The sequence below is a fragment of the Zingiber officinale genome, chromosome 9B (genome assembly GCF_018446385.1).
Source record: "Zingiber officinale cultivar Zhangliang chromosome 9B, Zo_v1.1, whole genome shotgun sequence".
In the NCBI taxonomy this organism is placed as follows: domain Eukaryota; kingdom Viridiplantae; phylum Streptophyta; class Magnoliopsida; order Zingiberales; family Zingiberaceae; genus Zingiber; species Zingiber officinale.
In genome coordinates this window covers 115,454,555-115,518,638 of record NC_056003.1, presented here as the reverse complement: position 1 = coordinate 115,518,638, position 64,084 = coordinate 115,454,555, and the positions used below count along the sequence as shown (strand labels likewise).

Genomic DNA, 64,084 nt, shown 5'->3' with positions numbered 1-64,084 from the left:
GTATGGTGTCAGGTAAGCCTTCTAACAAGCCCTTACCGAGGTATGGGTTGGGGACACGTACTCGCCTCGACATGTGTGCATGAGCTCCTTCCCAGCTCTATATAAGGGGCCTTGCACTTCACCGGAGGTACGCATTCTGAGAGACTTGGGGCCACTTCTTCGTTGTCCGCTTACCTGACTTGAGCGTCGAAGGGTCGTCGCCGGGAACCCCTTCCCGGCTCGACTTCTGTGCAGGTTCATCGGAGGCCCGTGCAGACAGTCAAGAGATCTACGTCAGCCTCTTGAAGAGCGTCACGTGCCCAGCGTCCGTTGATTCAGCTTTCGGACAGGATCAGGTCCAATCACACACAATATCTATATGTCATAATAGTTGGAGCCTGCAACCACAAAGTTAGCACATCCTACTATTACCCTGCCTAAATTATGTATGACATGTGCATAATCTATTTGAAAACCAAACACACAGAGGCAAACCCTAGCTCTGATACCAATTGTTGGTTAGTCCTAGGAAAACGTACCGGTTCCACTGTATAAAAATTTTTTGTACAAGTGTTGAACCTTTCTTTAAATAACCTATTGTGTTCTTTAGAAGTTAAATTAGGAATCGCAGACGGAACTTAACATCATTGATTCCAAATTTTACTTATCTGTTCTTAATGATTTAGATTTGAATCGCAAGCGGAACTTAACACTATTGATTCAAATCCACCTATGTTATTAATTTCATTAAATATTAATTTCCAAAATTGGCTTCCAGGACTACATGGTGAGGCACATGTCCTTCTTGGATATGGGAGCAACCACCGCCGCGGCCTAGACAAAGCCTTTTAAGGAAAGCTAATATATAATTTCCTTAAATAACTCTAGGTTAACCAAAAAGAACAATCGAATCACAAATTCGAAAAAGAAGAAAACACAAACTCGAAAAACTAATTCAAAAACTAGATCTAATGTCTCTTGTGTTTGTATTTCCAAAAATAACTATACAAAGAAAACTAGTATGGTGCGGAAAACAATTACTAGATATACCTTTCTTTGTAAGCAAATAACCTCTTGATCTTCTACCGTATTCCTCTTCTTATCCCGGACGTTGTGTGGGCAACGATCTACCGAGATGAGAACCACCCAAGCCCTTCTCCTTTCTTCCAAGTTTCGTCCACCTTCTTTTCTTCAAGGGATAAAGAACTTAGACCACCAACCAATCTCCAAGGGATGCTAGGAAACAAAGCCTCCTTCTTCTTCTTCTTCCTCAAGTAAAATCCGGCCACCAACCAAGCTCCTAGAGAAGTTGCCGCCGGCCACAAGAAGAAGAGAAGAGGGAGAAGCTAGGGTCGGCCACCAAGGAGAAAAAGAGAGGAATAATAGAATAGAGTCGTTAGCCATGAAGACACACCTCTACCCCCTCTTTTATAATCCTTGGTTTTGACAAATAAGGAAATTTAAATAAAAATTTCCTTAATTCTTTTGCCATGATTAAGAAAAATTAATTAATTAAAAAACAATTTTCTTTTCTTAAACATCATGGCCGGCAAAGCTATAAACAAGGAGAGTTTTAATTAATTAAAACTTCCTAATTTGTTTTCGGAAATTTATAAAAAATTTCTCTAATAATTTTTCCCTTCTTGGTGGATTATAAAAAAGGAAATTTATAAATTAAAATCATTCTTTTAAACATGTGGATAATTTCCAAAAAAGAAAGTTATCTTTAAAAAATTAAAATCTTCTTTCAATCTACAAATAAGGAAAGATATCAAATCTTTTCTTAATCTTGTGTAGAAACTTATAAAAGAGATATTTAATTTTTAAACTCTCTTTTAAATCATGAACATGGTTAAAAAAGGAAAGTTTTCTTAAAATTAAAATCTACCTTTCAATCTATAAATAAGGAAAGATTTCAAATCTTTTCTTAATCTTTTGTAGAAAGCTATAAAAGGAAATATTTAAATTTCAAACTCTCTTTTAAAATCATGATATCCACATAAGAAATAATTTTAATAAAAATCTCTTTTTATTTTCTAGTGGCCGACCACCTAAGCTTGGGACTCAAGGTTTGGCCGACCACCTAAATTTAGCTTCACCATTAGCTTTGGCCGACCCTAGCTTGGGCTCCAAGCTAGCTTGGCCGGCCATCTTAAGGTGGGTAGAAAGGTGGGTATAATTCTCTATATACAAGAGGTTACGATAGGGACCGAGAGGAGGAATTGGTTTTGGTCTCCCGATGAAATTAAGCTTCCCATGTTCGCCCCGAACACACAACTTAACTTCATCAATAATAATTCATACCACTAAAGAATTATTATTGAACTACCGCACCAATCCCAAATTACATTTTGGGCTCCTTCTTATTATGAGTGTGTTAGTCTCCCTGTGTTTAAGATGTCGGATGTCCACTAATTTATTGAGTTACTGACAACTCATTTTAATTAATATCTCAGCCCAAGAGTAGTACCACTCAGCCTTATCGTCATATCGGACTAAGTCCACCTACAGGGTTTAACATGACAATCTTTATGAGCTCCTCTTGGGGACATTATCAACCTAGATTTCTAGGACACAGTTTCCTTCTATAATCAACAAGACACACTATAAGTAACATCATTTCCCAACTTATCGGGCATTTTGATTTATCGAGCTAAATCTCACCCTTTGATAAGTCAAAGAAATAAATATTAAATATATGTGCTTGTTATTATATTAGGATTAAGAGCACACACTTCCATAATAACTAAGGACTTGTTCTTTTATTAAATCAGTATAAAAAGAACTTTCCTTAAATGGTCCTGCTCAATACACTTAAAGTGTACTAGTGTAATCTATTAGTCAAGATAAACTAATACCTAATTACACTACGACTATTCCAATGGTTTGTTCCTTTCCATCTTAGTCGTGAGCTATTATTTATAATTTATAAAGAACCGATAACACGATCTTCTGTGTGTGACACCGCACACTATGTTATCTACAATATAAATTAATTGAACATCTAAATTTGGTATATATAAATGTAGACACTTGACCAATGTGATTCTTATAAATGTTTATACAAAAGCTAGGCTTTTAGTATACACTCCAATACAAGTCTCTACTTTTCATCTTTCCAATTTCCGCTCGGACATCGTACTGACTTGAGCATCGAATGGCCTTCACCAGAGACGCCTTCCCTGGTTGTTGGACATTGATGTTTGGTCTACTCTCTTGAGTGTGTGCAAAGAAGAGAAAGGAACTCGGAGTTCCCTTCTTGTTCTAATCCATCATCTTTCTCTCCTTCACAAAGTCTTCTGCCAGTAAACTGTTTCGCACTCGTGAGTGCTTGAGTTACTAACAACTCATTTTAATTAATATCTCAGCCCACAAGCACTCACGAGTGTGATGCAATGGTAAAACACTTAAGAAATAATAATAAAAACACTAGAGTTCAAATTACAAATGAGATGAATATCCTGAAAATCAATTTCTGAATGTGTTGTATTACATGAGAAAAGTGATTTAGATATCTCCACAATGGTATGAGATTATCCATTTTGGATCTAAGCCCTCATGGTTTTATTTTTGGGCTCTACCTAAAAGACCTCATATCAATGGAAATATATTTCCCTTATAAATCCATAATCTTTCTCATGTATTTTCAATGTGGGACTTTGTTTACAACCTTGCAACCCAACAATGATGTTTGGTCCCTTAAATCTTCTGACAGTCCGTGCTCTGATACCAATTGTTATGACCAAAAGGGATTTAGATATATCTACAATGATATGATATTGTCCACTTTAGGCCTAAGCTCTCATGATTTTATTTTTGGGTTCTATCCAAATGACCTCATACTAATAGAGATATCTTTCCCTTATAAATCCATGATCTTTCTCATGTATTTTCAATGTGGGACTTTGTTTATAACCTTGCAACCCAACAGGATATGTCATCTCTAGTGAAATTATGTGGGTTGATGCTTCGTTTACATTCTAACCTCACCATGAGTTTCGCTACTATCTATGTCTCTGTTTACTTGGGAGGGGAGAAGATGCCCAATATGTATGATATGGGGTGTTAAATGAGAGCCTCGAGCTAACGTGGAAGGCGAAGTCAAGGTGAGGCAAAGGTCCAAGTCAAGGAAAGGTGACGATCAAAGGATCACCCTTGGGCAGAGCCTAGCCTATCATCTAGTACTAAGGCCCCCAATTCAAGGACGACCTACCTAAGAGTCGGTCCCGCCTGAGGAACGAGCATCCCAGTCATAGGTATAGTCGGGTAGGTCTCAATAACCCGATTGGATCTGAATAGCTCAAGATATTACTTCAGTGAAAAGGAACCAGTTTCTAGCTGTGAGAACACCCCACCAAAAGGTTAGTATTGTCCCTTGGGGCTTAGTTTCCCATTCTCCAAGAGATGAGCGACTATATACGGCAGGACGGCCATAAAATTGTTCGGGCTCAAGGGACTTGTTTCTATGGTTTTACCTAAAACCATAACAGATGTTCAAGTAACCCTAAAGATAATGCGGTATTTCACTCAGATCTTCAGAACTGTAACAGATGTTCGGGCGTCCCTAAGGACAGGGTGGTATTTCACTCAAATCTCCAGAATCGTAACAGATATCCGGGCATCCCTAAAGACGGGACAATATTTCAGTCAGATTTTCAGCATTATCACATATATAGCAAGGCAGCGTCGATTGCTGGGTAGCCTTGTAAAACTCAAGGTTTCATTCATTATTCGCCATAACATGTACCCGGGCAGGACAACTCCCGGTCGACATATGCTCAAGATACAACATTATCAAAAAATCCTAACAACTTATCAGATAATAATAACTATTTGTCAAAAAATATTCTTCTGAGATGATACAGGTTCAAGGAATCTTCATCGAAGGCGATTATGCTTCCCCTCAGCCGACACATTATGACCGCATATTCTTTTAACCGACTCATTGATGGCGTTAGTTACAATGATGGTGCACACGGATAGTGGAAGATTCCTTGGACTGGCTATATGCCTTCCAGGATACATATATTCCACTGTACAACAACTTTTTACACCCGACACTCTCTGTCATCTCATGATTGCGGAAGTCATAGAGATGATATATAAACAGGGGGTCTTCTCCGATGGAAAGGTACGCACACTTCATACATTATACTACGCGTGCATCTTGTCATTCGTTCCTACTGTTCTACTTCCCACTTAGGCGATATACTGACTTGAACGTCGGAGAGCCTTCATCAGGAACCCCTTCCTTGATTTTTGGGCGCTGACATTCTGTGGAATCATTTGAGTGTGTGCAAGGAGCCTAGCGCACCAACCAAGGGTCCTTGATCCAATCCAGAGGTCTTTGCTCAGTCAACGTCTTAGACACCTATCCAGTGCTCCACCTCCAGCTTTCAGACAGGATCAATGTACTTTGTTGAGTATAGTTAATACAATGTGGTTATATGAGATGGTGCCCCCTCGGCCATGGTGTCATGGTAAGACGCTCAAGTATTTTCCCAAGCATTCATGGTTCAAGTCTAGCACATCGTAAGACATTTTTTTAACTCTGTGAGGAGCTACTCATGCTGTCATACCTTTGGATATATCTAATGGTTGATCTGAGGGCCAACAATATATCTCTTGGACTAGTTGGATCGAAAGTCCGAAACACTTGGATTATATAAAAAAAAAATGACAATGGTGACAGTACGCCCAGGGTTACCATTCGATTGAATAATGTCTCCATCTTACAGACACAACTTCATCTCCTTTGCAGCCTTGTTCAACCTTTTTGTGAAGCATTTGAGGGACTTTACGCTATGTTACGCATCCACCCCGTCTTCCTCAAAGTAAACAATAAAGGTAAAGTTTGTAGGCATCTATTACTCTCTTCTTCTGTCAGAGTAAACATAGCCTTAGTGATGAAGAAAGTAAAATGTGGGCTTAGCTGTTAAATTGGTCGTTAAAATGCATCAATATTAATTATTCAGTAAAAAAAATCAAATTTTATAATTTTTTTTATGAAAATACATCAAAGTAAATATCAATTTGTGTGAGTTTAGGCGTCGATACATGCCGACAGTACATGTAATAAAATAAATAAATAATTATATTAAAAAGAAATAAATTATAAGACCAATTTATAATAAGCTGTCAAGTCAAATGATTAAGAAATAGAAAATATTTTTTTTCTAGATATTGTTATCGAAAATTAATTCCTATTCGATTAAAATAAATCTATCATTAATTATCTACCTGCGTATATAATATACTTAGTGAAGAAAATTAAATTAAGATATATATTAATTTGATTAAAGTAATTTTAATTTAGCTTAGTAATTTTAATTAAAAATATTATAACATGTTGGAGTTTGATTAAAAGTACTATAGCATTATTAGAAGATTAGTATTTTTAAAATAAAAAAAATGGATAAAGTGTCATTTTAATATTTTATAATTTAAATTATTTTTATAATAATAATAATTAAATACATTTGATCAAGGATAATGAAAATAATTGCTGCCTTTTATTTTTTGTCAAATTTTATGCCACGTAGATTAATATTTTTGGATAAATATAAAATTAGGCCCCCTTCCAGAGTCTTCCAAGCACCGCCAATAAGTTAAAGTACAAGGACTTAACTGTCAATTTCACTCTTAACGCCTTCGGTTGGTTTCGACGTCGTCTAGTCTCGGTCCTATCGCATGCAAAGAGGAACGTCTTCCTCGCTCTCCTCCCCCAAAATCTTCTCCGCCGCTCGACAACGAGCATTCCAATCCAATCCAAAAAGCTAAATTTAGCATTCGGATCGCGATCGAGCAGGCGACGGGACGCATCAAAACCCGCTTTCCCTGCCACGGCCCCCCTCGCGATTTGATTCCGTCTGTTTTCGGTTCTTCCCACTCCGGTAAGAAACGATCTCTGCGGATCAATCGTCGTCGTGAGTTTTTATCCAGCAATCAACATGTTGATTGGGTAGCTTCCTGGTTGATGCTTCTTCGGCGTCTTTGTTTCGGAGGAATTTGTAAGGTTTTCTGGAATTTCCCTTTTCTCATTCCGCGTTTAGGGTTTGCTCCGATTCTAGATCGGTAGGTTTTCCCCCACTTCTGTTGGTGGTGGGAAATGGATATAGTTGAGGTTGGGCCGTAGATTTTTTTCTGAAGGAAAAAATCTCGCCTTTCTTCTTCCTCCTTCTGTCCTAGAGGCAAAAGGCGCTTCTTTGATTCTTCCCTCTCACGGTGAGAAAATGTCGTCCGGGGTTCTCACTCTCAGCCCCGTTCGGGAGGACTCGCCGGTGTCCACTGTACGTTTCGACGGGAGCCGGTCTTGGCATTGCTCGCAGGAGTCCATCCTCATTTATCTCCAGGCCCCTCAGTCGTCTGTGATTCCGCTGCGAGTATTAGAGTCTGAATCGATCGCATCTGTAAAGCTTCGGATCCATAAATTTGCCGTGAAGAAGCCGAAGCTGGTGTTCGGCGGCAGGGAGCTGGCACGGAATAATAGCCTGCTCCGGGACTATGGCGTGGGCGATGGAAATGTTCTGCACCTTGTGATTAGGTTCTCCGATCTCCGATATATTATTGTGAGAACTGTCTCTGGCGAAACATATAATTTCAAAGTTGAACGGAGCCGCAACATTGGGTACATCAAGCAGCAGCTCGCAAAGAGAGGTAAGGACTTGAGTGATGTTCACGACCATAAGATCATATGTGACGGTGAGGAGCTTGATGATCACCAGTTGATTGATGATCTCAGTAGGGAAAACGACGCAGTGATTCATTTGCTGATCAGAAAATGTGCAAAAGTCAGGACTAAACCTTTTGAGAAGGATTTTGAACTTTCAATTGATGCCCCTCTTGTGAAAGAAAAGGATGGAGTCTGTGATCCTCAAATAGTCGCCGGGACACTGCTTTACAAGGATCCTTGGATCAAGCCGGTTATTGATGATCGAAAAGTTGAATTGTCGCGGGTGATCTCAGAACTAATTCGTTCTGCTTCCTCTGGATTGGAGAAGGGTAATCTACCGATGATGTCCTCGGAAGGCACTGGGGGAGCATACTTTATGCAAGATGGTTCAGGCCAAAAGTATGTAGCTATCTTCAAGCCAATTGACGAGGAGCCAATGGCTGAGAATAATCCTCGAGGGCTTCCTTTATCAGATAATGGTGAAGGTTTGAAGAAAGGGACACGTGTCGGAGAAGGAGCTTTAAGGGAGGTCGCAGCATACATCCTCGATCACCCTATCAGTGGTAAGCGTTTAGATGATGAAGCAGGATTTGCTGGTGTTCCTCCTACAGCCATGGTGTGGTGCTTTGATACCGGTTTCCATAATTCTGAGCCATGTGACTATGTGCCCAAGAATTTCAAGATTGGATCCTTACAAGCATTTGTGGAAAACAATGGAAGCTGCGAGGATATGGGGCCTAGAGTGTTCCCTGTGCAGGAGGTTCACAAGATATCTGTTCTGGATATTCGGTTGGCAAATGCTGATCGCCATGCTGGGAATATATTAATTCGCAAAAATGAAGAGGGAGAACCAATGGTGCTGGTTCCCATTGACCATGGATATTGCTTGCCTGAGAATGTAAGTGTTGCTTGTGCTTCATTTTTCTCTTACTATGCTGATATTTTGTTATAATGTTTTCTACCTTCATCATAACTCATTCAAATTTTGTGTTATCGATTACAAAATATGTTTACATGCTAACGAAGGATTATCAAAAATTTGTGAAGATTCAACCATCTCAATAATTCCTCAAATTCCTTGATGCATTCTCAACAATATAAGTTTGCATATCAGCTTACTGAAATATTATGCATCTTGATCCCAAGTCTTCTTTTGGTACATATGCCTCTTCTTTCAATCAAAATTGTCTTGGAGTTATTTTGCTTAGATTTAGTTCACCATCAACTCCAATACACTCGGTCACTCATTTATTTATTGTCATTTGTCACATAATGAACAATCGAGCTATTTTTCACATCAATCTGAACTCTGTTGTGTGTTTGTGGTGTGTCTTGGAGTTATTTTGCTTAGATTTAGTTCACCATCAACTCCAATACACTCGGTCACTCATCTATTTATTGTCGTTTGTCACATAATGAACAATCGAGCTATTTTTCACATCAATCTGAACTCTGTTGTGTGTTTGTGGTGTGCCTTGTTATTGAGTGCAATGCTATAATATATCTGTCCATTGTAGAATAACATATTTTCCTTTTAGCACCGCCGTCTCGATCTTTATTTCCTTCTTTTGATCTGAGATGCTCCTTGTTATCATGTTGGGTGCGATGTTTTTAATATATGTGTTCGATGTAGAGTAGCTTTTATTTTTAGCATGACCTTCTCGATCTTTGTATGTTGTCTACTTCCGATAGAAGGCAATCATGTAATTCTCTACTCATGTTTCAGTTTGAAGATTGTACCTTTGAGTGGCTATATTGGCCTCAAGCTCGTCAGCACTTCGACCATAGAACTATCAACTACATAAAAGCACTTGACGCTGAAGAAGATATCGCACTCCTTAAATACTACGGATGGAATCTCTCTCCCGAATGTATGCGTACCCTTTGCATCTCAACCATGCTCTTGAAGAAGGGAGCAGAAAGAGGGCTCACTCCGTACGATATTGGAAGCATCATGTGTAGAGAAACAATTCACAAGGAGTCCAAAATTGAGGAGATGATCCGCGAAGCAAACGATGCAGCTCTTCCAGGCACTAGCGAGGCTGTGTTCCTGGAGACTCTTTCCGAAATCATGGATCGTCACCTCGATCGAGTGAAAATAATATAGATTTAACTGGTCGTTCTATGTTTCTATGCAATCGGATGCATGTTTGTGAACATATACCATCGAAACTCTCCTAGGTGGCTGTAAGTACGAAAGTCACCTAATCAAATGTGTTAATACTTGTGAGTTGTTATGGTTGTTAATTAATTCTCTGTAAGTCTTAGCACTGGCCTACCTTGACTTTTGAAGGTTGACTTTGAAGCGGGGCTCTGTCATAGTTGTTATATTGACTTTTTGTTGCTCTGAAAGTCTTGTATGTGTTCATTTTGTATGCATCTGATGCACATTCAATAAAACAATGACTAGTTGCTTCATCCTTTTTCCAAGGACTTTGGATTTGCTCATTGACTTTCTCTACTATGGCAGCTTATTTAATTGCTTAGTTGAAATGGATTTATCGTGACTGAAATTTCAGATCAATATTTTTTAGAAAATAGATACACCCTTTTGGAGCAAAAACGAGTGATATCATTTACCCCAAGTGGCTTAGTTTCATCAGAGTCTCAGGTAGATCATGAGTAATATTTTATCCTAACACAATGATCCTTTGTATAGAGTAAGTTAAGCACCCAACGATATATTTTATATCCGTTGAGAATTGATCTCAAGATCTATTGAAGTAACTCATGCAGATATCAACTACGGCCGATAGAACTTATTTTTGCATGGAACTAAATAAGACCATGAATGCCTCAAGGTTGGCCTGTTAGGGTTAAGCACTTTGCTTAGCACGACTGTGCTATGCAGTGATGTGCCGGTATAGGCGATGAGCAGTCCAACTCGGTTAATACCTTTAGATTATATCATTGTGCTACAACATTGAACTCACATGGCCACCATTTCCAAACTCTTCTTCATTGCCACAAATCATCTGTTAAAAATCTCTTCTTTACATTCTTTACATCAGAAATCAATTTAATTCCACAAGAAATATGTTTCATCTCAACCTTTACATCACAAGAATCAGTTGAATCAAAAGAACAACAAACATTCGTTAAAACCTGTAAGAGTTCTTCAAAGCCTATCCTCATTGAATGGATCGGATCACAAATTTGTGTCATAGCCATAACCATATCGATTTTTCTTCCCCAACTCGATTTCTCGTGTATGTTGGCCTTCACTGCTGGAGGCTGATGGGACCTGGCCGTACTCACTGGTCGCTGCACTGTACTCGCTGCTGGTGTGTTCTTGAGTAGGCATTGCCATTTTCCTGAACTTCTTTGTGTCCTCAATGTACTGTTTGGAATTGTAATCTGAACCACTGCCGTAGGAACTGTAAAGCTTACTGTGGTCAGGTTTGACGCCTTGGTTTAAGTTGTGGAGTGATACATCTCCTTCTAAAGCTCGGGCGATCTGTAGGTTCACTCATTCGTGTTAGTGAGGACGGATGTTTATGAGGGGTTGTTCATGATATGATGAACAGATAAGATAATTATAGGACAAGGGGTAGCCAGGACCTGGCTCATTCTTGGTCGTTGCCGTGCCGAGTGACGCACACAAGCCGCAGCACAGGCAATCATGGAAGCCATCTCGTTAGGATTATAGTTCGTTCCCAACTTCAGATCAATGAGGGCACCATAATTGCCATCCTCGAGAGCTTGAGTGAGCAATGGCCTTGCCTGAAGCGACAAAAAGATTTAAGAACCAGGGGGAAAGCTAGAAGTGGACAACAAGTGTCTATGCAAAGATGCTAACCCAGTCAACTAAGCTGTCATCCATGAAAGTTTGGGATGAATCGACAGGGCGTCGCCCAGTGATTAGCTCCAGAAGCATGACGCCGAATGAGAAGACATCTGATTTATCAGTGAGTTTGCCTGAAGATGCATATTCAGGTGCCAGATAACTGAAACCAAGCAGTGGGCACAAATAAAAACTAAAGCAACAATGGAATGGAGATCATTAGAAAGAATTTCCCGAAGAATTGTGTCTCAAAATGCTCATGCATACTAGGTTCAGTAGATAGACAACCGTAGGGGTATCACTTTTGAAATTCTTTCTTGAGGCCCCAAAAAATGAATCCACTTAGTGCAAGGGCAGAATGCCACTTGACCGCAAAGAATTAGAGGAGATCTGAACTAATCTATATATGATGTTCAACTTCTAAAATGTGATCAAAGGAACCCTTTCAATCATATGGTGCAAGTATAGAAGGTCAAAAGAGTTACTAATATTGTATCCAAGGAAAAGACATGCAAGAGAGGAAGCAATAAAGTACCATAGTTTAGAGACAAACCCAAGGGTTGACATTACTAATTCTATAGGTCATTAATAGTTGTTGCTTGCATCTAACATAGAAAAGAACAGGTTATGTCAAGACCAACTTAGTGAGAAAACTAACCCAATTTATTAAACTTAAACAATGACTCAAAATGTTTAGATTCAAGTTAAAGATATTTCACTCATCTAAAGATTATAAAGCCTTTTTAAGTGAGATAACACAATCTCCTAACAAGGCTTGACGTCCCTGTCAAAAACCAAAGTTCAAATACTATTGGCTTAAGCTACTTAGCTCAAGTTAATGTTAGCTCAATCATCAAACTTATAAAACTTTTTTTATCTAACTCGCAACTCATTACATGAGAGTAGATAGAGGTATCAAGATTATTAGAAAAGCAAAGTGAAAAAAATTAAGTTTACCCAAAGGTTCCCATAACTCTTGTGGAAACATGGGTGTTATTGTCAGAGGCAATCTTTGCGAGCCCAAAATCTGCAACCTTTACATAAGAAAATGTGATTACAATTAACAAATGCACTAGTTAACGAGCAAAAACCATATAACAGAAGTGAATAAAACCTACTGTCTGATATGGAGATTTCAACCAAAAGCATGAATAGTATCTGAAAGTATACCAGAGAAGAAAGGGCAAGAACAGCTAGCTATTCCATAAATTTTCTTTTAAAAATCAACTAAATGAAACTAAGAAAATGTCATGAAGCAACGCAGTTAAGATTTATTATCAAGATATCATAAGCATCATCAAGCTACATTAGTCCCAACTATTTGGGTTCAGATACATGGATAGTATCCCATTGTCAAACATGATAAACTGATTTTTATTGAAAAGTGTGAAACACTATATTTACTTGCCTTTGGCACAAACTTGTAATCAAGGAGAATATTGGATGCTTTGATGTCACGGTGAATAATCTTAGGGTGGCCTGCCAACCAAAATATTATTAGTCAATATTAAATACCAAGCCAATAAACTCAAGTAAGAGATCAACTCTACACTGGATATGATGAAATAGGACTCCTAAAAAGGCAAAATGAATAACTTACAGTCTTCGTGAAGATAAGCCAATCCCTTTGCAGCACCCAAAGCAATTTTCAATCTTATAGGCCATTCCATGGTTGGTCGGCCAGTCCCTATAAAAAACAACTTTCAATGGACTCATTCATGCACATTAAACTCTCCTAATATCTTTTAAGAGCCCCAAGAATATCTTAAAATGGTTGGTCGGCAGTATATATCAAGATCTGGAAATAGTTCACCTTTTACAACTAAAAGCTACTTTTTTGTTTAGTTTTCTAAAAATAGTTGATTCAACAGTTAGACTACAGAAAACACAATGTGTGCTCTAAAAGGAAAACAGAAGCAATGAAAGGAAGAAAGTTAAAAATAGTATAAGCGGCAAAAATGAAGTGTTTAGCTTAAAAGAATGGCAACGCCTTACCATGCAAATGGAACTCTAATGTATTGTTAGGAACATATTCGTAAACAAGCAGCCTCTTGCCTCCTGCAATACAGTATCCGACCAATGATACAAGATGCTTGTGATGCACACGGCTGATGATCTCAACCTCCGCTTGGAATTCACGCTCACCCTGTCCACTTCCAGTTTTCAATTGCTTTACTGCAACTTCTTTGCCATTTGGAATCACTCCTCTATGCACATAACCAAAACCACCTTGTCCAAGGAGATTAGCATCAGAGAATCCATTTGTTGCCATGGCCAGTTCTTCATAGGTGAAAGTGTTTTTCGACAATCCAAGAACAACACTAGGAGATGGTGGAGGCAGTGGTGTCTCAGACATGGAATAATTGGAACCAGAACCTCCACTGCTATTTATCATAGGCAGTGGAGGCGGAGCTGGAGGTGCCAAATGGCTCAGAGAGAGTGGTGGACGAGAAGCAAATGGAGGAGGAGGAGGTGGCCCTGGAGGTATTTTCACAACATGATTTGCTGGAGGAGCATTTTGTTGCCAATATTCACCATATCGATCACCTGAAAACAGTCTTCCCATGGACTTTAGTAAGGCAGCATTTGTCATTCAAAAGTGGAAAATTTGCCGATAAGAACAAGAACATTGTGTTTATAGAACCAAATCTCGTAACTAGTCAGATTCCTTTTGGCACTTGCTGATGAACAAACTTACAAATTGCTAACTACTTTGAGATGGAAATTTCTCCATCCGAATAAACAACTAATCTATCGCCAGCTACTCTATGCCATGTTCCTTTCATGGCTAAGGGAGGGAGGAAGGGGGTTTTTTTCACATCAAAATCAGTAGGAGATCAAAAGGAACAATGGGGGGAAAAGCAGAAATTTCGAAGTAAAGTGAAACTTGAAACAGCACAGATTTAAGTTTTGTAGTGTGTAGATCTACACCGAGGACGAAAAGATATTTTCCAGAAAATCAACAAGATGGTAGATGATAGATCTAACCTTTCGCTGCCTTTGGAGGCGGAAGTGAAGCTCGATAGTAATGTGGCGGCGAATGCGGCACCGGCCGCTTCTTTCTCCAACAAAAAACGCAGATGAAACTCAGCATCAAGAGGATCACCACTCCACCCACCGCCACCCCGACGACAACCGGCGTGGAGATGGAGCTAGAGCTGGAAGAGGACGACGACGACGGCGTGGTCGGAGACCTGGTCGACGGCGCTTTAGGCGGCGGAGGAGAATGCGAGGAGGGTGGAGACCGATCGGAAGCTACATACGGAGGAGGAGGTGAAGCGGAGGGCGGAGTCGGGAGGAGAAGTGGCGAGGGCGTGTAAGGTGGAGTGGAGGTGGGACTGGTTGCGGGCGGAGTCGCGATTGTGGGAGGAGCGGAGGGGGTTTCCAGCGGAGGAGAGCTGGCGGAGGACGCCGGCGAAGGGGCGGACGACATGGTGGCGGCGGCGGTGGTCGGGCGGAGAGCGATGTGGCTTCCTCTTCTTGTTGCTTTGCTTGAGAATTGAGGATTTAAATAAATAAATAAATAACACTTTTTAATCGAGAGAGAGAGAGAGAGGAAGAAGAGTTTTCAAATTCGGACCGGGCCGACCGGTTCACTCGGTTCGGAAACAACTTCGAAAGCGACGGTTCACGACACAAATAGCCACATCTTACTTTGATATTCACAACCCTACTTATTTAATTAATTAATTGAATTTTTGACCGGTTAAATATTTATATAAAATTCATATCTAAAATTTTAAATATAATTATAAAGTAATAGTCAATTTTAATTTTAAATTAAATTAAGGTATTAGAACTAATATTGTTAATATGTTAATGGGCAATAAGAGCTTTGTTTAGCACATTTAATTATTTAACAATTTTATCTATTTAATAATATTTTAAAGATGGCATTGACAAACTCCCACCAAACCTTTAAATCAAGTGATAAAAATGTGTTACCTAACCTTTTTTTAAAAAAAATATTTATGTTATTCATGTGTGTGTATAGAAATAAAATGATTGAAAATATTCTCTAATATTCGCAATAAAACACATTACTTAGTATATATATTTCAATTAATCACACTTAGAATTATCCAAAATCCCTGTCTTGACTTTGAAATAACGCTTGAGCCTAGAAATTATAGAACAAATATTAACAAAACTTGATGAATATTAATAATCTCACAGCATCTGAATTGGTTGCAACTTAAATCTCAATGGTTTCTTCACATGGAGTTTTTAAGGATTTGTTGTTGATGGAGTTAGAACCTGTGCAAAATGAGATTCATGTAAAAGTTTCATCATATGATACCAACACGAGAAAAGTTGTTCGCAATGCAGTGTTTGATTTACTTACTGATTGGAACAAAGTATTGGCAGATGATGAACCTAGTGGAGATTGAATAGTTTTCTGATCTCCAAATGAAATGCATCCTTCCAATGCCCTACATATCTGTTCAATATGAAAAAAAAAATTTGCAAAAAGTTAAAAGAGAAACAGTGAGGAAATGGCTGATCAACTGTGAAGATTGTAGATTTGATTAAGGAACTAAATGTTGAACTTAGTCCCCGAATGGAGAAATCCTATTTGAGTCGAAAGTTGTTTGCTATAAATCGAGAGAAATCCACTTGAATGATTTGATTTTGGACACTGCTTTAAACACACTCCTCCATCAGGAACATGTATTCTTGATTCTTTAAGAAAAGATGACTTCTGAAGTAGAAATTTTGTAGCAAACAATGAAAATTGTTCAAAACAAGTTTCAGCTTAATGCCGACTGAAAGTAGAATGGGTAAGAAATTTCTTCTTGGACCTTGTTCAATAACTTTTTAAACATGTGATAGAGTACCAGCAAATTCTACCTTTTATAGAATCTAAAACTAAATGATTCTGGTCATTAGTCTTCGACAAGCATGGTGAAACAACTAGTGATGCACAAGAACATAGGAGACAGCGATACAGATTGAGCAGAAAGACTAGTTCAATAAATGGAATGAGATAAAAGAAAAGAGTTTGAGCAAAATACTTGACTCATGCTTGGTCGGAGAGCTGCAGCATGGCACAAACAAGCAGAGGCGCAGGCCACCATTCTCCCTGCCTCGACAGGATCGTAGTCGTTGTCTAAGAATGGATCGATAAGGGCATCGTATATTGCATCTTCCATTGCTTTCTGTAGCAAGGGCCTCGCCTGAATTGAACATATCAAATAGAATTCTCAGAGGAGATATATATCAAGCCGTTCATACAATTTTGAAACTTAAGACTGAAATGAATAAGCAGAAACTGTTTTTCTTTTACAACTGACCCAATCAGCCAAACCTAGAGGTTTTCGTCCAGTGATCAGCTCCACAAGCAACACCCCGTAAGAGTAAACATCAGATTTATCAGTAAGTTTTCCAGTAGAAGCATACTCCGGAGCGAGGTAACTGTTGTCACATGAGATTTCCAAGAGTGGAAAAACTTGTTGGTTTAGTTTTGACGATAACATGGAACTCAACTATGTCATAGGGCACTCACCCATAAGTTCCCTTCACAACAGTTGAGATATGAGTTGTCTCATCTGAAACATGCTTTGCAATCCCAAAATCTGCAATCTGCGCGAAACAAAGATTTATCTTCAACTACTTTGGATTTTCTTGTGAGCAAACACTTGAGAACAGAAGGGATAGGATTTAATCTTCCTAGAACAAGAATAGTATGTAAGCTAGTAGCAATTTCAATGTTACAGTTTTAGCTTTGAAACCCCTAGTTGAGTACAAATATATACTAGTTATACATACAATATAATGTTGTTCAATCTTCATGTCATAATATAAACTATCAAGCACTTACCAATTCCTAGGTAATCAGTAGTTTGCTTACCTTGGCTCTAAACTGATGATCCAGAAGAATATTGGCAGATTTAATATCGCGATGAATCACCCTTGGATTGCCTGCAAGTTCATCAAAGTAAGATTACCCACTCCAGAAATATAACATTCAGTGTGGACGAATGAATAGGAAGATATTTTACAACAAGAGAGACATAGAGAGGAAGAAACTGAGCTCACAATCTTCATGCAAATATTCAAGGCCTTTTGCTGAGTCCAAGGAAATTCTGAATCTGTGTCTCCAAGCCAAAGTAGATCCATTTCTACCTGTACAAAATGCTAGAAGTGTATATTACTAAGACATGGCTCCATGGAACACCTTCGTTAAGCCTGGCTTACCGTGCAAATGGAACTCCAAGGTTTTGTTAGGAACATATTCGCAAACAAGTAGGCATATTAGCTCCGAGACGTAGAATCCAATGAGCGAAACGAGATGCCTATGGTGCACTAGACTTAATATATCTACCTCTTTCATGAACTCAAGATCTGGCTGCCGGTGAGTATCTTTCAAACGCTTGATTGCAACTTCTCTGCCATTGGTTAGTGTCCCTTTGTACACTAAGGAAAAGCCTCCTTCGCCCAACACATTATTCATAGAGAAGTTATTTGTAGAGATTGCCAACTCTTCATATGTGAAGCTTCTCTTGGATAAACCTGGAGTAGTTGTAAGAGAAGAAGGTGATAGTAGATTCCTGGAGCTGATGAGCTGCGGAGGTGGTGGCCGAGGTATTGCGATAACAAAATCTGTAGGAGGGGGCTGATGATGAAGCTGATAGTTTGGGTTGTATTCAGTAACTGTTTTGGATGCTGAGAAGATTAACAAATAAACCGTGAGAACAAAAAATATATGGTTAAAGTGACAAGAATTCAACGCATGAAAAACTCAGAAAAGGGGATTTCAAATCCAAACTTTAAGATTCTTGCATGGTGTGCCATTTCATATCTTGAAACTCGCCACATTTATCTTGTATGAAGATCTTTGGTGTTTTGTGTTCCATTGGATGCTACTTATTTCAAATTGCCGCGAAAGATTTGGAAAAACAATCTCAAAGTATATGGGAGAGAAGCATTTACACCACGATGGATCGCAAGTACACCAGCCGATAATGTAGAAGTGAACCGTGTTGAGTGTCTTCACCACCTCCCTCATTTTTTCATATTGGCAACAACAGGAACAGCAGGAAGTGCATAAAGAAAGTGTCCACCTGCCACCATTTTACACTTACTAATTGACCCAAACACATGTGAAATGAATCAAAATTTAGACTTGCTTTGGGATTATGTTGAAAAAATTGACTTGAGCACAATCACCGGTGGAGCTAAAATGGTAGTGGAAATCTCAATTTTCACATTAATGGGTTCAATTACAAATAACTCAACAACTTTAGCAGATAGATGTTCTTTATTCGATGCTCAAACATGTACCGTGCCAACCAACAAGAATTAGCCATTGCTATAGATACAGAATGGAAGAATTGCTTACAAGATGAACATGATGGTCAAGCCGACCACGGTGAAGATCATAGACAAAAAGCTTGCAGCCAATGCAAATGGCAGACTAGCAGTGAAGCCCAAATACCGCAACCAGTCAGGCATCTCTCCGGGAACCTCCTATTCTCTTCAAAACAACAAGACCTATCAAACACTTCAGAAGGAGGAATTTAGATGATTCAGCAATTAATCATTGCATAACTAAAGAAAGTTACAAAGCAGTGATAATTAACAAAGTGCAAACAAGTTTGTTGCTAGGGTTTAAGAAGAGGAGCTCAGTTGCAACAAAAAAACACTTAGAAATTGCTAGTTAAAGCAGGAGCATGCGATTTCTGCTTATTGATTTTGAGTGGAAATGAACAATTCATTGAGCAAAAACACATCTTTTAACTCTTCTCTTGCTCTTCGGTCTCCTTCAATGAGCATTAAACAAGGGGGTTTTCTTTGCCTCATTATAACAGTGTTAGTGAAATACGAATCATATAAAATGCCACATGAAACAAACCAACACCAAAAGAAAAAAAACAAAGAGGGATTTTTATGAGCTTACATCCAGTAACGGAAGAGCAGGAGCAGGTAGCGTTCTTGAAAGCCGATGGCGGAGCTAAAGAAGTCCAAGAATCATAGAGAGCGAGAAGAGGGAGGGAGAAAAAAAGAAGGAAGAAAGGACTCATCTCGTTCTAGCTTCGTTGACCGAAAGAGATTTTGTATCAATTTTTTTTTCTCTTCAAAGCTGTATCGATCTTGACGGAGTCGTCGGCAAGGCTTGAGAGTAGTTGGCGAGTACAGACAGTTCGAGTGACGATCAACAAAGAGAGAAGTTGGTGGTAAGGGAGTTGACGATGAGTGTTGCGGCGGGAGGAAGGTAACAGCAAGAAAGGTTCAAGCTAGTGTTGGGTGGTCTGGCTAGTCCAAGGGCCAGTCGGAAGAGAGCATGCCTAACCCTAGCTCATGTTTAGCTTGATATAAAAGAAAAAAAAAATTGATAATCTTAGTTAGCCTCATTGATTATATCTGGGGTGACTGATCTGATCCCATGGAAATTTTCCATCGACCACCAGAATAAATCGGGAAGCGCAAGCGATGGCCAGCCCAGAAATCTAATATACTTTGATTACGTAAGGACGACATTCGATAACTCCAATAACATATAAAGAATTTTTTCTCATAAAAAATTAATTTAATATATCTTAGTCAAAAAGTCAAATATATATATATATATTTTTTCTAACATTGTCAGTTCAAGATATTTATAAAAACTTCTCTGCTGACGATTTTATTAAACTAAAGAAAATATGACCATACTTATTTTTTATATAAAAAAATTACTAATAAGCCTAAGACATTAACTTAATATCATTTTAGCCTTCACTAAAATTAATTAGTAAATAGTCTACATTTGATATAAAAAAGAATTTTTTAAAACTTATTCCTTGAAAAATAAAAGTTAAAAAATAAAAATGGCATATAAAAATAAGTAGTAAATGAATATAAAAGTAATGCAATCATCATCATTATATAATGTTAATAATTATCATAGTTGTCCCACGATGATTATTTCAATAGTACTTAACCAAAGATGTCATATGTATTGTTCTTTCATGAACATTTGGTTAAGATGTCATATGTATTGTTCTTTCATGAACATTTTTTAATTTATTTTATTAGTTGATAAAAAAATTTTATGAGACTAAAGTAATGATCTTAGATTAATTGATTCTAGATATCTAATGATAGGGGTTAATTAAAAAATTATCATTGCTATTGAAAGAGCCCATATTTCAATGGACTGATTAAAATAACTAAATAGATGGATGAGATAGGAAAAAAAAGGATTAATCATAAAAAAAAATAGCTATCTTTCGGAGGTTCATTAAAAATTTGATGATTGGCGGGTCTCTTTATATGTGTTGTCCGGAAAGAGGAGGACTTAATGATTATTCGTTCGCCAGAACCAGAAGTTAAAATTGTTGTAGATAGGGATCCTATAAAAATCTCTTTCAAGGAATGGACCAGACCCGGCACAATTAGGCTGATGGAATGTGCATTATGAGCCCTTTATAATTTCTCCGGATATATGATCAAAATTTTCCGTAGAATTGTCGGCTCAAAATTAGTGCGGAAATTAAATGTCAATTAAAACTAATAATAATAACGAGGACAAATTTATTATTATTATTATTATTATATCAATTTTCACCTAAATAAATAAACTGACCATTATCCATTAGTCAACTTCGGCAAATACAAGATTTTTAATGGTGTTTGAAAATAAAAAATTATAAATTATTCTTCGAAGATTTGATTTTGTTAAACTAAATATGAAAAATATTTAAATTCATTAAAATTACTGTGATTTTCTATTATTCTTTATTATTATTTAAAAAAATTGGCATTGCTAAAATTGTAAAAGGTATTTTATGAAACGAAACCAAGTTTTTTGGATATTCGGTATGTCCATTAAAAAGATCCGAACCCACGTATAATATAGGAGGACAGATCGTTTAATAAAAAAGTGAACCAATAAATAAATCATTTGTACTTGCAATTTGTTTATGATCATGGTTCAATCATAATTAATTATGATTTCTCTTTAGTTTCATTGTCCTCTTAGATTATATTTTAGATCGGAACGGATAATCAGCTGGAGGCCACCAACGATGGATAAACAATCAGACAACCTAACGTCGATTGAAGGACGGCTTTCAAATGACCTCCAACAACTCGTCCAACCCAAACCTTTCATTTTTTAAATAAAAATAAAAAAATAATAATAATAATGCATGTGTTGTGTTCCTACCATCCAACTGGATCAGTTCGACCATACATTTCCCACCGATGGTTACGATAAATCACAAAAACATTACAGTAAAGTATCGATAGTGGACCCCGCAGTCAACACCGAATCAGCACGCCTTATCTCTCATGAGACTCATGTGCACGGTGCACAGGGTCTGCCTACGACGGCGACCAATTTTTTTTTTTTTATATTTTTTAAGCAAAGAAATCAAAACGTGTTATTAAAAAATTAAATTAAATTAAATTAAATTAAAAAGTGGGACTTTATATATATATATATATATATATATATATATATATATATATATATATATATATATTAAAATAAATATCGTGTTAGAAAAAAAATAAATTAAAAAAATCTAAATATAAATTTTAAAATATGATAGATTTATGTTTATAAAAAATTTTAACAGAAAAAAAAACAAGCATATGCCTTTTCTTCTTCTTCTCATGCTATTTGTTTTTTTTACAAGTCTTCAACATGCATGATAAACTCATAGTTGTTTCTTCCTAAGTAGAGGAACCATGAGACTCTCTGCTATGCCTTAGCCAGAGTGTTGTATCAGTGGAAGAGTGTTGTATCAGTGGAAGCTTGCATCAAACCTTCCACGATGGTATAACATCTCTAGGGCGTAACATAAATGGTAGACACATAATATCTCCGGTATGATAACTAGGGGTCAAATCCGGAACTCACAAGAGCACACAACAACTTAACAAGAGTTACCTTAACATAGCAACCCTAATTTTCCTTGTGGCATAGCCATAACACTCGCTCGGTTTAGGGTTGATCATATACACGCAATGTCTGTTCGATGCACTCTAGGATGTGCAGAGTTTGGACGTTCGGACCGCGTTCGATGATAACAGAACTAGCGGTAAGCTGTATAGTGCTCTATCTAGACTCAGTGTGATCTTCCCTCGGACTCGAACAAGCTTCCCCAAGTCAACTGATGTGGCCTGCTCGTGAGCAATCTCTGCCGTCACACCGAGGTCGTCACCTTGTACGTGGTTGGAGGAAAAGGGTGCAGGGAATGTGACCACTGCCATCGTAGACAAGGATGGTCAAAGTCTCGTAGGTGCGCTTCACACTCACCATGACCCCCACAGTCTCAACCCACGCCACCGGCCTACCTCTCCGGGTGAATGACGGAGATGAGTTGGGGTGGGTGTGGATGGAAAGAGACAGAAAATTGGATGTCCTGAGTTTGAAATGTATGGTTGGGTCGACGGTGGTCATGTTGATAGCTAGCAGCGGTGGGGGTGGGACAAGCATGACGAAGAAGAAGAAGGAGAAGGAGAAAGAAAAGAGAATGGAGGCGTAGAGGGTGGTGAGGAAGAAGAAGAAGAAGAAGAAGCAAAAGAGCGAAGGACGAAGAGAGTGACGATTGAAGCCGAAGACTAGCCTAGGGTGAAGGTCGCAACGGTGGTGAAGGGAATGAAGCGATCTATATAATCGTAAATGATGGAAGTGGGAATCAAGCGCAACAAAAAAAATTTAACCCTCAATCAATGCTACGCTGCATCATCCAATAGCCTACATTGTAGCAGACGTGACACAAAAGCAAGCACGCGAGGGGACACGACGTGACTGGTCAGTAGTCGACAGGTGACGTGACGACACTACCACGAGGGGGCACGACGTGACACGACTGGGCAGGAGCTAACAGGTGGCGTGACGGCACTACACGCGAGGGGACACGATGGTTGCTGACTGACGAAAATGTAATGTGACGGCACTGCACGCACGGGGACAAGACGGGACAGCAGCTAACAACTAACGTGACGACACCACACGCGGGGGACACGAGAGGACGGGAAAGGACAGGAGCGGATACAAGTGAACGCGACAGGACACGACGGGACGTTTACGTAATCAAGGTTGATAAAATAATTAATGAATTTATTAACAAATTAAAAAAATAAATAAAGATTAATTATTTTAAAAAGTGAATAAAAAAATTAAAAAAATGAGTGGGAGAGAGAACAGAACTCGTGGCATTGGGCTTTTGGATTTGTAGACTTAGGGCTTAGGGCTTTGGGCTTTTGTGATTTTGGGCTTTTGGACTTAGGGCATTTGGGCTAAAAGATCATTGGGCTAAAAAGGCTTTGGCAATTGGGTTAAATGTGCATTGGGCTAAATGGGCTTTTGGCTATATGAGCTTTTGGGCTTAGGGCTTTTGGCCTTAGGATTTTTGGGCTTAGGGTTTTGAGCTTTTGGGCTTAGGGTTTTGGGCTTTTGGGCTAAAAAATCATTGGCCTAAAAAGGCCTTGGCATTTGGGTTAAATGTGCATTGGGCTAAATGGGCTTTGTCCTAAATGTGCTTTGGCCTCAATGACCTTTTGCCCTGAATGACCTTTGGGTTATACGGTCTTTTGGCTAATTTGATTTTTGCTAAATGAGCTTTTACCTCTTATCGCATACATCTATTAGCAAAGATGATTAGAGAATATTAGATTAGATTATTTTGTGCACTACAGCATGAATTCAAAGGAAAGAGTAAGAGAAAAATACCGATGTGGTTTAAGGGGAGTATTGTATCTGAATCTGCACTTATTGTGTAATTACCTTCCGATTATCTCTATGCGTTTTATGCTAGCAAGCAAAACGCTTAATGGTATAAATTCATCATGATTCTCATAAATCCAATTGATACCATAACAACCTTCAACAAACATATCATAACATTACATAACATACAATACCATTAGACAGTTTAAGACGACATTACAAGACATAGCATCACATCACATAGAATAACATAACACAGTACAGTACTTAGGATCAGAGAAGCTAGCATAACATAAGATGGAAGACTGACAGCCGACGTTTAGGGATGTGGCAACCCCGCAGCTTGTGGCAACCCTGCATTAACGATTAGATGGACCCGACTTATCATAAACTTCTTTAGCCAATCTAATGCAGTCGAGGGAGTGGAGGATCTCTATGTTGGAATCGTTTTCAACCAACACATCCCTCACCTTCAACTGAATTGACCCCCGATACAAGGTGATCCTCCCTCTGACCCGGACCAATTTCCCCAACTTGACTGCGGCTGCCTCCATGCGAGCTATCTCGGCCGTCACACCGAGGTCCCGCCCATGTTCGCGTTGGTGGAGAGGAGGCTAAGGCAGCAAGGGATGCATTCACTCCCATCATCAACCTGAAAGGTGATATAGTCGTCTCCGCGGTCGAGACTGACCACCATCCCAATTGTCTCAGCACGTGCAACACGCCTACCCTTCCGGCTGAAGGTGACAGAAGAGGAGTGCAGGGAGTTATGAACTGTCAAGGAGAGGAGATCGAGGACGAGCAATTTCACGTGTACGTCTTCGAGGGAGGTGTCCATTTGAATCGATGCACTTGATCAGGCAGTCTGAGGAAGAAGAAGAAGAAGAAGAGGAAGCAGAAGAGCAAAGGGTGAAGAGAGTGACAATCAGTTGAAGCTGAAGAGTAGGCTAGGGTGAAGGTCGCAAAGGGAATGAAGCAATCTTCATAATCATGAATGATAGCAATGGGACTAACTCAAACGCAAAAATAAATAACTCTCACAATCAATGCTACAGTGCAATGAGATCCAATAGCCTACACTGCTGCAGCAGGCGTGACACGAAGGCAAGCACGCGAGGGGATACGACGTGACGCAACTGGACAGGCACCGACAGGTGACATGACTGCACAAGCACGCGAGGGGACACGACGTGACGCGACTGGTAAGTAGCCGAAAGGTGACACGATGGCACAAGCACGTGAGGGGACGCGACGTGACATGACTGGTCAATAGCCGACAGGTGACGTGACGGCACTGTACGCGAGGAGGCACGACTGAACCGCAGCTGACGACTAACGTGACGACACCGCGACACAACAAGAGCGGAGACGAGTGGGCGCGACAGGACAACAGGACACGACGGGACGTTTACGTAATCAGGGTCCAAGGCAAAATAATTAATGATTTCATTAAAAAAAATAAATAAAGATGGATTAAATAATAAAAAAAGATGAGTGGGAGAGAGAAAAGGAGGGGAGAGAGTGCACATTTATGACGATAACTTTTGACCCGGGACTCGGAACACAGAACCGTCTACGACAACGCGTAGAGGAGAGGGAGGGCTACGAGAGCCGCGTTGAGCAAAATCACAGACGAGAACATCTGGGGCTCCAAAACATGAAAAAACATAATTTGGATACCTTTAAAACATCATATCTTGACCGTTGGAAATCAGGATGAATCCTATGATATGTCGAAATGTCCGAAATTCAAAGCCAAAACTCCCCTTCAAATCTGAGGATTATATAAAATAAATAAATAAAATAATATTTTTTTGTAAAATTTGTTTGCAATAAAATACATCGCACAATAATAACAAATAAGGCATTAGCCTGAAAATTATAGAACCACATTTTTTTTATTGTTTAGGCAATATCTTTAAATAATAACAAAAGTTGTAATAATCTCAATGGCCTCTTCAAATGGAGTTTTAAGGATTTGCTGTTGAAGGAGTTGAGGACCTATGTAAGATGAGAAGAACCATTTAAAAGTTTCATTGAAAGAAAGAGTTGATATAATACTGACACGAGCAATGCTAGAGCGGCACAGTTCGATTTACCTACGATTGTAGCAAAGTGGTAGCAGACGATGATCCTGGTGGAGATTGAACGGTATTCCGATCTCCAAATGAAATGTATTCTTCCAATTCCCTACGAATCTGTTCGATATACAAAAGTTTGCAAAAGATTAGAAGAGAAACAATGAGGAAATGGCTGATCAACTATGAAGATTGTAAATTTGATTGAGGAAGTAAATGTTAAACCTTTTATAGAATATAAAAGTTAATGATTTTAGTCATAAGTCTTCAACATGCATGATGAAACAACTATTTGTGATGCACAAGAACATAGGCAACGGCGATACATATCGATCAGAAAGATAAGTTCAGGAAACGGACTGCGATAGTTGAGAAAGAGTTGAGTGAAATACTTGACTCATACTGGGACGAAGAGCTGCAGCACGGTTCAAACAAGCAGAGGCACAGGCCACCATTGTCCCCGCCTCAACAGGACTGTAGTTCTTCTCTAAGGATGGATCGATAAGGGCATCGTATACTCCATTTTCCATTGCTTGCTGTAGCAAGGGTCTTGCCTGAATTGAACATATCAAACAGAATTCTCAGAGGGGATATATAACAAGAGGCTGTTTATGCAATTTTAAAACTTAAGACCGAAATGTACAACTGACCCAATCAGCCAAACCAAGAGGCCTTCGTCCAGTGATCAGCTCCAAGAGCAACACCCCATAAGAGTAAACATCAGATTTATCAGTAAGTTGTCCAGAAGAAGCATACTCCGGAGCAAGGTAACTGTTGTCTCATGAGATGATCAAGAGTGGAAAATTTTGTTGGTTTAGTTCTGACGACACAAATGAAACACAACTACTTCATAGGGCACTCACCCATAAGTTCCCTTTACGACCGTTGAGATGTGGGTTTTTTCATCTGAAAAATGCTTTGCAATCCCAAAATCTGCAATCTGCAAGAAATGAAGATTTGTCTTCAACTGTTTTGGATTTTCTCATGAGCAAACACTGAGAACAGATCTTCCTAGAAGAAGCATGGTATCTGAGCTAGTAGCAATTTCAATGTTTTTAGCTTTGAAACCCCCCCTTAGCTGACTACAAATATATATAATTATCAGAATTCGTGCATACTAGTTATAGATATAATTGAAGGTTGTTCCTAGTAGCAATTTCAATGTTAGAGTTTAGCTTTGAAACCCCTTAGCCGAGTACAAATATATATAATTATCAGAATTCATGCATACTAGTTATAGATATAATCGAAGGTTGTTCAATCTTCATGTCATTGTATACACTATCAAGCGCTTGCTAATTCCTATGCAATCAGTAGTGTTGTTTGCTTACCTTGGCTCTAAACTGGTCATCCAGTAGAATATTGGCAGCCTTAATATCGCGATGAATCACCCGAGGATTGCCTGTGAATGCATCAAAGAATGATTACTCCAGGAATATAATATTCAGTGTGGGCGAAAAATAGGAAGATATTTTTACAACACGAGAGACATAGAGAGGAAATAAGAAACGGAGCTCACAATGTTCATGCAAATATTCAAGGCCTTTTGCCGAGTCCAAGGAAATTCTGAACCTGTGTTTCCAAGCCAAAGTAGGTCCATTTCTGCCTGTACAAAATGTTAGAAGTGTACAATACTAAGACAAGGCTACAGGGAACACCTTTGCAAAGTCTGCCTTACCATGCAAATGGAACTCCAATGTTTTGTTAGGAACATATTCGCAAACAAGTAGGCAAATTAGCTCCGAGACGTAAAATCCAATGAGCGAGACAAGATGCCTATGGTGCACTAGACTCAATATATCTGCCTCTTTCATGAACTCAAGATCTGGCTGTCGGTGAGTATCTTTCAAACGCTTGATCGCAACTTTTGTGCCATCGGTTAGTGTCCCTTTGTACACTAATGAAAAGCCTCCTTCACCCAACACATTATCCATAGAGAAGTTATTTGTAGAGATTGCCAACTCTTCGTATGTGAAGCTTCTTGTGCCCCGTGGTGAAGGCTGAGGATTTTCAAGGTCTGTAGGATTTTCAGTAACTGTTTCGCATGCTGAGAAGATAAACAAATAAACCATGAGAACATTACACTGACAACAAGTGAAACACTCATAAGGATTTTCAGTAACTATTTCATATCTAGTAACTCTCCACAGATATCTTTTTTTTTTGTGTGTGCGCTTTGTGTTCCATCGGATGATATTTACTTCAAATTGATGTGAGAGATTTGCACAAACAATCTCAAAGTATAAGGGAGAGGAGCATTTACACCATGATGGATCACAACTGCACCAGCCGATAATGTAGAAATGAATCGAGTTGAGTGTCTTCACCACCTCCCTCATTTTTTCATATCGGCAACAGCAGGAAGTGCAGAAAGAAAATGTCCACCTGCCACCATTTTACACTTACTAATCAACCCAAACAAATGTAAAATGAATCGAAATTAAGACTTGCTTCGGGATTTTATCAAACAAGTAGCTAAAATGGTAGGGAAAGGCTCGAACAAATAGCTCAACAACTTTAGCAGATAGAAATTCTTCATTCAAATGCTCTAATATGTACCGTGCCGACCAGCAAGAACTAGCAATTGTTATTGATAGAGAATTGAGACAGAATGGAAGAATGGCTTACACAATGAACATCAAGAACAAGCCAAGAACGGTGAAGACCATCGACAAACAGCTTGCAACCAATGCAAATGGCAGACTAGCAGTGAAACCCAAATACCGCAACCAGTAAGGCATCTCTCCGGGAACCTCCGATTCTCTTGGAAACAACACAGGACCTAACAAACACTTTAGGAGGAGGAGTTTAGATGATTCAATAACTACTCATTGTAAAAAAGACGTTAAAGAACACAAGCAGCAAAGAAATTCATCGCTAGGGTTTAGGAAGAGAAGTTCAATTGGAACAAAAATAACTTGGAAAATCTACGGTTCATCTCTCAAATCATATAAACCAAGGGGGCCTTCTTTGACTCAGCGTGATCAGAGTTAGGGAAATACAAATCATAAAAAATGCCACATGAAACAAACCAACAACAAAAAAAATTTTTAAAAAAAAAGAGGAATTTTTGTGAGCTTACATCCAGTAAGGATAGAGCAGGAGCAGGTAGGGTTCTTGGCAGCCAATCGCGGGGCTAAAGAAGTCCGAGAATCATAGAGAACGAGAGGAAGGATTAGAAAAGGTAGAGAGTTCAAGTGACGATTTTTTTTTATTTTCAAAATCGACAATCGACGAAAGTGCGAGGAAGAAGAGTCCAAGCTTGTTAGAATAAAACTGCCACTAGGGGCACGTGACGATTTTTTTTTTTTTTTACAATAAATAAAAATGATAGGTCAAAAATAAAGGAATAAAAAGTCAATTGTGGCTATGGTGTGGCGTGCTATAGGTTATCGTAGATATTTTTCATTTGAGTGAATTTTAGCAAAAGTAGACAAACTTATCTGATGTACCTGAGAAACCCGAACGGGTTGGAACCTCCTCTATAGGGCTCCGTCCGAAGAAACTCTTTTGACCCAACACGTGTGTAAAGTAGCTTATCCGAATGTCAGTTCGGATTATCTGTCCACGTTGTTGTTTTTTTTTTTTTTAAAAAGATCAGATTACATATGACGAGGATATTATATATAATTGAAGGATATCATGATCATTCGATCGATAAAAAAAAATAAAAATAAAGATATTTCAAAATCCGATCGATAAAAAGAAATGAAAATAGAGATATTTCGAAATAGAAAATCCGATCGATAAAAAAAAATGAAAATAGAGATATTTCGAAATAGAAAATCTGAACTAGATATCTTGTCATTTCTAATCATCCTTGGTAGGATAATATGTTAAGGGTGCGTTTAATTTAAGTTATTATATATAAATTTGATTATGTGATTATCAAGTAATCACTTAATTAAGGTTATGAGTAGGTCTTGCTTCAGGCATAGGCCTTAAAGGCCCCAATAAAATTAGAGTTTGATAAGGTAATGATTAAGGGTCTCACTCCGTTGCCACAGTAGAGGTCAAAGTCAAAGTGGTTAACGCATAGATGACATCAGTCGATCGGGCGAAGTATACCCCGACCGGGGAGAAGGCTCCGACCCGACATCGCCTTCGACACATGGAGCAATCAAACAAGTAACGCACAAGGGAGACAATGTACAGAAGTCAAGCAGAGCGGCTACCCCGCTCGGGCAGACAACAGAGTTGGATGTGTGCAGAGGTCAACTTCGGCCGAGCGGCTACCTCGCTCAGCCCGGCAACATGCTTCGGCAATAACACAGCGGACCTTCGATCGAGCAAACACACACGGAGGAACAGCGAGGTTCTGACCAGCCAGACGAGGGGCCAGGGCAGCAGAATGCTGACCGAGCAACCAACCCGCTCAGCCTAGTAATACACTTCTGATATTCAGTTATATCCTTTTGGGAGTTGGTGCCGCCGACACTGGGCATGGGCCGCCAGAAGATCGAACGGTGGAAGCTTCCATTATCACTTCAGAGATATGCTCGGCTTGTTAAGGTATTGTGTCAGGGACACTTTATTGACACGTCTTTTCAGGGAAAGCTTTAAAAAGCGTGCTCATCTTAGGAAGTGTGCATGCACGCTACCGGAGTTCTATATCAAGGGGGTCCAAGCATCAGCGGAGATATGCGATATTCACTGTTTACACTACAGTAGTCTTCTTGTTGCTCTGCTTCATTCCTTATCGTCGATGACTGACTTGAGCGTCGGAGGGCCAACGCCGGGAACCCCTTCCCTAGCTCGGCACTGACGTAGTCTGTGTTGCAGATCCGTGTGGAGTCCACAGGAGGTCAGCATGAGCGTCACATCCCCAGCTTTCCGTCTCTTTGACTTTCAGACAGGATCATATTTGGCGCCGTCTATGGGAACGTCACCTACATCCTGTTGGTGCGGTTAGCACTAACGATTTAACCCAGATTTTGATGAATGACAAATCAGGTTAAGTTAGTTTATTGTTGTCTAACACTCTGATCGAGTGTGCAGGAGAAGTCCAGACAGGTCGACGGGCTGACCGGATGTCTGGCACGAAGTCCAGCTAGGTCGATGGGCTGACCGGATAGCTGGCGAGAAGTCCAAGCGGGTCGACGGGCTGACCGGACGCTTGGCGAGAAGTCCAGCTAGGTTGACGGGCTGACCGGATAGCTGGCGAGAAGTCCAGACGGGTCGACGGGCTGACCAGACGTCTGGCAGGTAAGTAAGGTAAGTCACTGGAGGGGAGTGACTGCGAGGACGCGTTCCCAGGAAGGGAACATTAGGCGTCGATCCGGCTTAGATCCATTTCGGATATCTAAGTCGAGATCGTGACTAGATTCCGGTCTCGGAAAGACGGAATCTAAGTCATACTTTTTCTGTTAATTCATACCTTATAAATTGTGCTAACAATCTGTGTTGCAGAATATATTTTGCCTCGGACTAACCTTGTTTTGCAGGAGAAGGAATATCTGAAAAAGGTGGTCCGGGCGCCCGGAGGCAAGTTTTATCCTCTGCGTCGCCTCGCCACGTGGAACATCCTGACTGGACTTGCCACGTCGCACCAGGGCGCCCGGAAGGGATCCAGGCGCCCGGAGCCGCATATAAAAGAAGCCCCAGGGGTGGAGCTTCTCAATAATCATCTCAGAATTCCCAGATTGCTTTGCTGCTCTGTGCTCCAGCGACGCTAACAAAGCTCCGACAACGCGCCCTTGCTCTTTAAGCTTTCTTTTCTGTCGGTATAGCTTTGTGTTTTGTTTCATTAGCATTTCTTGCACTCTTTTTGTAATCACATTCGAATTGCTAGTGATCAAGGACCACGGGCCTTCGAGTAGGAGTCGTCACAGGCTCCGAACGAAGTAAAATCAATTGTGTTCATTTACTTTTCCGCTGCGTACTTTTACACTCGAGTTTTCGAATCGATATTCACCCCCCTCTATCGAAAGATCATGGTCCTACAAGTGGTATCAGAGCAGGTACCGCTCTGATTTGGTGCAACCACCAATCAGGCAAAGGGGGGACTTTTTGAAAGAAAAATTAGATATCGTTTGTCTTTAAAATAAAACCTTACGCCTTTCGTTTTTTTCCCTCCAAAACTATTTTTGAAAATTGCATCGCCATCTCTTCACCATTGCTTAGTATTGACAAGATATTACATTTTCAAAAATTTGAAATAATATTTTTTATTAATATTTTAATAATATTTTATTAGTTTTTTCGAAAATAGTGAAATATTATTTTTTTCCGACACTGCTAATCCAAGACCAAGTCTTGGGATCTTTTGTTTGTTTCTCTGTGTGCAAGAAATTATGACTCTTCTAGAAGGACGGAACCCCTGCGAACCACCACCCTACGATCATGAAGACTTCAACTACTGGAAGCGATTAATGGAATGCTTATTAGGAAGCGTAGACATCGATTATATGCTAATTTTGAGGAAACCTTCTCAAAACTCGGAACTGAACAAAAAGGTAAGTAACATTATTTGTAATATTTTACCTAACAATATTTTATGCAGATTAGAAAAGTACAAGAATGCATATGAGCTGTGGACCCAGTTGATCAAGCTTCACGAGACGCCGATGGAGCTAGAAGATCAAGTTAAAGTTAAATATGGACTCGAGTCAAATCCAACGGAGAAGCCTACTGAATTAGGGGTTACGCTCAAAGTTAGTAATATTTACCAAAATACGCCTGCTAATAGTAGTTTAAATAATCAGCATGATGATAAGTATGAAATTATTCCAAGTATGGTGCATGATAATCTAGATTTAAATGATTTAAATTCAAAATCACAAAATAATCTAGACCAATCAAGACTCTGATCAATTTGGCATCAACCTTGACTTGGTCAAACAGAACAATGACGAAATCAATTCAAATAATTTAATTAATTCAGAAAATTTAAAATTAGGTACATAAATAAGTCAAACATTAAAATAAATTTGAATTTAAATGCTAAAAATGAGAAAATGGATAAAATCAATAAATACCTTGATAAAATATTTAATAATCAAGATAAAATCAGTCTAGAAAATGCTATCCAAAACCAAGATAATTCAATTAATAAAAAATTAAACTTTAAAGATAAAACTAATCTAATAAATTCAATTAACCATATCAATTTAAAAGGCAAAGAAAATATAAGGATAAAATCAAACACTTTAATAAAATCAAAACGTAATTTAACAAACTTAAAATTAAATGTTAAAGATAACATATTAAACAAAAATAATATAGAAATTTCAAAATTAACAAATAATAAAAAGCTAAAAGATAAACCGTTAAGAAAATATAATTCAAATAGTTTAGTTAATTCAAATTTAAAAATAAATAAAAACTTAAACTTTAAAAATAAGTTATTAAAGAAAGATAATTCAATTAACCCAATAAAATTGAAATTGAAAGAAAATTCAAATATTAAATACACTCTCTTAAAGAAAGATAATTTGACTAATTTAATTAATTCAAAATTAAAAACTTAAATTTAAATTACAATTAAACATTAAAACTTAACTAAAACCAACCCTAATTATACGAAAATTTAAATAAAGGGCAAATAATTCAAGGGGAGGCTCCAGAATAGCTGACACCTCCAAAACTAACTTACCCGGCAGGATAATTAGGATTAGTTAAAAAAGGACCCAGTTTAACTTGAATCACGGTACGGGTGAAGTTTTTGGATGATAGTACGTTAGGGAAGCTTGGGCATCGCATGTTTAGAAAGATATGGCTTCGATCTGGTGCATTTGGCCAAGTGAAATTGACCGAAGCTACCCTTAAACAGAACCTAACTAGTTAGACCAAGGTTTAGTACTAAGCTCCGTGGATAGGACTATTCGAAAAACCTCGAAAGGTTGGTTACTTCTAATGACGTCCAAGTGACTCACCAAGCTTAGAAGTTTATCTGAATAATGCATATTTGTTGAGACCAAAGCTAAACCTGAATCTAACACAAGTTAAACCAAACTCTATAATTAAATCTAATTCATCTCACAAAATTATAAGATACCCTGATTGATAATCTAGATCGGGTGAGATGATTAAGGATTAAATTAACTAATTTCCAAATTAAATTAAAATTAAAATTTCAAATTTCAAATTAAAATTAAATTTCAAACTTCAAATTAAATTAAAATTAATTAAAATTAAATTAACATTTAAAATAATTAACTTTAAAAATTATTTTAAAATTAACTTTAAAAATTATTTTAAAAATTCTTTAAAAACTATTTTACAAATTCTTTAAAAAATTATTTTAAAAATTCTTTAAAAACTATTTTAAAAATTCTTTAAAAACAATTTTAAAAATTCTTTAAAAAATTATTTTAAAAATTCTTTAAAAATTATTTTAAAAATTCTTTAAAAAATTATTTTAAAAATTCTTCAAAAAACTATTTTAAAAATTCTTTAAAAAACTATTTTAAAAATTCTTTAAAAATTATTTTAAAAAATTCTTTAAACATTATTTTAAAAAATTCTTTAAAAATTATTTTAAAAATTCTTTAAAAAACTATTTTAAAAATTACTTAAAAACTATTTTAAAAATTATTTAAAAACTATTTTAAAAATTATTTAAAAACTATTTTAAAAACTTCATTAAAAACTATTTTAAAAATTCTTTAAAAACTATTTTAAAAATTCTTTAAAAAATTATTTTTAAAACTTCTTTAAAAACTATTTTAAAATTTCTTTAAAAACTATTTTAAAAATTCTTCAAAAAACTATTTTAAAAATTCTTTAAAAACTATTTTAAAAATTCTTTTAAAAAATTATTTTAAAAATTCTTCAAAAAACTATTTTAAAAATTCTTTAAAAACTATTTTAAAAATTCTTTAAAAATTATTTAAAAATTATTTTAAAAATTCTTTAAAAATTATTTTAAAAACTTCTTTAAAAACTATTTTAAAAATTCTTTAAAAACTATTTTAAAAATTCTTTAAAAACTATTTTAAAAATTCTTTAAAAAAATATTTAAAAAATTCTTCAAAAAACTATTTTAAAAATTCTTCAAAAAACTATTTTAAAAATTCTTTAAAAATTATTTTAAAAAATTCTTTAAAAATTATTTTAAAAAAATTCTTTAAAAATTCTTTAAAAATTATTTTAAAAATTATTTAAAAAACTATTTTAAAAATTCTTTAAAAAACTATTTTAAAAACTTCTTTAAAAACTATTTATTTTAAAAGATTCTTTAAAAATTATTTTAAAAACTTCTTTAAAAACTATTTTAAAAATTCTTTAAAAACTATTTTAAAAATTCTTTAAAAACTATTTTAAATTCTTTAAAAATTATTTTAAAAATTCTTTAAAAACTATTTTAAAAATTCTTTAAAAACTATTTTAAAACTTCTTTAAAAACAATTTTAAAAACTATTTTTTTTAAAAAAAAATTCTTTAAAAACTATTTTTTTAAAAAAAATTCTTTAAAAAAAAAACTCTTTTAAAAAATTATTTTAAAATTTTTCTAAAAATTATTTTAAAAACTCATTTAAAAAAAAATTATGTTAAAAAGTATTTTAAAAATTATTTTAACATAAAATTATTTTAATATAAATTCAACTTAAAAAATAATTTTAAAATTATTTTAACTTAAAAATTATTTCAAAAATGCTTTTAAAACTTTTAAAAATCATTTTTTTAAAAAAATCTATTTTAAAAATCATTTTGAAACTATTTTAAAAATTATGTATCATTCGTCTTATTTTTCTCACTATAATAAAATAGTAATAATAATAAATTATTTCTATAGATTATTTTCACTTTAAAAATTATTATTTTGACTTTAAACTCATTTTTATTCTTAAACATCATTTTAACCTTAAAATTATTTTTTAATTTAACTGAAAATTAAATCTTAAATTAAACCTTAATATTGAAATTACAATTAAAATTAAAAAATTTAACTTAAACTTAAAATTAAACTTAAATTTAAATCTAAAATCAAAACTGAATCAAACGTATGTTAATTGACATAAAACATTTTATAAAAATCATTTTTAATTACTCTTAAATGCTGTTTTATAAATCCCATTAGAAATCCCTTTAAAAATTTAACAAATAAATAAAAATAATAATAATAATTATAACTAACACTTTCATTGACCAACTCAATCAAGTAAAGGAGTATCAAATTCAGGGGGAGATTTTTTTGAATCTCCTTAAGTGTTATTTTTTCTCTTTAAAATCTCTTTAGAAAATTCTACTCCAATTACTTTGAAAATCTTATATTAAAAATTCTTAGCAAATATTTTCAAAAGCTTTATTTTAGATATCAGATTTAGGGGGAGGATTAAATCAACACGTAGTACCCAAATTATTTTCTCCACCTTAAATATAAAGTTTTTACAAACTTAGTCAGTATTGAAAAGTAGATTTTCTCTTCAAACTTAGTTTTGAAATCCTTAATCTTGAAAACTTATCCTTATAAACCTATTCTTGAAAACTAGTTTCTATAAAACTAAATTCTTCAATTTGATTTTATAAACTGAGGTTTTGAAAATTGAATCCTTTGCAAACTCAGTCTTGAAAAGTAAATTTATTTAAACTCAGTCTTGAAACTTTGATTTTGAAAACTCATGGTTGAAAAGTGTTTCAAAGTTGAAACGCATTTTGAAAATCTAAACCTTGAAATTTTGGTTTTAAAAACACATGTTTGAAAAGTGTTTTTAAAGTTGAAACTTACTTTGAAAATTTGATTTTGGAAAAAGAATTTTACAAATTTATTTTGAAAACTCCTTCATTTTAAAAATTATTTTACTTTACCAAAATTAGTTTTACCAAACTCCTTTGAAAACTAAAAGTAAAGTTCAAAATCATTTTTCTTAATGGTTAAATTTATTTTAACTTCACTTTGAAAATTATCCTGAATCCAGTTCTGAAAAATTAGGTTTAACTTAATTTTGATTTGCAAAAACTTAGTGTTGAAAATTACCTTTTGAAAGTGATGTTTGCAAACTTAAAATTTTTTTAAGAAGTAAAGGTAAAACTATCTGATCCTGTCCGAATGATGATCCAACGGACTCTGGGCACGTGGCGCTCCCCTGCTGCTGATGTGGGTCTCCGACTAACTGCACGATGCTCCGGCGATCCTGCACAAAAGTCGGGCCGGGGAGGTTCCCGGCGGCGACCCTCCGACGCTCAAGTCAGGCAAAGCTCACAGCAAGAAAGTGGATCCGAGAATCGTAGAATACCTCCAAAAAAAACCTCTTCTTCGGTGAAGGTATGAGGGCTCTTATATAGAGCTAGGAAGGAGCGTGAGTACACTGATCGAGGCACACACGTGTCCTCAGCCCATATCCCGGTATGGGCTTGTCAGCTAGCTTACCTGACCCATACTGCTACAGCACCAGTATGTCCTCGATGGGACATCGGAACCCCTGGTCATAAGATTTGGAGTATGGCCTGAACATGACCGTTGTCAGAGAGACGTCTCTTGTCCTTTTCCCCTGCTCCTGATCAGTCGTCCGGTCGGCCGGCCTCATCAACGTCCAGCCGGCCGCATACGATGATTTACTTGGAGACTCTTGGTAGCGTGTTCTGTGGAGACCGGTAGCAGTATGTTTCCTAATGTCTTTGGCCGAGTGTGACGTCCGCTCGGCCTTGCAATCTGTCTACTGAGCGTCGAAACCCTGACTCCCGTCAGGGCGCCTTTGACCACCGACCCGACACCGGCAGGCCGGTCGGACCCACCCTTCTCCGGCCGGACACCTGCCACTTTGACTTCCACGTGGCGTCGACTCCACCAGATGGGGGTCCCCCATTCTTACAACCGGATCACTTGCCTCCCCTTCAAGTCTAGTCGAAGGAGGCGACTTGTCCGACTGACTGGACTGTGAGTCTAGCCGACCGGCTCCTTCGTGAAAGTATCCTTCGATCGGCTTACCGCAAAGATGGCCTTGAGCGAATCAACAATGGCGTTCGCCGGATCTCCCCGGGTTCTGCGCCAATCTTCGCCATTAAGGTTGAGCATGCTTTTATTAAATGCTCTGAATGGTCGGATGCCACGTGGCGCAATGTCGTCATCATACGAAGGCGGTGGTAGGGTGTTTTGATGTGATCGAAGCGATTCGAAATGGACGGCCCGATGGACGCTTCGATTCCTGTGACCTGGATCGCACGGTGGAGGCCGCCCGGCCTTCACCCTATAAATTCTTCGTTTCCTTCTCCTCCTCTTTTGCCTCCGCGATTTCGACCACTGCCCCAGCGCCTTGGAGCTCCGGCGATCCTGTTTCTTCTCCTCGACGCTCTCCGGCACCTCTTTCTCGATCCCTTTCCCCGCAGTAAGGTTCTATATCTTTTCTTCCTTCTGTCCGGTGTTTCCTCCGCCTTTTTTTCCCCAGTTTCGATCCTTGAACCCTCCTTTCGTTTGCTGTTGTTTTTCTCCTGCTTTTTTACCTTTTGATTCCTTCCGAGCGGCCCATGGCTAGCTCTTCCCATCCCGAAGACCAGTCGCTCGGCCCATGGTACACCACCATGCAGTCGCGATTCGTCCAGCGAGATTTTGATACTCTGACAGACAATTTTGAAATCCCAGAGGATTTTGAAATTCGTTTAGCCGGTCCTTCCGCTCGGCCGCACAGGCCGCCGCGTGGAGCCTTCTGTGTTTTTCGCGACCAATTTACCGCCGGTCTGCGCTTTCCTCTACATCCTTTTATCATAGAGGTCTGTAATTATTTCGGTGTGCCGCTCGGACAGTATCTACCTGCCTTTCATGCCAGAAGTATCACAACTTCTCCCACCGACCGGCCGAAGAAATGAAGGCGTCAAGCGTCTCATGCCCGTTCGACCAATGGGGAATGGATATTGTAGGTCCATTTCCGATGGCAACCGGGCAGAGGAAATTCTTATTAGTGGCGGTAGACTACTTCTCCAAGTGGGTGGAGGCCGAGCCGCTGGCAAAGATCACCGAACAAATGGTTAAAACATTCATCTGGCAACACATCATCTGTCGGTTCGGCATCCCGCGGCGTCTTGTGTCCGACAACGGGCGGCAATTCACAGGGAAGTCGCTTGAAGATTGGTGCAATAGCTATGGGATTGAGCAACACTTCACATCCGTGGCTTATCCCCAGAGCAACGGTCAAGCCGAGGTGACCAACCGGGAAATTCTCCGCATTCTGCGCACTCGGCTCGACAATCTCGGAGGAAGCTGGCCAGATGAGGTACCGGGCGTCCTGTGGGCCATCCGAACGACGCCAAAAGAAGGAACAGGAGTCACACCGTTCCATTTGGTATATGGCGGTGAGGCTGTCATTCCGGTCGAAGTTGGAGTTGAGTCAACCCGGATCCAGAGCTACGATGATGACAACGCCGAACGAAGAAACATGGAGCTGGATTTGGTCGACGAAGAGCGTGCCAAGGCATCCGTTCGGCTGATGGCATACCGTCAGCGGATGAAGCAAAACTACAACCGGCGCGTCATTCCCAGATCATTCCAGGTCGGGGACCTTGTCTGGAAGAAAGTCAAGCCGGTCGGCGACGTCGGCAAGCTTGAAGCCCCATGGGCAGGTCCCTTCAAAATCATTGAAAAGCTCCGCTCGGGCGCGTATTACTTGGAAGAAGAGGACGGTCGGCAGCTAGACAGACCGTGGAGCGCGAACCACCTCCAGCCTTACCGGGCGGGGTGAAAGGTGTATCACTGTAAATCACCCTGTGTACTTCATTTTTCGACTGAATGTTTGAAATGCAGAAATGAAAAGTCAAAGGAGCGAATACAAGGCATTATCATCGTAAATCGAAGGCCCCGTACCGTTCGGACGGAGGTAAATTATCTGAGCCAAAATGTTCGACGAAGCGGACCCTGAGCCGTCCGGCCAGAAGTACGTGCTCCACGCTGGGTAAAAGGTGCGCTAAATATAAATTTAGGTATTTTTTTGGTCGCCTATATGCTTGCGATGCAGGAAGCACAAAGATAAAAATACATTGAGCATTCTCCGCTGAACGGTTCACCGTTCGGCCAGGGCATATTTATTGTCCGATCCAGTGGCTCGACATCGAAGACCCCGAGCTGTTCGGCCAGGCTGCATACTATTATGGCAGGATGGGAAACCAAAACCCTGCGCCGGTCAGGATGATAGAGGGAGGTTATTGCCAGATAACGAAGGCCTGAGCCGCTCGGCCAGGTACATTTTAGCCGAGACTACCTCGAGGAGAATTATATACTAGAGCCGCGCCGACCGGCTATAAATATCCGCGCCGACGAGCACCGTCGTTAAAAATCAAGAGCCGCGCCGACCGGCTATAAATATCCGCGCCGACGAGCACCGTCGTTAAAAATCAAGAGCCGCGCCGACCGGCTATAAATATCCGCGCCGACGAGCACCGTCGTTAAAAATCGAGAGGCACCGATCGGCTATAAATATCCGCGCCGACGAGCACCGCCGTTAAAATCGAGAGCCGCGCCGACCGCTATAATATCCGCGCCGACGAGCACCGCCGTTAAAATCAAGAGCGCGCCGACCGCTATAAATATCCGCTACCGACGAGCACCGCCGCAAAAATCGAGAGCCGCGCCGACCGCTATAAATATCCGCGACCGACGAGCACCGCCGTTAAAAATCAAGAGTCGCGCCGACCGCTATAATATCCGCGCCGACGAGCACCGCCGCAAAATCGAGAGCCGCGCCGACTATAAATATCCGCGCCGACGAGCACCGCCGTTAAAATCGAGAGCCGCGCCGACCGCTATAAATATCCGCGCCGAGCACCGTCGTTAAAAATCGAGCCGCGCCGACCGGCTATAAATATCCGCGGCCGACGAGCACCGCCGTTAAAATCGAGAGCCGCGCCGACCGGCTATAATATCCGCGCCGACGAGCACCGCCGCTAAAAATCAAGAGCCGCACCGACCGGCTATAAATATCCGCGCCGACGAGCACCGCCGTTAAAATCGAGCCGCGCCGACCGCTATAAATATCCGCGACCGACGAGCACCGCCGTTAAAATCAAGAGCCGCCGCCGACCGCTATAAATATCCGCTACCGATGAGCACCGTTAAAATCGAGCCGCGCCGATCGGCTATAAATATCCGCGCTGACGAGCTCCGTCGTTAAAGATCAAGAGCCGCGCCGACCGGCTATAAATATCCGCGCCGACGAGCTCCGTCGTTAAAGATCAAGAGCCGCGCCGACCGGCTATAAATATCCGCGCCGACGAGCACCGTCGTTAAAAATCGAGAGCCGCGCCGACCGGCTATAAATATCCGCGCCGACGAGCACCGTCGTTAAAAATCGAGCCGCGCCGACCGCTATAATATCCGCACCGACGAGCACCGCCGTTAAAATCGAGAGCCGCGCCGAACCATCCGCAATACCGACGAGCACCGCCGTTAAAAATCGAGCCGCGCCGACCGGCTATAAATATCCGCGCCGACGAGCACCGTCGTTAAAAATCGAGAGCCGCGCCGACCGGCTATAAATATCCGCGCCGACGAGCACCGTCGTTAAAAATCGAGAGCCGCGCCGACCGGCTATAAATATCCGCGCCGACGAGCACCGTCGTTAAAAATCGATAGCCGCGTCGACCGGCTATAAATACGCCGACTAATGTCCGAGAAGTTGGCCATCAATATTGCCCGAACAACTCTATGTTCCGCTCGGTTCAATGCCCAAAGGTGTTGGTCGGCTTACGGCAAGAGATCCTTGCTAGCAAAACGTAACGTTACGCATCCGGAATATTTGCCCGAGCGGAAGAGCATGGCAACACAATAACAAAATGACATTGCAAAAAGATTGAGTACACGAAAGGAAATCATTGCATTAAAAATAAAAACTTAGGCCGGGCAGCCTAAGTACAAAAGGGAGCCGAGTGGCCCAATTACATAAATTACTCGATATAATCGTAAAGGGTCTTGGGGATGTCATCTAAGAGCGCCACCTGATCGCTGGCTGGAATATTGGTGGACTCCGGAAGAAGGCCCTTCGACTTCAGATAGGTCATAGTGGCGGCCATGGCCAAGTCAAAGGCTGAGTACATCCGCTCGCAAATTTTCTCCGAAAATTCGGGCGATCGGATGTAGCCCTGCTGCAGAGCAGCGACTCGGCTCGGCTCGGCATCCTGATATTCTTTGAAAGCCGCCTGAGAGCCTGTGAGGGCTTCGTTCAGATTCTTAAGTTTTTCAGCGTCGATCAGACGGGCCGCCTTCTCCTCACCGAGCTGCTCCATCAGCTCCTTTATTTTCTGCTCTAGGCCCCGAGCCTCAACGTTCTTTTTCTCCAGATCGGAGATGGTCGTGTTTTTCCGATTGGTGGCCAAGGTTATCTTTGTTTCGAGCGACTTGACCTGTCGCTCGTACTCGGCCAGATGGTGAGCCTGGTCGGCTGTTTTCTTCCGCTCGGACGCCAGCAAGGATTGAGCATTCTTCAACTCCTTCTGCTGCTCGGCATACGAAAGGCCATGCGAGCCGGACGGACCACCTGCCGCCTTCAGTTGCCTTATCTCCTCTTCTGCCATAGCCAGGCGGTTGGCGACGGCTATCTCTTCCACCCACCGCTGATGCCAAGGCAAATTGTTAAAGGCCGAACGGAAAAATGCAAGTGAAACTTCAGAGATACACACTTACCCCCGTGGATGCCTGCATGTGGCTATTCGCCAAGTTCCCGAGGGGGATCAGTGCCATGCGTGCCCGAGCGTCGGCCCACATCTCGGCCAGAGGCCCTTTTAGGGTGATGGTGTGCTCTGGCACGGTTGGCCGGTCGGCTTCTGGAAGCAATTCTTCAGTCGGGAGATGAAGGGTGACCCGAACTGTGCGGCCGTGACCAGGGACCGCCCTACCGGGATCAGAAGCCGGCGCGGAATATTGCGAATGGATGGTCGAACGCTGGACTGATCGACGAGCGGGGGGACGGGTGCTGATTGGAACAGCTTCAGTGGGGGCTTCCGGCTCGTCCCAATCAGAGGGAGTCCGGTCGGATGAAATGGCTTCCGCCACTGGCGCTTTTCCCCGAGTGGTTGCAGTGGCCCGCTCGGATGGTTGTATCGCTGATGTAGCCGAGCGAAGGGGGGTCTCCGCTCGGCGCCTCTTTTGCGGAGGCTGCTCTTCCTCCCGAGCGGAACCTTCCTCGGGGGCGATTTGTTCTCCAGTGGGGGTGGCTCCGCTGGCCCCGATTGGCTGAGAAGCTCGAGTGGCCGACTCAGCATGAGTCCCGCTCTCTCCCTCGTGGGATCCGACCGGCTGGATCCCCAGAGCCTCCATCTCCTTTGCTGCCGCGGCTTCGAGCGCCGCCGCCTTCTTCTTCAGGATACCAGCCATCACCGATTCCATGACGATGTTGGCTGCAAAGGAAAAATGAAAAAATCAGTTAGCAATCAAAGTGAGTGGACGAGTAAAATTCTTACCGAAGCCGGTCGGAAGAGGAGTCCGCATAGGACTCAAGCCGAAAATATACATCACTCCCTCATGAAGAAGTTTATTGATGTCAAGCCGCAGACCGGCCAGCATATTTACCGCCTGGAGGTATTCCGGTCGGGTCTTGAATTTCTTCAGCTCGGGAGTGGGAGGTAGGCTGACCTGCCATTGGGTCGGAAAGTTTGCCCGATCGGGCATGCGGATGTAAAAAAAGTAATCCTTCCAATGTTTATTGGAAGTAGGAAGTTTGTTGAAGAAGACCAAGCCGGGTCGAGCTTGGAACATGAAAGTGCCCGGCTCAGCTTGCTTTGGATAGTAGAAATAAAAGAAGACCTCCGGCCGGAGGGGGATGTTGTGAATCTTGAACAAAACAACAACCCCACAGAGAAGACGGAAGGTGGGTCTGGCCGGCCTGCCGGTGTCGGGTCGGTGGTCAAAGGCGCCCTGACGGGAGTCAGGGTTTCGACGCTCAGTAGACAGATTGCAAGGCCGAGCGGACGTCACGCTCGGCCAAAGACATTAGGAAACATACTGCTACCGGTCTCCACAGAACACGCTACCAAGAGTCTCCAAGTAAATCATCGTATGCGGCCGGCTGGACGTTGATGAGGCCGGCCGACCGGACGACAGATCAGGAGCAGGGGAAAAGGACAAGAGACGTCTCTCTGACAACGGTCATGTTCAGGCCATACTCCAAATCTTATGACCAGGGGTTCCGATGTCCCATCGAGGACATACTGGTGCTGTAGCAGTATGGGTCAGGTAAGCTAGCTGACAAGCCCATACCGGGATATGGCCTGAGGACACGTGTGTGCCTCGATCAGTGTACTCACGCTCCTTCCTAGCTCTATATAAGAGCCCTCATACCTTCGCCGAAGAAGAGGTTTTTTTGGAGGTATTCTACGATTCTCGGATCCACTTTCTTGCTGTGAGCTTTGCCTGACTTGAGCGTCGGAGGGTCGCCGCCGGGAACCTCCCCGGCCCGACTTTTGTGCAGGATCGCCGGAGCATCGTGCAGTTAGTCGGAGACCCACATCAGCAGCAGGGGAGCGCCACGTGCCCAGAGTCCGTTGGATCATCATTCGGACACGGTTGGACATGCAACTCATGCTGCGCCAGGCTTGGCGAAATTCCGGGTAACTCATGTGTCGACCAGACGAAGACATCATGATTTCGTTGGAGGCATTGGATCAGCTTCTCCTTCTGTTCTTCCTCCAGATCAGAGGCGATAAAAGTCGTGGCTTCCGATCGGGTCGGATGGATTTGAACTTCCTCCTTTTCATCATAAATTAAAGCAGGAGGTTTCTCGGTTATGGCGTGTACCTCAATTCGGGGCGCCTTCCGAGCGGAGCAAGCTTCTGCTCGGATCATCTCTATATAACACCGCCGAGCTGCTAGCTGATCTCCACGCACTTCTCCTACTTTGTCCGCCACGGGGAACTTTATCTTCTGGTGGAAGGTTGAGACAACCGCTCGGAATTCGCCGAGCGCCGGTCGTCCCAAAATGACGTTGTAGGATGACGGGGAGTCGACCACCACGAAGTTTATTGTCCTGGTCCTCCTGAGCGGCTCTTCTCCCAGCGAGGTGGCCAGCCGGATCTGTCCGACCGGCTGAACTTCGTTACCCGTAAACCCGTAGAGCGGGGTCGTCATGGGGAGCAGCTCGGCTCGATCAATTTGCAGCTGATCGAACGCCTTCTTGAATATGATGTTGACCGAGCTCCCTGTGTCAACAAATACGCGGTGGATGGTGTAATTTGCTATTACCGCTTTAATGAGCAGCGCGTCGTCGTGGGGCACTTCTACTCCTTCTAAGTCTCCGGGCCCGAAAGTGATTTCCGGTCCACTTGCCCTCTCTTGGCTACAGCCGACCGCGTGGATCTGCAGCTGCCGGACGCCCGCCTTTCTGGCTCGGTTGGAGTCTCCTCCGGTCGGCCCGCCAGCAATAATGTTGATCTCGCCCCGGGAAGTATTGCTCCTGTTTTTTCCTCCTCCCGAGTGGACGGTCGTGACCGTTCTCTGGACGCCCGGCGATTCTCCTGCCTTGGAGATCGATGCCGCTCGGGTGTCTGCTGATGTCGTCTCTCGGTGCGGGTCCGGTCCGTTTCATGGGTCCTATGTCTCCTGTCGATGGGAGGAGATCGTCGTTCGGCTTTCCTGGGAACAGGATTGGATACAAAGGGAAGGCTTCGGCAATCCCTCGTGTTGTGCGTATCCGTCTGATGGAGGGTGCAGAACATAGGGGTCCACCTCTTCTTTGGCTTGGGCCGAGCGGCAGCCACCTCTTGTACGTGAGATCTGGCATGGGGGGATAATATTGCATCGGCCCTCGGTGCTGAGCGGCTTGCTGTTTCCGCTCGGCATGAGTAGATGCCCGCTCGGCGGAGCTTCCTTTTTCCAGCGGCTTGCGCTTCTTCCACATTTATATATTCGTTGGCTCGATGTAGCATGTGATCATAATCTCGGGCGGCTTGATGAGCGACCGGAAGAAGTCCCCATCCGCAAGGCCTTGTGTGAAGGCGTTCATCATCGTCTCCGAAGTGGCCGTTGGGATGTCCATCGCCACTTGGTTGAATCACTGAATGTAAGCTCGGCGATTCTCTCGGCTCTTGCTTGATGGCGAACAAGTCGACACTTGTCTTTTGATACCGCCGACTACGGCGAAGTGGTGGAGGAAGGCCGCTCGAATTCCTTGAAGCTCGTGATGGATCCGTCCACCTCGGAACCACCGCTGAGCGGATCCCGAGAGAGTGGTAAGAAAGACGCGGCATTTCACCCATCGGTGTATTGATGGAGCGTGGTCATGTTGTCAAACTTACCCAGATGGTCATCCCGGTCCGTTGTTCCATTGTACTCGCTTATCGCCGGAGGCACGTAGTGCTTGGGTAGAGGGTCTCGTAGAATAGCCTCAGAATTGGCGATTGGTCCGCCGGAGATGAATCCGCCCGGTGAGCTTTCCCTTTCTCGCCATCTCGCCTTGGCATTTTGTCTCAAGAAGAGTCTCTATCTCTCCGAGCTGGTCCGCTCGGTGCGAATAAGGCCGGTGGAATGCGACGGTTGGCGGAGGTGCTTCCGCCGCCACCCGACGCAGATGTTGCTTGTTGCTCGGCCGCTGCTCTCTGTTTTTGTTCAACAATTTTGGCGGCCCTTATCTCGACCAGAGCGTCGAGTTCTTCCCTAGAAAGCGTCACCGTGTGTTGTCGTCCAGCCTCGTCCATTGTTTCTGATCGGATGCAGGAGCGTTCCCACAGACGGCGCCAATTTGATCCTGTCCGAATGATGATCCAACGGACTCTGGGCACGTGGCGCTCCCCTGCTGCTGACGTGGGTCTCCGACTAACTGCACGATGCTCCGGCGATCCTGCACAAAAGTCGGGCCGGGGAGGTTCCCGGCGGCGACCCTCCGACGCTCAAGTCAGGCAAAGCTCACAGCAAGAAAGTGGATCCGAGAATCGTAGAATACCTCCCAAAAAACCTCCTCTCCGGCGAAGGTATGAGGGCTCTTATATAGAGCTAGGAAGGAGCGTGAGTACACTGATCGAGGCACACACGTGTCCTCAGCCCATATCCCGGTATGGGCTTGTCAGCGAGCTTACCTGACCCATACTGCTACAGCACCAGTATGTCCTCGATGGGACATCGGAACCCCTGGTCATAAGATTTGGAGTATGGCCTGAACATGACCGTTGTCAGAGAGACGTCTCTTGTCCTTTTCCCCTGCTCCTGATCTGTCGTCCGGTCGGCCGGCCTCATCAACGTCCAGCCGGCCGCATACGATGATTTACTTGGAGACTCTTGGTAGCGTGTTCTGTGGAGACCGGTAGCAGTATGTTTCCTAATGTCTTTGGCCGAGCGTGACGTCCGCTCGGCCTTGCAATCTGTCTACTGAGCGTCGAAACCCTGACTCCCGTCAGGGCGCCTTTGACCACCGACCCGACACCGGCAGGCCAGTCGGACCCACCCTTCTCCGGCCGGACACCTGCCACTTTGACTTCCACGTGGCGTCGACTCCACCAGATGGGGGTCCCCCATTCTTACAACCGGATCACTATCTTTTAACTTTAACTCCCCCAGATTAACTTGACATTATTTCTTACTTTGTCTGAGGTCTGTATCTATGCTTACTTAATCCATGCTTACTTTTGATGAATGCCAAAGGGGGAGGGTTAAGTGGTTAAGTTAGCCAAACCAATTGAAAATACAAACTAACTTAAAAACCTCCACATAATGATGTTATCTATTTTTCTTGCAAATATCTTCACTAACTTAACTAGGTTGTCATTCCATCAAAAAGGGGGAGATTGTTGGTGCGGTTAGCACTAACGATTTAACCTAGGTTTTGATGAATGACAAATCAGGTTAAGTTAGTTTATTGTTGTCTAACACTCTGATCGAGTGTGCAGGAGAAGTCCAGACAGGTCGACGGGCTGACCGGATGTCTGACACGAACTCCAGCTAGGTCGACGGGCTGACCGGACGCTTGGCGAGAAGTCCAGCTAGGTCGACGGGCTGACCGGATAGCTGGCGAGAAGTCCAGACGGGTCGACGGGCTGACATGACGTCTGGCAGGTAAGTAAGGTAAGTCACTGGAGGGGAGTGACTGTGAGGACGCGTTCCCAGGAAGGGATCCAGGCGCCCGGAGCAGCATATAAAAGAAGCCCCAGGGGTGGAGCTTCTCAATAATCATCTCAGAATTCCCAGATTGCTTTGCTGCTCTGTGCTCCAGCGACGCTAACAAAGCTCCGACAACGCGCCCTTGCTCTTTAAGCTTTCTTTTCTGTCGGTATAGCTTTGTGTTTTGTTTCATTAGCATTTCTTGCACTCTTTTTGTAATCACATTCGAATTGCTAGTGATTGCCCAACGAAAGTGGTCAAGGATCACGGGCCTTCGAGTAGGAGTCGTCACAGGCTCTGAACAAAATAAAATCAATTGTGTTCATTTACTTTTCCGCTGCGTACTTTTACACTCGAGTTTTCGAATCGATATTCACCCCCCCTCTATCGAAAGATCACGGTCCTACACATCCGAGCCGAGAAGATGGAGGACGTTGGATGACTCACCACCGTGACGCTCACTCAAGAGGAGCTTGAGATGTTCGTTCAAGCCTGAGCAGCAAAAATGATCGAGCAACAACAACAACAAGCGTTAGCCGATCGACTAGCGCCGCAGCCTACAACATCGGCAGTCGGCAGGCGTGCGAGGCAAGAAGACCGAGCGGAGCAACTCTCCATATGGGGGCAGAACAGAAGGTCGACCGACACGCAAGGGGAAGCGCCGCCCTCGCTCATCCTCTTCCATCGAGCTTTGTTCTAAACCCCCTCGGAGATCGTCCAAGTGCATCAGAAGCAGGGATCATCTTCGGATGATGCTCCCGTCCGGGATGCACATAAAGGCAATGCACTCCCGAAACAGCGCGACTCCCGAACGGATCAACTAACAGTTCTCAGAGGAGATTTTACATGACCCTCTGCCTAGACATTACACCCCGCTAGCGATCGGGACGTACAACGGGTTGACTGATCTAGATGACCACCTAGATCGGTTCGACAATGACGCCACGCTGCACCAGTATACAGACGGAGTGAAGTGCAGAGTCTTTCTCACTACGCTCTCCGGATCGGCGCAGCGCTAGTTCAGAAGATTGTCGGACGGCTTAATACGGAGCTTCAAAGACTTTCGAGCCGTGTTCTAGCTGTTGGTGCGGTTAGCACTAATGGTTTAACTCAGGTTTTGATGAATGACAAATTAGGTTAAGTTAGGTGTGTTGTTGTCTAATACTCTGATCGAGTGTGCAGGCGAAGTCCAGACAGGTCGACGAGCTGACCGGATGTTTGGCATGAAGCCCAGCCAGGTCAACGGGTCGACCGGATAGCTGGCGAAAAGTCCAAGCGGGTCGACGGGCTCACCAGACGCTTGACACGAAGTCCAGCTAGGTTGACGGGCTGACCAGATAGTTGGCAAAAAGTCCAGACGGGTTGAAGGGCTGACCGGATGTCTGGCAGGTGAGTAAAGGTAAGTCACTGGAAGGGAGTGACTGTGAGGGCACGTTCCCGGGAAGGGAACTTAGGCACCGATCCGACTTAGAATCATTTCGGAACTCTAAGTCGAGATCTTGACTAGATTCCGGTCTCGGAGAGACGAAATCTAAGTCATACTCTTTATGTTAAAACTATAAACTGCGCTAACACTTTGTTTTGCAGGATACACATTATCTATTTGCCTCGGACTAACCTTGTCTTGCAGGAGAAGATGTTCTCTGGAGAAAAGTGGTCAGGGCGCCCGGAGGCAAGTTCTATCCAGTTCGTGGCGTCGACACGTGGAGTTCGCTGGTTGGGCCTGCCACGTCACACTAGGGCGCCCGAAAGGGATCCGGGGCGCCCCGAGCCTCCTATATATGGAGGGTCAAAGGCGGAACTCAAAACAACAACTCTGAATTGACGATCTGCTCTCCTACGCTCCTGCGACGTTGTGACGCTGCTCCGATAAAGCTCAGCTCCTTTCTTATTGTTTCATAATTGTCGGTATTTTCTTTACTAATATTTCTTGTACTTTCATTGTAACTCTGATTCCGAATTATTAGTAATTGCCCAATGAAAGCACCCTTGTGTGCGGGCCTTGGAGTAGGAGTCGACACAAGCTCCGAACCAAGTAAACCGACTGTGTTAACTTTGTCATCTTTTCTTATTCTTTTTCCGCTGTGTTTACTCGACGAATTCTCGTAATCGATATTCACCCCCCCTCTATCGAACGATCACGGTCCAACACCAGCATCATTTCGCTAGCAGCCAACGCTATTAGAAGACGAGCGTCAGCCTCTTTGTCCTAAAGCAAGGCTCAAAGAAGCGCTCTGAGCGTACATACAGTGGTTCAACCAAGTGTTCATAGACATCCCCTTGGTCTCGTCCGAGACAATGATGAACACCTTCACTTAGGGGCTCACCGAGGGAGATTTTTTTCGGTTGCTCATCAGGAAACTACCCAAGGACTTCGACCACATGCTCAAGAAGGCTAACAAATACATCAATATGAAAAGAAACTCAAGCAACCAGAAGAAAGGAGGCGTCGACCGAACATTCGGCGTCGACCAAGCACCGACCGTCAAGCATCCATCAGCCACCCAAGGGGGCCTAGGGCTGAAGGAGCGCGGTCGCACCAGGAAACCAGGGCACATGTCGTACAACATGTGGCGTCCGGTCGGCCGAAAGCATCGAAGGGCAAGGTATAGACGCTGATGTTTTATTCATTCCACCAGTCAACGATGCATAACACGCGGGATTGTCACAGACTGACATTGATCGTCAACCGACCGACCCCAAGAGGATATCGCCGCTGATCACCTTCTCCCGATCGACGACAGAGACATCGCTCAGCGGAGCGACAAGAGGATGGCAAAAGGGTGCCCAAGCGACACTACCAACATAAGCGGAGGGATAACACCGACTCCTCCCGAGACCTGGCCGAGCGAAATAGACCATCTGCTCGGGAAGAGAAAAACAGGAATAATGTTTCCCGATGAGAAATAGGTATGATAGCCAGAGGACCGACCAGCGACGACTCCAACATAGCTAAGAAGTTATATGTTCGGTGGTTAAAGATTCACGTTGTGGGTTGCAGCAAGGAGAAGGTCGAAGGGCCCTAGATCAGCTTTGACCCCAGCGACTTAGAGGGGGTGGAGATCCTCCACGATGACGTACTGATCATCCGAGCGATAATCACTAACTACACAATTCACCGAACTTTTGTTAATACAGAGAGTTCGGTGAACATTGTTTTCAAGAAGGCATTCGATCAGTTGCAAATTGATCGAAGTGAGCTGTTGTCCATGACGATCCCATTGTACGGCTTCACGGGGATTGAAGTACTACCACTCGGACAAGTTCGCCTGGCTATCTCGCTCGGAGAAAAGCCATTGAGGAGAACCAGGACCACCAACTTCATCGTGGTGGACGCGACGTCGGCCTACAGTGTCATATTGGGTTGATCGACTCTCAATGAGTTTTGGGCGGTAGTATCTACTTACTGCCAGAAAATCAAGTTCCTGGTGGGCGACCGGGTGGGAGAAGTCAAGGGTGATCAGGTGCCCGCTCGGCGATGTTACGTCGACATGGCCAAATCCAAGGCGAGAAGCGCACGGAAGACTCCACGACTGGAGGTAAATGTGATCACTGAAAAACCCCCTACCTTGGTGTACGAAGAAAAGGGGGAGGTCCAGATCCACCCCAACAGAGTTGAGGTAATAAGCTTCATAGCCGCCGACCTAGAGGAGGAGAAAAAGGTAGAGTTAGTCGTCTGCCTTAAACAAAATCACGACATGTTCTTTTGGTCGACCCATAAGCTTCCCAGCATCTCCCCGAGCGTAGCTCAACACAAGCTTCATGTCCGACCGGACACTTGGCCGGTGAAGCAAAGAAAATGGGACTTCAGCGCAGAGCAGAATGTGATCATCTGGGTAGAGATAGAGAAACTGCTGGAGACCGGCCATATCAGGGAAGTTCAATTTCCGAGCTGGGTAGCCAATGTTGTGTTAGTCTCCAAGCCGAGCAACAAAGGGGGGGGGGTCTGCATCAACTTCCGCAATCTGAACAAAGCGTGTCCGAAGGACTTCTATTCCCTGCCCAGGATAGAGCAGATGGTGGACTCGACGGTAGGCTGCGAGGTGATTTGCATGCTCGATGCGTATCAAGGGTACCACCAAGTGTCGCTCACCCGGGAAGACCAAGAGAATGTCAGCTTCATTACAATCGACAGAACATACTACTACAACGTCATGTCGTTGGGACTCAAGAACGTTGGAGCCACCTACCATAGGCTGATGAACAAAGTGTTCTGACGGTAGATCGGCCGTAATATAGAAGTATATGTCGACGACATACTAATTAAATCCCTCCGAGTTGCTGACCTATGTGTAGATATCAACGAGACTTGCCAGATGCTGAGGACTTATGAGATAAAACTGTATCCCGGCAAGTGTCTGTTCGGCGCGAAGAGTGGCCGCTTCCTGGGCTATGTCATCACCGAGAGGGGCATTAAAGTCAATCCGAGCAAGGTCAAAGCTTTGCAAGACATGCCTCCGCCTCGGAACTTGAAGGAAGCTCAAAGGCTGACCGATCGAATCATGGTTGATCCTGTCCGAATCGCTGAACCAAGGGACACTGGGCACGCGGCACGCTCCCAATCGTTGGAGTGAACTTCCGGCTAGTCGAACGAAGCTCCGGCGATCCTGCACAAAAGTCGGGCCGGGGAGGTTCCCGGCGGCGACCCTCCGACGCTCAAGTCAGGCAAAGCTCACAGCAAGAAAGTGGATCCGAGAATCGTAGAATACCTCCAAAAAAAACCCCCCTTTCGGCGAAGGTATGAGGGCTCTTATATAGAGCTAGGAAGGAGCGTGAGTACACTGATCGAGGCACACACGTGTCCTCAGCCCATATCCCGGTATGGGCTTGTCAGCTAGCTTACCTGACCCATACTGCTACAGCACCAGTATGTCCTCGATGGGACATCGGAACCCCTGGTCATAAGATTTGGAGTATGGCCTGAACATGACCGTTGTCAGAGAGACGTCTCTTGTCCTTTTCCCCTGCTCCTGATCAGTCGTCCGGTCGGCCGGCCTCATCAACGTCCAGCCGGCCGCATACGATGATTTACTTGGAGACTCTTGGTAGCGTGTTCTGTGGAGACCGGTAGCAGTATGTTTCCTAATGTCTTTGGCCGAGCGTGACGTCCGCTCGGCCTTGCAATCTGTCTACTGAGCGTCGAAACCCTGACTCCCGTCAGGGCGCCTTTGACCACCGATACGACACCGGCAGGCCGGTCGGACTCACCCTTCTCCGGCCGGACACCTGCCACTTTGACTTCCACGTGGCGTCGACTCCACCAGATGGGGGTCCCCCATTCTTACAACCGGATCACTTGCCTCCCCTTCAAGTCTAGTCGAAGGAGGCGACTTGTCCGACTGACTGGACTGTGAGTCTAGCCGACCGGCTCCTTCGTGAAAGTATCCTTCGATCGGCTTACCGCAAAGATGGCCTTGAGCGAATCAACAATGGCATTCGCCGGATCTCCCCGGGTTCTGCGCCAATCTTCGCCATTAAGGTTGAGCATGCTTTTATTAAATGCTCCGAATGGTCGGATGCCACGTGGCGCAATGTCGTCATCATACGAAGGCGGTGGTAGGGTGTTTTGATGTGATCGAAGCGATTCGAAATGGACGGCCCGATGGACGCTTCGATTCCTGTGACCTGGATCGCACGGTGGAGGCCGCCCGGCCTTCACCCTATAAATTCTTCGTTTCCTTCTCCTCCTCTTTTGCCTCCGCGATTTCGACCACTGCCCCAGCGCCTTGGAGCTCCGGCGATCCTGTTTCTTCTCCTCAACGCTCTCCGGCACCTCTTTCTCGATCCCTTTCCCCGCAGTAAGGTTCTATATCTTTTCTTCCTTCTGTCCGGTGTTTCCTCCGCCTTTTTTTCCCCAGTTTCGATTCTTGAACCCTCCTTTCGTTTGCTGTTGTTTTTCTCCTGCTTTTTTACCTTTTGATTCCTTCCGAGCGGCCCATGGCTAGCTCTTCCCATCCCGAAGACCAGTCGCTCGGCCCATGGTACACCACCATGCAGTCGCGATTCGTCCAGCGAGATTTTGATACTCTGACAGACAATTTTGAAATCCCAGAGGATTTTGAAATTTGTTTAGCCGGTCCTTCCGCTCGGCCGCACAGGCCGCCGCGTGGAGCCTTCTGTGTTTTTCGCGACCAATTTACCGCCGGTCTGCGCTTTCCTCTACATCCTTTTATCATAGAGGTCTGTAATTATTTCGGTGTGCCGCTCGGCAGTTTAGTACCCAATACCTTCCGTCTTCTCTGTGGGGTTGTTGTTTTGTTCAAGATTCACAACATCCCCCTCCGGCCGGAGGTCTTCTTTTATTTCTACTATCCAAAGCAAGCTGAGCCGGGCACTTTCATGTTCCAAGCTCGACCCGGCTTGGTCTTCTTCAACAAACTTCCTACTTCCAATAAACATTGGAAGGATTACTTTTTTTACATCCGCATGCCCGATCGGGCAAACTTTCCGACCCAATGGCAGGTCAGCCTACCTCCCACTCCCGAGCTGAAGAAATTCAAGACCCGACCGGAATACCTCCAGGCGGCAAATATGCTGGCCGGTCTGCGGCTTGACATCAATAAACTTCTTCATGAGGGAGTGATGTATATTTTCGGCTTGAGCCCCATGCGGACTCCTCTTCCGACCGGCTTCGGTAAGAATTTTACTCGTCCACTCACTTTGATTGCTAACTGATTTTTTCATTTTTCCTTTGCAGCCAACATCGTCATGGAATCGGTGATGGCTGGTATCCTGAAGAAAAAGGCGGCGGCGCTCGAAGCCGCGGCAGCAAAGGAGATGGAGGCTCTGGGGATCCAGCCGGTCGGATCCCACGAGGGAGAGAGCGGGACTCATGCTGAGTCGGCCACTCGAGCTTCTCAGCCAATCGGGGCCAGCGGAGCCACCCCCACTGGAGAACAAATCGCCCCCGAGGAAGGTTCCGCTCGGGAGGAAGAGCAGCCTCCGCAAAAGAGGCGCCGAGCGGAGACTCCCCTTCGCTCGGCTACATCAGCGATACAACCATCCGAGCGGGCCACTGCAACCACTCGGGGAAAAGCGCCAGTGGCGGAAGCCATTTCATCCGACCGGACTCCCTCTGATTGGGACGAGCCAGAGGCCCCCACTGAAGCTGTTCCAATCAGCACCCGTCCCCCCGCTCGTCGATCAGTCCAGCGTTCGACCATCCATTCTCAATATTCCGCGCCGGCTTCTGATCCCGGTAGGGCGGTCCCTGGTCACGGCCGCACAGTTCGGGTCACCCTTCATCTCCCGACTGAAGAATTGCTTCCAGAAGCCGACCGGCCGACCGTGCCAGAGCACACCATCACCCTAAAAGGGCCTCTGGCCGAGATGTGGGCCGACGCTCGGGCACGCATGGCACTGATCCCCCTCGGGAACTTGGCGAATAGCCACATGCAGGCATCCACGGGGGTAAGTGTGTATCTCTGAAGTTTCACTTGCATTTTTCCGTTCGGCCTTTAACAATTTGCCTTGGCATCAGCGGTGGGTGGAAGAGATAGCCGTCGCCAACCGCCTGGCTATGGCAGAAGAGGAGATAAGGCAACTGAAGGCGGCAGGTGGTCCGTCCGGCTCGCATGGCCCTTCGTATGCCGAGCAGCAGAAGGAGTTGAAGAATGCTCAATCCTTGCTGGCGTCCGAGCGGAAGAAAACAGCCGACCAGGCTCACCATCTGGCCGAGTACGAGCGACAGGTCAAGTCGCTCGAAACAAAGATAACCTTGGCCACCAATCGGAAAAACACGGCCATCTCCGATCTGGAGAAAAAGAACGTTGAGGCTCGGGGCCTAGAGCAGAAAATAAAGGAGCTGATGGAGCAGCTCGGTGAGGAGAAGGCGGCCCGTCTGATCGACGCTGAAAAACTTAAGAATCTGAACGAAGCCCTCACAGGCTCTCAGGCGGCTTTCAAAGAATATCAGGATGCCGAGCCGAGCCGAGTCGCTGCTCTGCAGCAGGGCTACATCCGATCGCCCGAATTTTCGGAGAAAATTTGCGAGCGGATGTACTCAGCCTTTGACTTGGCCATGGCCGCCACTATGACCTATCTGAAGTCGAAGGGCCTTCTTCCGGAGTCCACCAATATTCCAGCCAGCGATCAGGTGGCGCTCTTAGATGACATCCCCAAGACCCTTTACGATTATATCGAGTAATTTATGTAATTGGGCCACTCGGCTCCCTTTTGTACTTAGGCTGCCCGGCCTAAGTTTTTATTTTTAATGCAATGATTTCCTTTCGTGTACTCAATCTTTTTGCAATGTCATTTTGTTATTGTGTTGCCATGCTCTTCCGCTCGGGCAAATATTCCGGATGCGTAACGTTACGTTTTGCTAGCAAGGATCTCTTGCCGTAAGCCGACCAGCACTTTTGGGCATTGAACCGAGCGGAACATAGAGTTGTTCGGGCAATATTGATGGCGAACTTCTCGGACATTAGTCGGCGTATTTATCGCCGGTCGACGCGGCTATAGATTTTTAACGACGGTGCTCGTCGGCGCGGATATTTATAGCCGGTCGGCGCGGCTCTTGATCTTTAACGACGGTGCTCGTCGGTTCATCCGCTCGGATTATTTATAGACGCCGGCTCGTCTCTTGATATTTATCGTCGGAGCTCGACGGCTCGGTTTTTATAGCCGGTCGGCGCGGCTCTTGATCTTTAACGACGGTGCTCGTCGGTTCATCCGCTCGGATTATTTATAGTCGCCGGCTCGTCTCTTGATATTTATCGTCGGAGCTCGACGGCTCGGTTTTTATAGCCGGTCGGCGCGGCTCTTGATCTTTAACGACGGAGCTCGTCGGTTCATCCGCTCGGCTTATTTATAGACGCCGGCTCGTCTATTGATATTTATCGTCGGAGCTCGACGACTCGGTTTTTAAAGCCGGTCGGCGCGGCTCTCGATTTTTAACGACGGTGCTCGTCGGTTCATCCGCTCGGATTATTTATAGACGCCGGCTCGTCTCTTGATATTTATCGTCGGGGCTCGACGGCTCGGTTTTTATAGCCGGTCGGCGCGGCTCTTGATCTTTAACGACGGTGCTCGTCGGTTCATCCGCTCGGATTATTTATAGACGCCGGCTCGTCTCTTGATATTTATCGTCGGAGCTCGACGGCTCGGTTTTTATAGCCGGTCGGCGCGGCTCTTGATCTTTAACGACGGTGCTCGTCGGTTCATCCGCTCGGATTATTTATAGACGCCGGCTCGTCTCTTGATATTTATCGTCGGGGCTCGACGGCTCGGTTTTTATAGCCGGTCGGCGCGGCTCTTGATCTTTAACGACGGAGCTCGTCGGTTCATCCGCTCGGATTATTTATAGACGCCGGCTCGTCTCTTGATATTTATCGTCGGAGCTCGACGGCTCGGTTTTTATAGCCGGTCGGCGCGGCTCTTGATCTTTAACGACGGTGCTCGTCGGTTCATCCGCTCGGATTATTTATAGACGCCGGCTCGTCTCTTGATATTTATCGTCGGGGCTCGACGGCTCGGTTTTTATAGCCGGTCGGCGCGGCTCTTGATCTTTAACGACGGAGCTCGTCGGTTCATCCGCTCGGATTATTTATAGACGCCGGCTCGTCTCTTGATATTTATCGTCGGGGCTCGACGGCTCGGTTTTTATAGCCGGTCGGCGCGGCTCTTGATCTTTAACGACGGAGCTCGTCGGCGCGGATATTTATAGCCGGTCGGTGCGGCTCTCGATTTTTAACGACGGTGCTCGTCGGTTCATCCGCTCGGATTTTTTATAGACGTCGGCTCGTCTCTTGATATTTATCGTCGGGGCTCGACGGCTCGGTTTTTATAGCCGGTCGGCGCGGCTCTTGATCTTTAACGACGGAGCTCGTCGGCTCATCCGCTCGGATTATTTATAGACGCCGGCTCGTCTCTTGATATTTATCGTCGGGGCTCGACGGCTCGGTTTTTATAGCCGGTCGGCGCGGCTCTTGATCTTTAACGACGGAGCTCGTCGGCGCGGATATTTATAGCCGGTCGGCGCGGCTCTCTATTTTTAACGACGGTGCTCGTCGGTTCATCCGCTCGGATTATTTATAGACGCCGGCTCGTCTCTTGATATTTATCGTCGGGGCTCGACGGCTCGGTTTTTATAGCCGGTCGGCGCGGCTCTTGATCTTTAACGACGGAGCTCGTCGGCGCGGATATTTATAGCCGGTCGGCGCGGCTCTCGATTTTTAACGACGGTGCTCGTCGGCGCGGATATTTATAGCCGGTCGGCGCGGCTCTCGTATATAATTCTCCTCGAGGTAGTCTCGGCTAAAATGTACCTGGCCGAGCGGCTCAGGCCTTCGTTATCTAGCAATAACCTCCCTCTATCATCCTGACCAGCGCAGGGTTTTGGTTTCCCATCCTGCCATAATAGTATGCAGCCCGGCCGAACAGCTCGGGGTCTTCGATGTCGAGCCACTGGATCGGACAATAAATATGCCCTGGCCGAACGGTGAACCGTTCAGCGGAGAATGCTCAATGTATTTTTATCTTTGTGCTTCCTGCATCGCAAGCATATAGGCGACCAAAAAATACCTAAATTTATATTTAGCGCACCTCTTACCCAGCGTGGAGCACGTACTTCTGGCCGGACGGCTCAGGGTCCGCTTCATCGAACATTTTGGCTCAGATAATTTACCTCCGTCCGAACGGTACGGGGCCTTCGATTTACGATAATAATGCCTTGTATTCGCTCCTTTGATTTTTCATTTCTGCATTTCAAACATTCAGTCGAAAAATGAAGTACACAGGGTGATTTACAGTGATACACCTTTCACCCCGCCCGGTAAGGCTGGAGGTGGTTCGCGCTCCACGGTCTGTCTAGCTGCCGACCGTCCTCTTCTTCCAAGTAATACGCGCCCGAGCGGAGCTTTTCAATGATTTTGAAGGGACCTGCCCATGGGGCTTCAAGCTTGCCGACGTCGCCGACCGGCTTGACTTTCTTCCAGACAAGGTCCCCGACCTGGAATGATCTGGGAATGACGCGCCGGTTGTAGTTTTGCTTCACCCGCTGACGGTATGCCATCAGCCGAACGGATGCCTTGGCACGCTCTTCGTCGACCAAATCCAGCTCCATGTTTCTCCGCTCGGCGTTATCCTCATCATAGCTTTGAATCCGAGCAGATTCGACCCCGACTTCAACAGGAATGACCGCTTCGCCACCATATACCAGGTGGAAAGGGGTGACGCCTGTTCCTTCCTTTGGAGCCGTTCGGATGGCCCACAAGACGCCCGGTACCTCATCTGGCCAGCTTCCTCCGAGATTGTCGAGCCGAGTGCGCAGAATGCGGAGAATTTCCCGGTTGGTCACCTCGGCTTGACCGTTGCTCTGGGGATAAGCCACGGATGTGAAGTGTTGCTCAATCCCATAGCTATTGCACCAATCTTTAAGCAACTTCCCTGTGAATTGCCGCCCGTTGTCGGACACAAGTCGCCGCGGGATGCCGAACCGACAGATGATGTGTTGCCAGATGAATTTTTTAACCATTTGTTCGGTGATCTTTGCCAGCGGCTCGGCCTCCACCCACTTGGAGAAGTAGTCTACCGCCACTAATAAGAATTTCCTCTGCCCGGTTGCCATCGGAAATGGACCTACAATATCCATTCCCCATTGGTCGAACGGGCATGAGACGCTTGACGCCTTCATTTCTTCAGCCGGTCGGTGGGAGAAGTTGTGATACTTCTGGCATGAAAGGCAGGTAGATACTGTCCGAGCGGCATCTGTTTGTAAAGTTGGCCAAAAGTATCCGGCCAAGAGGATCTTCTTGGCCAATGAGCGCCCGCCCGGATGACCCCCGCATGATCCTTGATGTACTTCCTGAAGGATGTAAGCTGAGTCCTCCGAGCTTACACATTTCAGCAAAGGGCGCGAGAAAGCTTTCTTGTAAAGCTGATCTCCGATGAGTGTAAACCGACCGGCTCTTCTTCGGAGGAGCCGGGCTGCATATTCATCGGATGGTGTGGTGCCCGAACGGAGGAATTCTATAACAGGTGTCCTCCAATCACTTGGAAACGTGAGGCCTTGCATCCGGTCGACATGTGCCACCAGCAGCGTTTTTTCAATTGGTTGCTGCATGGCGACCGGCGTTATTGAGCTCGCGAGTTTGGCTAACTCATCGGCCGCCTGGTTCTCTGTTCGGGGAATCTTCTGAATAAGCACCTCTCGGAAAGTAGCTTTGAGTTTTGCAAAGGCCTCAGCGTAGAGCTTGAGCCGAACACAGTTGATCTCAAAGGTGCCGGAAAGTTGCTGAGCGGCCAACTGTGAATCAGAGTAGAGTGTCACCCGACCGGCTCCCACATGCCGTGCTGCCTGCAATCCGGCTACGAGGGCCTCATACTCTGCTTCATTGTTAGTAGCTTTGTAATCTAGCATGACGGATAGGTGCATCTTTTCTTCTTGCGGAGATAGCAGTATCACACCAATACCGCTCCCGAGCCGAGTGGACGATCCGTCCACAAATATCTTCCACATGGCTTCTGGCTCCGACCTTTGCACCTCAGTCACAAAATCGGCCAAGGATTGTGCTTTGATCGCCGAGCGGGTCTGATATTGGATATCAAATTCACTCAGCTCCGTCGTCCATTTGATGAGCCGTCTTGATGCCTCTGGATTTAATAGCACACGTCCGAGCGGGCTATTGGTTTTGACCACGATTGTGTGCGCCAGGAAGTATGGACGAAGTCACCGAGCGGCGAGAACCAGAGCGAAAGCTAGCTTTTCGAGCCCGGTATAACGAGATTCAGCGTCTTTTAAAATGTGGCTCAGGAAATACACCGGCTGCTCTTCACCGCTCGACCTCACAAGTGCTGAGCCTACAGCATGCTCAGTTGAAGACAGATAAATATAGAGTGACTCACCCCCGACCGGCTTGGCAAGTACAGGCAGAGAATTAAGATATGTCTTCAATTCTTCGAACGCTCGGTCGCATTCTTCATCCCACTGGAACTTAGTAGCCTTGCGCAGTATCTTGAAGAATGGTAGGCTCCGGTCGGCGGTTTTAGAGATAAATCTGGACAGTGCAGTTATCCGACCGGTCAGACGCTGCACTTCCCTTGTATTTCTTGGAGGCGGCATGTCTTGTAGAGCCTTCACCTTGCTGGGATTTGCTTCGATTCCCCGCTCGGTCACTATGTACCCCAGAAAACGTCCTCCTTTCGCCCCAAATAAACACTTCTGGGGATTTAACTTGACTCCATATTTGCGCAGTGTTCGGAAGGTTTCTTCCATGTCCTTGAAAAGATCGGCCGCTCGGATGGATTTGATAAGAATGTCGTCCACATAAACTTCCAGATTCCGCCCGATCTGCTCCTTAAACACCTTGTTCATCAAGCGTTGATATGTGGCCCCGGCATTCTTCAATCCGAACGGCATCACATTGTAGCAATATGTGCCGTCGGCCGTTACGAAGCTTACTTTTTCTTGATCTTCCCGGGCGAGCGGCACTTGATGATATCCTTGGTAGGCGTCAAGCATGCAAATTAATTCGGCCGTAGAGTCCACCAGCTGATCTATCCGGGGCAGAGGATAGAAATCCTTGGGGCATGCTTTGTTTAGGTCTCGAAAGTCGATGCAGACCCTCCACTTGCCGCCCGGCTTGGAGACCAATACTACGTTGGCCAGCCAGCTCGGGAACTGCACCTCGCGTATGTGGCCGGCCTTCAGAAGTTTTTCTATCTCCGCCCGGATGATGGCATTTTGTTCGACACTGAAATCTCTTTTCCTCTGTTTTACTGGCCGAGCGTCCGGTTGGACATGCAACTCATGCTGCGCCAGGCTTGGCGAAATTCCGGGTAACTCATGTGTCGACCAGACGAAGACATCATGATTTCGTTGGAGGCATTGGATCAGCTTCTCCTTCTGTTCTTCCTCCAGATCAGAGGCGATAAAAGTCGTGGCTTCCGATCGGGTCGGATGGATTTGAACTTCCTCCTTTTCATCATAAATTAAAGCAGGAGGTTTCTCGGTTATGGCGTGTACCTCAATTCGGGGCGCCTTCCGAGCGGAGCAAGCTTCTGCTCGGATCATCTCTATATAACACCGCCGAGCTGCTAGCTGATCTCCACGCACTTCTCCTACTTTGTCCGCCACGGGGAACTTTATCTTCTGGTGGAAGGTTGAGACAACCGCTCGGAATTCGCCGAGCGCCGGTCGTCCCAAAATGACGTTGTAGGATGACGGGGAGTCGACCACCACGAAGTTTATTGTCCTGGTCCTCCTGAGCGGCTCTTCTCCCAGCGAGGTGGCCAGCCGGATCTGTCCGACCGGCTGAACTTCGTTACCCGTAAACCCGTAGAGCGGGGTCGTCATGGGGAGCAGCTCGGCTCGATCAATTTGCAGCTGATCGAACGCCTTCTTGAATATGATGTTGACCGAGCTCCCTGTGTCAACAAATACGCGGTGGATGGTGTAATTTGCTATTACCGCTTTAATGAGCAGCGCGTCGTCGTGGGGCACTTCTACTCCTTCTAAGTCTCTGGGTCCGAAAGTGATTTCCGGTCCACTTGCCCTCTCTTGGCTACAGCCGACCGCGTGGATCTGCAGCTGCCGGACGCCCGCCTTTCTGGCTCGGTTGGAGTCTCCTCCGGTCGGCCCGCCAGCAATAACGTTGATCTCGCCTCGGGAAGTATTGCTCCTGTTTTCCTCCTCCCGAGTGGACGGCCGGGACCTTTCTCTGGACGCCCGGCGACTCTCCTGTCTTGGGGATCGGTGCCGATCGGGAGTCCGTTGATGGTGTGGCCTATCAGCTCGAGTCCGATCGGCCTCGTTTGTTCTCTGTCGCCTGTCGATTGGGGGAGACCGTCGTTCGGCTTTCCTGGGAACAGGATTGGATACAAAGGGAAGGCTTCGGCAATCCCTCGTGTTGTGCGTATCCGTCTGATGGAGGGTGCAGAACATAGGGGTCCACCTCTTCTTTGGCTTGGGCCGAGCGGCAGCCACCTCTTGTACGTGAGATCTGGCATGGGGGGATCGGATTGCATCGACCCTCGGTCCTCTAGGGGGCTGCTGAGCGGTGTGCTGTTTCCGCTCGGCATGAGTAGATGCCCGCTCGGCTGGAGCTTCCTTTTTCCGAGCGGCTTGCGCTTCTTCCACATTTATATATTCGTTGGCTCGATGTAGCATGTGATCATAATCTCGGGGCGGCTTTCGGATGAGCGACCGGAAGAAGTCCCCATCCGCAAGGCCTTGTGTGAAGGCGTTCATCATCGTCTCCGAAGTGGCCGTTGGGATGTCCATCGCCACTTGGTTGAATCGCTGAATGTAAGCTCGAAGCGATTCTCTCGGCTCTTGCTTGATGGCGAACAAGCTGACACTTGTCTTTTGATACCGCCGACTACTGGCGAAGTGGTGGAGGAAGGCCGTTCGGAATTCCTTGAAGCTCGTGATGGATCCGTCCGGCAACCTCCGGAACCACCGCAGATCCCGAGAGAGTGGTAAGAAAGACACGGCATTTCACTCCATCGGTGTATTGATGGAGCGTGGCTGTGTTGTCAAACTTACCCAGATGGTCATCCGGGTCCGTTGTTCCATTGTACTCGCCGATCGTCGGAGGCACGTAGTGCTTGGGTAGAGGGTCTCGTAGAATAGCCTCCGAGAATTGGCGATTGGTCCGCTCGGGAGATGAATCCGCCCGGTGAGCTTTCCCTTTTCTGTCATCTCGCCTTGGCATTTCGTCTGAAGAAGAGTCTCTATCTCTCCGAGCTGGTCCGGCTTCAGGGGTGCGAAATAAGGCCCGGTGGAATGCGACGGTGGCTGGAGGTGCTTCCGCTCGGCCACCCGACGCAGATGTTGCTTGTTGCTCCGGCCGTTCGACCGCTGCTTTCTGTTTTTGTTCAACAATTTTGGCGGCCCTTATCTCGACCAGAGCGTCGAGTTCTTCCCTAGAAAGCGTCACCGTGTGTTGTCGTCCAGCCTCGTCCATTGTTTCTGATCGGATGCAGGAGCGTTCCCACAGACGGCGCCAATTTGATCCTG

The 64,084-nt window shown here is 44.0% G+C and overlaps 5 protein-coding genes across 13 annotated transcripts; 1 reads left to right on the top strand and 4 right to left on the bottom strand.

The window, feature by feature from the left end:
- The first annotated feature begins 6,632 nt into the window (after positions 1–6,632).
- On the top strand, positions 6,633–10,081 carry LOC122025333 (phosphatidylinositol 4-kinase gamma 4-like). The gene is made up of 2 exons (XM_042584122.1): positions 6,633–8,549; positions 9,378–10,081. The coding sequence occupies exons 1-2, from the start codon at positions 7,212–7,214 to the stop codon at positions 9,756–9,758; spliced, it is 1,719 nt and encodes a 572-aa protein (XP_042440056.1). The 5' UTR covers positions 6,633–7,211; the 3' UTR covers positions 9,759–10,081.
- Positions 10,082–10,594: 513 nt separating this feature from the next.
- Positions 10,595–14,962, bottom strand: LOC122025332 (proline-rich receptor-like protein kinase PERK1). The gene is made up of 8 exons (XM_042584121.1): positions 14,424–14,962; positions 13,431–13,982; positions 13,036–13,122; positions 12,844–12,914; positions 12,393–12,469; positions 11,451–11,598; positions 11,213–11,374; positions 10,595–11,108 (listed from the first exon to the last, which is right to left on the bottom strand). Exons 1-8 carry the CDS (start codon positions 14,866–14,868, stop codon positions 10,800–10,802), a joined length of 1,851 nt encoding a protein of 616 aa, XP_042440055.1. The 5' UTR covers positions 14,869–14,962; the 3' UTR covers positions 10,595–10,799.
- A 527-nt stretch (positions 14,963–15,489) lies between these two features.
- Positions 15,490–19,696, bottom strand: LOC122025334 (proline-rich receptor-like protein kinase PERK1). Of its 8 annotated transcripts, none has more exons than XM_042584128.1 (12): positions 19,336–19,696; positions 18,778–18,939; positions 18,369–18,499; positions 17,761–18,101; positions 17,634–17,646; positions 17,475–17,573; positions 17,287–17,357; positions 16,942–17,018; positions 16,730–16,850; positions 16,451–16,612; positions 15,781–15,876; positions 15,490–15,692 (listed from the first exon to the last, which is right to left on the bottom strand). In XM_042584128.1, the coding sequence occupies exons 2-12, from the start codon at positions 18,888–18,890 to the stop codon at positions 15,663–15,665; spliced, it is 1,254 nt and encodes a 417-aa protein (XP_042440062.1). In that variant the 5' UTR covers positions 18,891–18,939; positions 19,336–19,696; the 3' UTR covers positions 15,490–15,662. The 8 variants fall into 8 exon arrangements, 7 of the variants coding, with proteins under 7 accessions (XP_042440062.1, XP_042440064.1, XP_042440057.1 ...); XM_042584130.1 differs by having other exon boundaries at positions 17,475–17,561; XM_042584123.1 differs by having other exon boundaries at positions 17,634–18,101.
- Positions 19,697–24,458: 4,762 nt separating this feature from the next.
- Positions 24,459–24,937, bottom strand: LOC122023313 (CST complex subunit STN1-like). Its single transcript, XM_042581369.1, has 2 exons — positions 24,791–24,937; positions 24,459–24,713 (listed from the first exon to the last, which is right to left on the bottom strand). Exons 1-2 carry the CDS (start codon positions 24,935–24,937, stop codon positions 24,459–24,461), a joined length of 402 nt encoding a protein of 133 aa, XP_042437303.1.
- A 948-nt stretch (positions 24,938–25,885) lies between these two features.
- On the bottom strand, positions 25,886–29,420 carry LOC122025306 (proline-rich receptor-like protein kinase PERK3). 2 transcript variants are annotated; one of them, XM_042584092.1, is made up of 11 exons: positions 29,260–29,420; positions 28,806–28,969; positions 28,441–28,562; positions 27,856–28,224; positions 27,697–27,783; positions 27,509–27,579; positions 27,041–27,117; positions 26,828–26,948; positions 26,570–26,731; positions 26,199–26,297; positions 25,886–26,100 (listed from the first exon to the last, which is right to left on the bottom strand). In XM_042584092.1, the coding sequence occupies exons 2-10, from the start codon at positions 28,916–28,918 to the stop codon at positions 26,199–26,201; spliced, it is 1,221 nt and encodes a 406-aa protein (XP_042440026.1). In that variant the 5' UTR covers positions 28,919–28,969; positions 29,260–29,420; the 3' UTR covers positions 25,886–26,100. The 2 variants fall into 2 exon arrangements, with proteins under 2 accessions (XP_042440026.1, XP_042440027.1); XM_042584093.1 differs by having other exon boundaries at positions 28,806–28,959; positions 29,260–29,419.
- Positions 29,421–64,084: the final 34,664 nt, after the last annotated feature.

What these genes read in the sequence shown, in the direction of transcription:
- LOC122025333 (XM_042584122.1), top strand. Translation starts at nt 7,212, where the DNA reads ATGTCGTCCGGGGTTCTCACTCTCAGCCCCGTTCGGGAGGACTCGCCG. An exon ending in GATATTGCTTGCCTGAGAAT is followed by an intron (nt 8,550 to 9,377) that starts GTAAGTGTTGCT and finishes CTCATGTTTCAG; the next exon opens with TTTGAAGATTGTACCTTTGA.
- LOC122025332 (XM_042584121.1), bottom strand. Translation starts at nt 14,868, where the DNA reads ATGTCGTCCGCCCCTTCGCCGGCGTCCTCCGCCAGCTCTCCTCCGCTG. An exon ending in GCCTCCAAAGGCAGCGAAAG is followed by an intron (nt 13,983 to 14,423) that starts GTTAGATCTATC and finishes GACTGTTTTCAG; the next exon opens with GTGATCGATATGGTGAATAT. An exon ending in GGCTTATCTTCACGAAGACT is followed by an intron (nt 12,915 to 13,035) that starts GTAAGTTATTCA and finishes TTTGGTTGGCAG; the next exon opens with GCCACCCTAAGATTATTCAC.
- LOC122025334 (XM_042584123.1), bottom strand. Translation starts at nt 18,890, where the DNA reads ATGCCTGACTGGTTGCGGTATTTGGGCTTCACTGCTAGTCTGCCATTT. An exon ending in CTCTAGGTTTGGCTGATTGG is followed by an intron (nt 16,613 to 16,729) that starts GTCAGTTGTAAA and finishes TGTTCAATTCAG; the next exon opens with GCGAGGCCCTTGCTACAGAA. An exon ending in CCAATACTTTGTTCCAATCA is followed by an intron (nt 15,693 to 15,780) that starts GTAAGTAAATCA and finishes CATTTTGCACAG; the next exon opens with GTTCTAACTCCATCAACAAC.
- LOC122023313 (XM_042581369.1), bottom strand. Translation starts at nt 24,937, where the DNA reads ATGGACACCTCCCTCGAAGACGTACACGTGAAATTGCTCGTCCTCGAT. An exon ending in CTGAGACAATTGGGATGGTG is followed by an intron (nt 24,714 to 24,790) that starts GTCAGTCTCGAC and finishes TTGCTGCCTTAG; the next exon opens with CCTCCTCTCCACCAACGCGA.
- LOC122025306 (XM_042584092.1), bottom strand. Translation starts at nt 28,918, where the DNA reads ATGCCTTACTGGTTGCGGTATTTGGGTTTCACTGCTAGTCTGCCATTT. An exon ending in GTCGTAAAGGGAACTTATGG is followed by an intron (nt 26,949 to 27,040) that starts GTGAGTGCCCTA and finishes ATGAGACAACAG; the next exon opens with TTACCTTGCTCCGGAGTATG. An exon ending in CTCTTGGTTTGGCTGATTGG is followed by an intron (nt 26,732 to 26,827) that starts GTCAGTTGTACA and finishes TGTTCAATTCAG; the next exon opens with GCAAGACCCTTGCTACAGCA.